Genomic DNA, 71,056 nt, shown 5'->3' with positions numbered 1-71,056 from the left:
TGAGAATTTTGAAGGAACTTAGAGTGAAGTAAGAACTCTTGGCCAGAGCATAAAGGTTTTTTGCTGCAAATGGTCACTCTTTATGTACTTGTGGATTGCTATTAGAAACTTCTGTTCATGAGAATGGTTCAAGGACACTGTGATCTACAGACCAAAGAGTCTTTATTTCCATGTTGAGCAAGCTAGATAAAACTACAAAAAGGAGTAGGATCACAGAGCACTTAAATATAAACTTTTTGGGGCAGGGACTCAGGAGCCACGTGATTTCTCCTAAGAAAGTCGTGCCCACCTATTCTATTAAATTTTTAAGGGGTAATTGATACATAATATATTTAGTCATTAAAAAAATCTTTAAACAAATTTCTGTACCAAAAACTATTCTGTTAAAAAAGACTGAATCATAATCCCTTACAAGAGTCTTACAACTCTGGTGCCTTACCCATAACTTGGATGTGATCCCGGAGCTTTTGAAGGCTAACAGGGTTCAGTGGGCATTGACAGGTTCTCCCTCAGTGGAAAATCTTCTAGTATGTTTCTAGTAACAAACTTTTGTTAGCTGATTGTTCAAGGACCAGCTTATTTAAGTTCACAGAGCTATTTACAAATAATTGGGTCACTAGGCAAGAAATTCTATGGCTGTGGCAGCCTTTGAATCATTGTAATACAAAATGGCCTTTGATTGTGTATGTTGTTACTGCTTCTGCAGTGAGAGTGGGGGAGTGGCAAAAAATGGAGTACAAGGTGCTTAAAATCACAGTTTTTAGACTGCATGTTAAATTTTAATTTAACTCTTAGCACTCTAAATGTAAGATCTTTGCCCAGCGAAAAAACTGGACCATAAAAATGGTCCCTATAAATGAAAACAGAAGACATAAAGATGTTGCACCTCAATGGAATGGTGGCTTGCAGGTTCTTAATAAGACAAATAAAGGAGCTGATGAATTTTGGTTTCATTGTGCACCCAAAAGCAACAAGAAACATCATTTCATGACATGCTTAGTCACCTTGCCTTGCATTGTTCACAGTGAATATAAGCAGAAATACCAACATGAGAATAACTGAAGTGTGTACACCAACATTGCATATTGAAGAGGACACAGTAGAGAAATTCGTGAACATTCAAACTAAAGAAGGTTCTCCAAGCCAAGTTAACATATACTTTGTTCCTGGTTGACTACATTGAAAAGATGAATAAATTTCATGCTTAAGGACTTGAAAAGAGGCCAAAGGTTGGTATCCTGGCTTGACTCGCCTCTTCTCACCTGCTGCATTGACACCTTGGAGAACCCTCAATTCTGAGGCCCTCCTATCCAGATTAGTGACTTCCTCCCAGGACTCCCTAGGTAGAACTCCAGCTGTGCTTCACCTCACACCTGTACTGTCTTCTTCTCCAGTTGCATTATCTCTGTGCTACAGGCACCCTCCCACACACACACCTCTTTGCTTTCCAGCTCTCCTTTATGTGTCTTCCTCCATTAGAATAAAAGCTGTTTGAGGGTAGGGACTGTTGGGCTTGCTTTCATTTGTGTCCCCAGCACTCATCATACTACCTAACACACAGTAAGTGCTCAGAATGCTTTATCTCTTCAAGGGCAAGGACTTTTACCTTTCTTTGTATCCCAGGTGCTTAACATAGTGACCTGGAACATAATAGGTGCTTAATAAATGCTTAATGACAGACTACTCAGAAGACCCAAACCAATATATCATGAATAATTGCTTCAAGAAGAGAGATGGAAGGAACTAAACATGATTACCACCAAAAAACATCACAAAGTATTGTTGATTTTCAGCAGAGAGGAAATAACTCGTTCCTGATATGGGAATTATTTATGAATCAGCTATTAGTGTGCATAACATTGATTAATTAGAACAAAAGTAAAAATCAACACCAAACTAGAAGATAAATAGAAGAAACAACATAATTTATAGTGCCTCCAACTAGACATGTTTTAAGTGTTTTTTTTTAATGCCAAAAATTGATAAAGACAACTTTGACTTTGCCAAAAAATGGGAATTGATAAAGATAACTTTGGCTATCACCATATCTCTTAGAAGTGTAACTGATTTAAAGCAGCCATCACAACAGGGAGTCCACAAAAGCATTAAAATCACCAACAGTTGATCCTCTTATCAAGCAGTGATCCTACAGTCAAAGGCAGCATCATTTTAGAAGACAAACTCTTTGTAAGATATTCTAAAGGTTGATTGTATAGTATTATAAGTAATAAAAAGTGGTGAAAGGGAAAAAATTTTGCAGAAAGATTAGCATGAGACCAGACGGAGGCAGATAATCCTAGGACATTTATAGATGAAACTGGAAAGAGATCAACAAAAGGACAAAAAACAAAATAGATCTTCTGTGTTTCTATAATCTGTTCTCATCATAAACATTGGAACTACCACATTTTAATTTGTATTGCCTTGATACCATTTGTGCTATATAAGAAGTAGAAGTAGTCCTTAAGAAGATAAGCCAGGAAGAGTGGCCAGACCAGATTAAGTATCCCCACTTCTTTCTTTACCTTTCCCCCCATTTAAAAACAATTATTGTGGGAGTGATTTTCCATATCTCAGAGGTAGAGATGTCGAACGGTTGGGAAAGATATTACTGATACCAAAGAATGTGATTGAAAAGACAGTAGCAATTATTGACCCATACGCCTAGTCTCTTATTTCTACAATGTCTACATTTTAAGAGTGATGTACAAATATCAGAGATGTTCTCGATAAAAAGTGAGAAGGAAATAAACAAAACTTCACATTTGATTTTTATAGCAGATTATATCTGCACAATCGAAACTGTTGACTGAAAGGTTCAATGGTACAAGATTACTAATGTGTGTGTGATTGGAAAAAAAATTGACCCAATAGACCAAAATGTAATAAACATTCTGCAGGGTGTCTTATGGATGTGTAAAGATGGCAAATATTCTGTGAGAAGTCTAGCCACAGAGATAACTTTTGTTCATTGATATTCTGATTACCAATATCAAGTGAAGCATGAAACAGGGAGATATGTGCTTGCTTTCCAGAGTTGGTGTTTGCATGCCGTTGTCATGCACAATCTACTGGGCAGAGTACAAATGGAAAAGGGTGAGGTCCTTTGGATGTTCTTAGTTGTGGATGATAGTTTGCTGGGTAAATATATTTTGGCAGTACAGATGGGCAATGAACTGAGAGTAGGAGGAACGTACACTCAGATCAACTTCTGCTGCAGAGTGTGATAGAGTCAATCTAGCCTATAATCCTGGATTCATTTTCTTTCTGTCTTCAAGAGGATGATGAATTTTCCCTCTTACTCTCTTAAGTTTGGGGTCCTCAGCTTTGTGCATTGACCCACTGCTTGTTTTCTTTCCTTTTCACACATTCTTGCCCAGCAAAGTGGCCCTATATCATTCAACACACAAGCTACTTCTCAGCTATAATCTCTGCTTAACTGATTCTGTAAATATGACGTTCTTCCCATGTTTCCTCAATGCAACTTACCCTCCCTGGGTGTGTGTTTCTAAAAATTATCACTGGCAGAGAGAAGAAACTCATAAAATCATCTAAGTGGAGTCACCTGCATAGAAGCCTAGTATCTAGAAATTGTATGAACTGGCTCTAAAAACCATAAACTTTTATAGGCCATTAGCAGTTTTTTTCCTAGTAGATTTGTCTTTCATCTTTCTTACTGTTTTTCAGTGTCTGAACATACAAGCCATTAATTTTACACAAAAGCTAAAATATGAGAAGCCCTCAGTCACAGGTTGTTCTTGTGAGTAGAGGTATTTGGTCCCACCTAGTACTGACTGGACATTGTTAATACTGAGAGTAGCTATAATCCTGGATTCATTTTCTTGCTGTCTTCAAGAGGATGATGAATTTTCCCTCTTACTCTCTTAAGTTTGGGGTCCTCAGCTTTGTACATTGACCCACTGCTTGTTTTCTTTCCTTTTCACACATTCTTGCCCAGCAGAGTGGCCCTATATCATTCAACACACAAGCTACTTCTCAGCTGTAATCTCTGCTTAACTGATTCTGTAAATATGACGTTCTTCCCATGTTTCCTCAATGCAACTTACCCTCCCTGGGTGTGTGTTTCTAAAAATTATCACTGGCAGAGAGAAGAAACTCATAAAATCATCTAAGTGGAGTCACCTGCATAGAAGCCTAGTGCCTAGAACTGACGCTACTGAGAGTAGCGTCAGTAGCCAGCAAGCTTCTGTAAATATTCCCCCTTCTATATGACTTGAGAGGAAGCATGGATGGAAGTATTTTGTCATGTTGTTATGGCCATATTAGTGTGTGAGGGTTGGTCAGTTTGATTTGACAAACATCTTTTAAATGCTTACCCTGTTTAAGTCTCTGGATGCTAAAGATACAAAGAGATGCCTACCCCTCAGGCTGCTTACATTCTACTGGGGAATATAACATTTATACAGAGAATAAATATATAGTAATTTAAAAATAAGAGAGTGCTACTAACCAGAGAGATGAGGAAAAGCTTCCTGTAGGAGGTGGTATTTAAATCGTCTTTTGAAGAAAGCCAGGGATTTTACAAGGTAAAAGTGAAGAGAGAATGCATTTTAGACATAGGAGGATACTAGCGCAGAGCCATGGAGGCAGGAGATAGAATTTCATGAATGGAAATAGCTAGTGGGCCAGCTTGACTAAAAAGTGATAAAATGAACGTAAGATAGGGATAGTAATTTGGCAATTTTGTGGAGAGATTGGAGGCAGGCCAACTAATTTTAAGATTGTTGTAATAGTTCAGGAGAGAGGTGATAGAACCTAAATTAGGGTAAAGGTTATGTGAGTAGAGGAACGGAAATAGATGCAATATGTAATGTGGAGGTAAAATCAAGATTTCGCAGTTGATTAAATACAAGAATTGAGGGAGATGAAAATGACTAAAGTTGTGAACCTAGGTGACTAAAAAGATTGTGCTGCCATTTGTCAACCAACAAGCATTTATTAAGTACCTATTGTGTGCCACGTGCTATGCTGCTCACTGGCAAAACAAAGCAAAAATGATGCAATCATATCGTCAAGAAGCTTACATCTGAATCAGGAGAGATAACGTATACACATAAGTATTTACAAAAATTTCAGTGAGGGAGACACTAGCTAGATGGGGATATGAGGAAAGGCATTTGAGTTGAGCATCAAAGGGAACAGAGAATAGGATTCTTAAGAAGTGAACGTGGAGAGGGAATTCATTCAAAGTGTGGGAGATAGTTTCTGTATAATCACAGGAAATAGAATGTCATGTATGAGGAACAGCAAGAAGGCTAGCTTGGCTAAACAGTAGAATTCATGAAGGTGAGTAATGGATACTATCTCTGGAAAGGTAGGTTGAAGCCAGGTTTTGAAAGTCTTTTAAATTCCAAATGTGTGAATTTGTATTTGATTGTAGAAGTAGAGGAATAATTTGCTTGGTCCTATACTATAGAGGAATGTCATTTTGGCAGTTATGGAAATAAGATTGACAGGGCTTAATTTATTGACTGTGTCAAATGAGGGAGATTGAAGAGCCCAGTGTGACTCAAGGGTTATAAACTTGATCAGTAGAAGGATGGTGGTACCCTCAACAGAAATAGGGAAATTTAGAGGAGGAGTAGGTTTGGGGGGTTATATTGTGAGTTCTCTTTTATACATGTTCAGTTTGAGGTTCCTATGGAACATCTAGTTTGAAATGTCCAGTAGGCTATTGTTGATGCAAAATTGGCTCTCAAAAGAGAAGAGACAAGGTCTGTGTATAAAGATCTAGGTTGGTGTTTAGAGATGATAATTAAACCCATGGGAAGCGATAAGTTCATAAAAGAAAGATCTAGAGAGAGAAGAGACAGTGACTTGGGGGATGTCCACACTTAGTGAATGGAACTTAGATAATGATCCAGCAAAGGAGATGAAGAAGGAATGGTCAGACATGATGTAGTTGAAGAACCAGAAGAAAGCAGTGTCCCAGAAACGAAGGGAGGAGGAGAATGGTGAACAGTTTTACATAGGATGAGGGCTGAGAAAAGGATTTAGGAATAAATCCTTTAGAAAGATGATTTAGGAGTTGAAGTACTGACCAGGGAGAAAGCAGTTTCAGCCAGATACTGGTACTTAAAATCCTGCCCATGATAATTACCTGTGTTTTCTGGTAGCTGAATGTCAAACATGTTTACCACTATGTGAAGGTGTCTGAGATTTTTTCCAGGCCAGGATCCTGTGAGTAAGATGCCCAGGCTGTTTACTGACCTTATCAAGTCCCCATTTACTCTGAACTGACTTCTTTCACTAAGAGAGGCAGAGGCAGCATGATACAGTGTAAAGAACGTGGAGTCAAAAGCCCCAGGCTCATTTCCCAGTTCTGAAACTTAACTGTGTGACTTTAGGCAAGTCATTTCATCCTGCCAAACCTGTTTCTTTACCTGTAAAGTAGGAAATCTGTTGTGTAGAAAGTGCCCTTGGAAACTATAAAGTGCTGTAGAAATGAATTGATATTAATTAATAATATCATGAATCTGTCCCTCTCCCATATGTGGAGTGTTACCTTTGTGTGATCAATGACTGAAAAAAATTCCATTTCATCCCTTTTTCTGGGTCCCCCTTAACCACTGAGCAGCCTCTCTCTTTTTTTAAGAATTCCATTGATTCCCATGGCTTGCCTTCATACCTTATTTCCAAACTAGTTTCCCCTTTCATTTTCTATTCTGGATTGTATTCTTTACTACTATGACATTAAAGTTCCCCCTTTCTGCAACTTATCACTCTTAGTTGGGCCAGACCAGATATACTGATTGCACTCTAAAGAAATTACTTAATAGCTGCATAATCATACCATCAAAATGTAAAACTCACCCTCCTGCTCTATGCTGCAAGGTAGAATTCTAGTGTTTTAGTCCTTGCATTCACTCAGAATACTAAATTCCCTACAAACAACAGCTTTCATCCCCATGTTTTCTCTGCCTCTACACCCTAAGTAATGACCTCATACTGAACTACTGTTTTACCAAACTAGATACAGCATAGATGGACATTTAGGCTCCCCTTCAGGCACCTACAGCTTCTTACAAACAAACAAGGAACCCATATCAGACTCTCAAAGGAAAGCTTCTGGTTGAGAATCACATAAATATCTTGCCATGGTAGTGAAAAGTGTACTGGATTTGGAATTAAAGAATCTGTTTGAGTCCCAGCTCTATCACTTACTACAGATGTGACCTTGGTCAAGTCATTTAATCTTTCTAGGCCTCAGTTTCCTTATCTCTTAAAATGTGGGGATTAAACTAAACAAACTTTCAGATTCATTCTAGCTCTGAACTCTGTTCTGCCCACTTAAAGAATCACCATTTAGGCTGTCAGCAAGATGGTAAGCCTAATGGCTTTTCATTCTGCACATTTCAACATCATCTTCTATCAATGAGTGCTCTATTGGTCCTGGTTGCCTCCTTGTATGCCTAGGTGATAATCTTTACCCATCAGTTCTTCTGCAACTACTGGCCAAAATAGATGAATAGGAAGAGTTTTATGACAGATCCTGAATATTTAATACCAATGAGACTAACTCTAATACTCCATTGACTAGAAAGTCAGTGAAAGGTTATTAACCTGACAAACTTGGAAACCTGAGTCGTCTTGTACCGATACTGGTATGAATATTCTTCATACGGTGCCCCAACAAGCATGCACAGATAATGAGACAATCTTGGGAGGGGAAGAGTGCATGGATTCTGGTATCCAGTAGTTGTGGACCTTTTGAAGATTTGACCATGAAAATATTTCACAGAGGAACAATCTACTTGAGTGGTTGCAAACTGTCCATTTCCTGTTTGATTTGATTTTCCTCATCTCCCGTAACACTTCTGACATCTTGTTGTTCAGCTTCTCCTGTTGTCTACTGAATCCAATACTCAACCCAGTCTGTAAACCTGGGCTCCTACTAGCTCCATTAGCATGATGACTCTACTTTTTGATTCTTCATATTTTGACCCTTATCTTCACGATATTGTTGTTGAGTCATTTCAGTCATATCTGACTCTCTGTGACCTCATTTGGGGTTTTCTTGGCATAGATAGTGGAGTGGTTTGCCATTTCCTTCTCCAGCTGATTTTACAGGTGAGGATATTAACACAGAGACTTTCTACAGTTAGAGCAAAAGCTCCACCCTTGCCACATACATTCTGTCTTATGTACAATTCTTGCTAGTAGAACCTGGCTGACTAGATAGAACACCTATGTACTCGCCTTCTATAATCTGAAAGAGAGAGTGCATGGTGACATTTTCAAGAATGCCTTGGATGTTAAACTTGAAGGGATGATGAAAGCCATGTCTATAGTTTGAACTGTTGGAAAGGCTATCAAGCTTATGTCAATAGGCAGAAAAGAAGCAGAAGACCATTAGGTAAATGTGTTTGGGAAAAAATAACCCAAATTATAAGACGAAGTACTTTAAATCCTCAATTTTAACCAGAAAAGTATTCTGGAAGCCTCCTTTAAAATACTTTTCCCTGAAGATAGAAAACCAACATATCATAGGTGTCATTAATAGGAATATTGGAAAGAAAACTTTGTCATCTCTCTGTACAAAACAGTAGCTTGTTAGCATCTGGAATGCCATGTGCAGTTTTAGTTTTTGCTCTTTAAGAATATGATGGAAATAGGTAATGTACAGAAAAAGATGTCCAGAATGATTAAAGTTGATATAGAAGCAGCCACTTGAAGACAGATTAAAAACCAGTATTTTTCATCCTGGATAGAGAAGGAAAGCATAAGTATGACAAAAATCTATAAAATAGTAATATGAATAAGAGGAATACAAATGTAGATTTATTCACTAAACCATGGGATACCAAACTTGCAATTTGAGAGAAGAAAGTTAGCTAAGTAAAAGCAAGTCTTACTTAAACACAGGCAGGTAGACTTACGCAACTTCTTTCCACTACAGTATGGTATACTGAAAGAGTTGGACTTGGAGGCTGGGGACCTGGGTTTGAATCTCAACACTAACAATTACTAGCTGAATATCCATGGATAAATAACTTCTTTTCTTTGAACCTTAGTTCTTCATCTGCAAAGTAGGAATAACAAGAACTTTACCTACCTCACATTCTTATTGTGAGAAAGGCCATTTGCAACTTTTAAAACAGCTGAGAAATGTGAGCTGTAATAATAATTATTACTCCAGGGGAGATACAAGTAAAAAATGCAAAAAAAAAAAATTACAGAAAGGTTTGGAGAAATTAATGAATTGTGTGTCTCTCATCTTTGGCATTAAGGAGAATTGCTTTGCTTTATCACAACATTTGCTTTTGGTTTTCCATTAACAAGACAGCCTGGCATAGTGAAGGGAATGCTGGCCTTGGAGTAACTAGACCTGAATTGAGGTGTTCTACCACTTCACAGATGGATAACCTTTGGAAAAGTCCAAAAGGGCAGCTAGATGGTTCAGTGGATAGAGCACTGGCTCTGGAGTCAGGAGGACCTGAGTTCAAATCTGGCCTCAGAAACTTGACACTTCCTGGCTGTGTGACCCTGGGCAAGTCACTTAACCCCAACTGCCTAAGCAAAAAAAAAAAAGTCCATTAATTTCAAGGATTAACTTTCCTCATCTGTAAAGTAACAATCTTTATGTTATCTACCTCATGAGATTATTGAGGAAAGTACTTTATAAACCTTTTATAATACTATGTAAATGTGTGTAAAAGTTATTAGAAAAATTCTGAGTTCAGTGTGCACGTACATAAGTTTGCATATTTTTGTGTTCTCATATCTAGAATTGCACAGCCCAAGGAAATGGGATTAAGACTAGTAGAGGTTCATACCCACTTGGTTTACATTTTAATACTTTCCAGAACCAGTGCCAATCAAAATCTTCTCTCAGGATGAAGCACTGGGGTCCAATTATAGTTTCATCCATCTATGAGACTCTCCATATTGACCAGTATGTAAATCCACACATATTGAGGACAGCTGTCAGAAGAGCATTTTACTTTCAGCATTTATATCAATAATGTTCTATCTTGGTAAATTTCCTGTAAAGTTGTCTTGAAAGACGTGGAGTCTAGTGTCATGTTATGACCATGGTTAGGACCCAGGGTCCTGAGGATGTTTCGTATTTTGAAATCATAACTGAAAGACCTTTGTATTTCAGAGTAATTAGTAGACGTTTGCTCCGTGTTCTTTTGAGTAAATGAAAGAAAGTAATCCTTGCTTCTCTCTCATCTCTCTCCCTTTTTCTGTGTAATTATTGCAGGTAATCCATGACTTCTTGTTCTCCTTGAAGGAAAGCCCAGAGAAGTTTCAGATTGAAGCCAACTTCCCCCGACGGGTGCTGCCCTGCCTTCCCTCAGAAGAGTGGCCCAACCCCCCCACGCTGCAGGAGGCTGGACTCAGCCAGACGGAAGTGCTTTTTGTTCAGGACCTCACAGACGATTGACGCTTTTGCCCTCAGCCCCACTCCCTCTATCCCCAAAAGAAAACAAAATGAAAAAAAAAGAGAAATTCATATTATTATTATAATACAATATTTTTTTTAAAAGACTGCTGCATCCTAAGAGGGCAGGGGTGGGGGGACTGGGGATCAGAAACCATGCTGCCTGTATCAACCACAATCTGTGTGGTTCATGAGAGAGGGAACCAGCAAGTGCGTCTGTTCTACAATCCCACTGCTTCCCTCCTGCCTGTGTACCAAGCCCCTGCTTTCCATTCACAGGGAGGGATACAAGAGAGAATACCCCTTCTGAGCGACCCATAACCCTTTTGGTGGGATGGGACACTCCCTCACCTGTTCTCATTCTTTATAGCTTTTATAGAAAAATAATAAAACCACCAACAACCAACTATATCCCAACGTCTACTGAAGAATTTGCTCCTCTTGCCACTATGGACAGGAGATTGAGAGAAGAGAAGGGACAGACTGAGGTGTTTCTTCAATTTCCCACTATGTACAAATTTTTTTTTTTAATGTTGCTTTGTAATGACCAAAGGAATGGGGCTGACATTTTTTCCCTTGATTTTATTTGCTAAAGAGCCAATCTTTACCAGATACATTTTTGACCTGGGTTTCTTAGCCTACATAGTATAATAAAGGCTCTGTGGGTTGGTTTGTGTTGATACCCACTCTTGTCCTCCATGGCTCTCCAGAGAGGCTGTTGTAGTCAACATTCTTGTACTTAGCCTACTCCCATGCATACACTGTTGAGTGTGAATCAGTGGGTGAACTCTGTAGCCCATTCAGGATCTATGTAATACCACACACAATATGACTACACCCAAGTGTAGCATTTTTAGAGGTCTCAGTCAGATGGTTAGTTTGGAGTCTGAACCAAAGGATGTTAGCTTTCCTTTCCTGTGGTCATACAGGAATCCTCACTCCTATCTCCTCCTACCCCATTCTCTACTCCACTCCTTTCTCCCCAGAGATTTCTGGTTACAGGGTTGAGCCTACAGAGAAACAGGAGTTACCATGTTCATGTGTATGTGTTTTGCAGTGTAACTTTATTTTTATTTTTTAAGTACAAAAGAAATAAAGGCCTTGAAGGGAACCTGGGCAGGAATTATATGCCTAAAGTGGAAGGCATGTGTGTTTCTCCTGTTAGGTGCTTGCTTGAGGAAAGAAACTTTATTTTTGTCCCCTAAATGTTGTGTTGGAGTCATAGGGCCCTTGGACCAGAGATTCATAGGCTGTATATTACATACCTGAAGCTGTAGCCCAGGGTTGAGTTAATGATAGTGAGAATCTAATTTAGGGTACTGAGACCAGTGTGAGCTGATGGGTAACCCCAAAATGTTCTGTAGTGAAAGTAATGGCTCCTGGGGGTAGAGATGCAACCTACTGAGACTGCAGGCCCCAACATACTGTGGGGCCAAGTTATTCCGATCAAGATAGGACTTAATTTGTTGGACCTACAGATTCCAGAGGCTGCATCTTTTATTTAACTTTAATTTAAGGCAGCTGTTTTATGCTCCACGTTATCAGTGTTCAGTTCACACCTTTCATCAGGGATGTCATCAGTCGGGGCAGAGTGTGGGACCACTGAAGAGTCACCAGGAGTTGGGTGAATATCTCATTGGCTTTGCTGTATGCAACCGTATCTGATACATCAACTCTGTAGAGTTAAAATTTTTCCCTGGACTTATATTACTTTCCAGCCTAGTTTCCATCTATTTCAGGACTGGATTAAAAGAAAACAAACCACAAGCATATATCTTAAAAGCGGTCTTCACAATGACTTTAGAAATGTAAGCCAAGTTCTTCATTCAACCCTATATGAAGTCTGTTAGTGTCAAACTAGATGGGAGATAATTTTCAATTTAATCCTGAGCCCACCTCCCTGCTTGGAGTATACAGGTATCCTCTTAGCAGGACGTGGAAGGTTAGTAAATACCTTAATAAAATAAATTTTGATGTTTTTCAGAGGATAGTGTTAGGCAGAGATGGAGCCCCTTTGATCTCAATTTTTTCAGTCATTTTTTTCCAGTTCTTTAATTATTAAACCCCTGACTTGATTTAGACTGCTCCCATCCTGTCTCTCTTACTTTTTGATAACTCTGTGCTTGGGTGAACGGGACTGGGTTGGAGACCAAGGTCTTTAGAGTCACTACTTTTGGAAACATCTTGCCTGTTTTGCTTTTGGCTTAAGGACACTACCTGAACCCCATTTTCCATCCTTTTCAAACAGCTTCTTAATTGAGGTCAACTCTTGTACTGTCTCTAGGTATAAGGCTTCTTCCCTTGAGTTTTGCACTTGGTGCCAATACTATATTACTAAAGTAAAACTCAGGGTATGGGAGTGGTGGTGAGGTGCTCAGTGAAACCTACAAGAGAATGCTGGACAGTGTCCACATAATCTCTGGGATCTTTGAGCAGTTGTTTACAAAAGTCACACTCAGCAGCTGAGCGGGGGGAGGAGAATGAAGTTCAATTCAGGTCTAAAGTACTTCCAATTCTGAGGTTGCCAATTCAGATGAACCACCATTGGAACATGACCAAGCAAAGATACCTGAATTGGAGTCCGTTGGATTTGTGCAACCTAACATTCAGCCGTCCAAGCCTTTCGTTCCATGTCTGCAGAATATCTGCAGCAGATTTTTCTCTTTCCCCTTGTTTGAACCTGGTCAGAATGACAGATGACAGCGGAGAAGCTTTAAAAAAAAAACAAAACCCAACACCCAACAAACGCAAGAACCCCTAAAAGGAAGTTGGAAGCTTCAAGTGAGCAGTCATTATGAAAATTGCAAATGGTGCCAAGACCCAAGAAAGCTGCAGAAAGTGACCGAGGGATTGAAACCCCTAAATGCAGAATTAATGAAATGGAGTGATGCCATCTTGTGCTCAAGCAAGGGGCCCTACTTTACACTTTTTTTTTAATAATTATTAAAGACTTGTGAGGAATGCAGCAATGGGAAACCTATCCTGGAAAGGATGTAATGACCCTACCTATACTGCACCTGAATAGTTATGTGGTCATTTACTGAATAAATCTAGTGTACTTAAAATTTTTTTCATAAAGTTTACATTGTATTGTAGGTTAACATTAAATGTTTTATAACAAATTGCACAAGTAGCAATGGATCCTTCTGTCTGGGAGGGAAGGAACTGAGAAATGGTAGATGTGTTCTTTCCTCTGGGGGCAGGGGGAGGCTGGTGAGACGATAGCTCCGAAGTTGTCAGACTGGTATAGTGGATAGACCGATTTGGATTCAGAGTATCTGAGTTTGTATCTTAGCTCTTCCACCATCCTGATGGCCTTTGGGAAATTATTTCCCCTTTCTGTGCCTCACTTTCCTTCTTTTATCAAATGAGGGAATTGTAGGAAAGTTCACATCATACCTTCCATCTCAAAATCCTATGACAAACTATGAAAGATGTTCCCTACTGAAACAGTGCCTTCAGAAAGTTTCATCTGCTCCTTGAATCATTTCCAGTAATAACGAGCGTCATTTCTCTCTCTTTAATGAGCTCTTGATGAGATGGGATTTGCGTGTAGGTTAGCACTTATCATCTATTAAATGAAAATTTGAACTTCGCTTCCCCCATCATATATCAAATTAAAACCTGAACCTCACACTTCCCCACCCGTCTTTCTATTCCTTGCAGTGATCAGTGAGTGCTATCTGCTGCTAGAATGGAAACCTGTTCGTACAAGGGAGTTTTTTTGAGATGAGCTTGGTTTTAATCTCAACTGGTGAGAATTCACTGCTTGGGACCAAACTCTTGGCGCTTGCCTTGACTTTCTGAGAATAGTTAAAAAACTTGCCTATTTGCCTGGTACCCTTGCGTTTCCTCTCATGCCAGTGACCTTGTGCAAGAAATTTGCATGCTTGAATCTGAGCTAACTTTACCCGACACATTATACATTGAAGGACCTGGGACCTTGATATTTTCTGTTAGTTTAAATCAAAACAGCTACCCTTCAGATATATCAGCAGGAAGGTGATTGGATTACAGTAGGTCAAATACTTATACACTGTTAAACCAATGTAAAAATTTAATGATTGATGGCATTTTGGATTCAATGTTTGATACCACTTTATGGGGCTTAATTTACAAAGCATGCCCTCTAGAGCAGAGTTTCTTAGCCTTGGGTTGTGAATCCCTTTGACATTTTGATGTGAAGCCTTTGAGCTTAGTTAGTGAAATAATGATGTTTTTTCCATTCAAATTCATGTACCCCTTGGGAAAACTTCTGCAGACTGATTGGCCCCCCCTGAAAATTGATTTGCCACCAAGTGTTAGGGTAACACAGGTTCAGACAGAGATTAAGGAAAAAAAGCAAAACTCTTGACTAGACTTTTTTTTTTTTTTTTTTGATGAGACAATTGAGATTAAGTGACTTGCTCAGGATCACACAGCTAGTAAGTGTCAAGTGTTTGGTCTGAGGCTGGATTTGAACTCAGGTCCTCCTGACTCCAAAGCCAGAGCTTTATCCACTGTACCACCTAGCAGCCCCTTGACTAGACTTTTAAAGAAAAAAGTAGTGTAATGCTAATTAAACATTTGCCATCTATCTTTGTTACTCAGTACTCAAAAAAGATTTATAATTTTATCATGATGGTTACTGTCCAGATAGAAATACATCCATGCCATGTAAGGTACTTGCTGGGTTGCCGTGGGCAAAAATAATCATTACTTGATGGCCAGCCTTCTGGTGATGAGCTTCTCTGCACTTCAGTAATTGGTACTTTGGTGGGCTGCTTGAAGCCTTTTCATCTTGGTGGAACCTAGCATTCCTTACTCTGCTGGAATGGCCTTCAACAACTTAATTACCTCCATACCACAATAAGACATTGGAGTAGAACTTTAGGGGAGGATATCTGTATGTTAACTGTTAGAAAAAAAAATTTGAAGATTGGAAGAAATAGTATCCAATAAATAGGTGTTGTCTCATTTTCATTTATTTCTCTGCTCAATGTATTTTATTTTTGAGTCCCAAAATAGTTCTACCTACTCATCTTATTTCCTTGTGCGGAGAAAGTGTTCCTGGGTGCTTGAAGCCTATACCAACAGAGGGACAGCATTGGAAGGTAAGTCCTATGAAGTTGGAATGGCTCTCAAATAGTCCACGTAACTGCAGAAGGCTCGTCACCAGAAGGTTTACTGCCAGGTAACTTTTTGCCCATAGCAATTCAGGAAACACGGCCTTTTAAGAAGTGAAAACCCTATACCAACAGAGGGACAGCATTGGAAGGTAAGTCCTATGAAGCTGGAATGGCTCTCAAATAGTCCACATAACTGCAGAAGGCTCATCACCAGAAGGTTTACTGCCAGGTAACTTTTTGCCCATAGCAATTCAGGAAACACGGCTTTTTAAGAAGTGAAAACGGTAGTAACTATACTGATGAAATTATGCATCTTTTGAGTTTCAAAGTTAGAGGTAAATGTATATAATTAGCATTTAAGCAATAGTTGCATGATGCACTAGCTCTTAACTACTTTTAAATTTTTTTATTTTTAGGCAATTGGGGTTAAGTGACTTGCCCAGGGTCACACAGCTAGTAAGTGTCAAGTGTTTGATCTGAGGCGGGATTTGAACTCGGGTCCTCCTGACTTCAGGGCCGGTGCTCTATCCACTGTGCCACCTAGCTGCCCCTCTTAACCACTTTTTTAAAGCAACAGCGTCTTCATCAGTAAGGACTATCATGTCTATGCAGTTTCAGGCTCAACTCATCACCCGATAACAGCACCTGAATGCATCAGCTGCTTGCCCTTGCCCTTGCCCAATTCAGGTATCAAGCTTTCATTGGTCAGCATCCTCTAAGGGAGGTATTCTGAACTTGCAAAAGAGAAATCTGCCTTCTACTGCATGGTGATAGAGAGCAACTGGTTATGGCCCCTGGAATGGTTTGAGAAGAGGAAAAGAGGCAGAAGGTATTCAAGTAGCTGAAATAAATAGCAGATGGCCTAGTTTATTTACAGGCTAAATTAGTTTACTTCAACTGTGCAGAGGCATGTGGATTTTGAACCTAGAAGGATTGTCTCCTTTGAAATTGTAACCCCATTTTAAGTCACTGATTTACTGTTTGACTTTATGTGAATCACTTCCTTTCTCAAGGGCCCTGTTTCTTCTGTAAAATAAGAGAATTGGTCTCAACCAGGGGTTCTTAACCTGTTTTGTCACGAACCACTTTGATAGTCTGTGAAGTCTTTGGATCCCTCTGACTAATGTTTGTAAATGAGTAAAATGAAATACATAGGATTACAAAGGAAGCTAATTATATTGAAATGCAGTTACCAAAAAAAAAAGAAAAAAATCATGAGTCCTAGGGTAAGACCCCTTAGTCTAGTTTATCTCAAAGCAGCCTGCCAGCTGGGAAATTGTTTTATTTTAGTGGGGGGATGCTGCCAAGCTCTGAAACAAGTTCCAACAACAGCTACTAATATGCAGTGTGACCTCAGGCAAATTACTTTCTCTTTTTTGCTCTGTTTCCTGATTTGTAAAATAAGATTTTGGTTTGGACCGGATTTCTAAGGTCTCCTCTTGGGTGTGATAGAAAAAAAATTTTTTTGGGGGGGGTGATTTTAGGGGGGAAAAGAAAGCTTAGTTCATTATAAAGAAATTTGGCTCCCAGATTTGTTAAGGTATTAGATTGGTATTTACTGTGTTCCTAGCACTTTGCCTAATAGTTGAACTGCACAGCAGAGCTATAATCCGGGTTCTAACCATAGAAACTCCACATATCTGCAAACAAGTAATGAACAAGCTAATATATCTGTATTGTGAAACAGGCTTCCCTTTTTTTCCCCACATGTGAGACAGGCTTGGGTAATCCTGTATGGATGGTGGGTAGGGGGAGTAGGAAGCCAAATCTCTCCTACTTGTAGCCACCAGAAGCCTAAAATTAAGTTGCTAACATGGCCCAAAGAATGGGAAAAAGTTGCTTGAGGCAGAGGGAACAACTCCAGAAAGGACCCAATTTATGCTTCTAGTAACTAGGAGGTTTGGGTTCTCTTCCAAAATCAGTTGTGAAGTAAATCTTGCATCTTTTGAATTAAAAAAAAAAATCAGCAGAACAGATATTAGACAATACTTCATGTGGGAAAAGACCTGGAAGTTTTAGTGGATCAGTTATGTGAGTCAGTGTATAAAACAGCTAAAATAGCTAACGGGATCTTACGCTGCATAAATAGAAACAAAATATCCCGAACAGTCCCACTGTTCTCTGTTCTGCTCAGATGACATCTAGTGTGTTGTATTCGGTTCTGAACACCACATTTTGGGAAGAACTTTGAAAAGCTTGAGTATGTAAAAAGGAGAATGATAAGATGATAGGGAAACTAAAAGGTACATCTCTGAGCATCTATATGGTGCAAAGAACACTGGACCTCAGTTCATTTTCTAGTCATCTGCCATTTACTACAAGCATGACAGGCAAATTCACTTCTTTGGGTCTCAGTTTCCTCATCCAAAAATAAAAATGTTGGACTAGATCAGAGTTCTTAACACTTTGTGTGTCCTGGACCCCTTTGGAAGTCGGGTGAAGCCTGTAGACCCCTTCTCAGAATAATACTTTTAAGTGCACAAAATTAAATATATAAGATTACAAAGGAAACCGATTATGTTGAAATAGTTATCAAGTTTTTTTTAAAATTGTGATAATATATCTAGCAGCAGGTTTAATTAATACAGTAATTTTGAAGTAATGATAAGCATATGTAATATTTCAAGATGTGATAATAATTAATATTCATAGGGCCCTTTAAAGTTTGCAAAACATTTCATTGCCTCAAAACCACACTGGGAGGTAGATGCTATTATTATCCTTGTTTTGTAGATGATGAAACAGGCTCAGAGGTTAAATTATGTGCCCATGGTCACACAACTAATAAGTGTTTGATGCTGGATTCAAACTCTAAGTTTCCTTATTCCAAGTCTAGCAGTCTTAACCAGTGAGCCACCTACCTAGCTGCCAGGTATTTGCAGCAATTTCTATTGGTGACAAAGTCACTGGTATTGCTAACACTATTATAGATTGTTGCCTATATTCATAATTGAAAAAAATGGTAAATTTCATTTAGAGGTTAGTGAAAATAAAGATGAACCCCTTTGGGGACTTGTAGACTCCAGGAAGGTGAAGAAATAACGATCTAATGATCTCAAACATCCCTTTCAGTCCTAGCATTCTATGCTTCTTTGGTGCTCATTGAAAAGGGGGACACACACATAGTCATATGTCTTATAAGTATTTGAAGTGCTATTGTGGAAGAGGAGTTAGACCTGGACTACCTCCAATGGTGGTAAACCAGTCCTGTTCGTTCTGGGCATCTTCATTCCTGATTTCAAGGGATACATTCTTCAAGGTCCTATAGACCCTTATTTGCCCACACTTAAAAAGATTGACTAAGTGGCAATTTGTGGGAGGCCCCAGCTAGTTAGTGTCTCTCTCTTCAATCTCCTCCTCCAATCCTTCCTGCACATTTTGACAGCTTCCTAATGCACAGCTCTGTTCATGCCCACTTCCTGCTTAAAAAGGTACAACTCCTCAGTGTCTACAGAATAAAGTATAAGGGGATTTGTTCTGTGAAGTTTGGATTCAGTCAAAGGGCCGAACTTGAAGACCTAGAGGGCCAAACTTGAGGACCTGGAGGGCCACATGTGACCTCGAGGCTACAGGTTCCCCACCTCTGAGAGGGAGGAAAGTGCTTCCAGATCTCCTTTGAGGCAGCTAAGCAGAGCAGTGGGTAGAGTGCTGGGCCTTGACTTAGGGAGACCTGAGTTTAAAACCTGTCCAGACACTAGCTGTGTGACGTGGGCAAATCACTTAATCTCTATTTGCCTCAGTTTTCTCATCTGTAAAATGAGGATAATAATAGCATCTACCTCTTAGAGTTATTGTGAGGATCAAATGAAATGTTCTAGTGCCCGAAACATAGTAGATGCTTAATAAATGCTTGTCTTTCCAGCTCCAAGAGTGTGCTAATGGAAGACCCTGATCTGGTTTTATCTCTTAAGCGTACAGTTTTGTCACTCTCTTGCCTCGTGGGAATATCTAATCTTCAGTAGTACTTCTTTAAGAGTTCCTCATTTTTCCCCTGTTGTGTCTTGGGGGGCCCATGTGTCCCTTTCCATCAACTGTTTAGCCTCTTCTTAATCCCCTTTCGGCTTCTATCAACATTGCCAAATTGGAGAATTGGGTTTGGGGGATGGAGGTGAAGGGAATTCCCATAATTCTGAGCAGCCATGTACAGTCCATGGAGAAGGCAGATGGATGGGAAAGGACCAGCAAGGCTTCCTATTCCAAATCTGGCTATATACAACTTTGTATTATAGTGATTTTGGTCCCTGTCCTCCTTTGCCAGAAAGAGGGAAGAGACTAGGTTTATTCCTGTTTCCTTCCTAGTTTGGGCCTGGCAGAAAGTTAAGGTTATGATGTGTCTCTTAAAGTAGTTGTAAGTGTTTTGATGAAGACAGAATGGCAATAAGGTAAGTTGGATGGTCTTAAAATTATGGTTTTGTCCTGTATAAAAGAAGGAAGATTCTGAACTCTGACCTTGATCTCTTACTCCAGCTTGATTTAAGGAATTTGTAGACTGGAACTCAACAGATGTAGATGCTGAGAGCACAGACTCCTGTCATCAGGGTGGGGTGGGTGAGGTGGGGTAGGGAGTGATATACGGTTATAGGATTTAGAACAGGAGAGACCTTAGAGATCTGGTCTAAGCCCTTTATTTTATGGAAGAGCAAGTTGAGGCCTAGAAAGACTTAAATGGCTTTGCTCAAACTTACAGAATCAGTTAGTGGCAAAGCTAGACTTCTAACTTAGGTCCTTTGGTTCCCTTCCCAATTGCCTAAAGAAGTTGCTACTGTTGGGTCTCAAAGGCAGGATTTGAATCATCTGAAAGGGATCCTAGTTATGTAGATTAATATCCTTATTTGATAGAAAGTAAACAGAAAAGTGTTTTCCCCAAGGCTGCACTGCAAGTTTGCAAAGTGACCTTGGATTTGAGCCCATGTTTTCTGTTTCCATATTAAGCAGCCAAAGAGAGAGATTATGTCCTCCAAAGACCTAGTAAAGGATGTGTGTGTGTGTGAGAACACATCCACTGCGTCTTGATGTCTTGGTGCCACAAGGAAGAGAACCCTACCCCACCTACTGCATCAGGAATGGTGTTCTGAGGCCTCCCCACCTAGCTCCAGGGTACCTCTGTTTCCTGAAGGCATCTGAGAGGACAACTATACAGTACAGACACGTGCGGATGGGGAGAATTCAGTGGAATAAAATGTGGCTGACTCCAACTCACAGAAAATACACTTCATGCTGGCTCTATACAGGGCCCTAGGCAATGCTTACAGTAGGACCTCATAGGACTTCTAGTTATTGCCTTAAGATGTTTTAAGTTACTTTTCCCCATGTCTTATTCCCTCCTCCCCTTTTCCCTTTTTATTCTGCTCTTTATCTTACACCTTGGCTCCTCTCTATCCCCTCTTCTGTTTCTTACTTCTTCTTTTCTTTCCCTGTTCTCTCCCATCTCACCCCCTCCCCTCCCATCTTCCCTTTTTTGCAGTATTTGTTCTACAATCTATGTTAAAGGATACATACTATGCATAGACTTTTTTTAAAAATTGTTTTTATAATACATCATAGCCAGTATTGCTACTGCACACAGGGCTGAAGGCAGCCTTCTGGGATATTGGGTGGAGAAGTTTCCTGAAGTTTCATTTTGGCTGGAGACTCAAGCCAAAGGGAGTGATGCACCTCTTAAAATGTAACCCTGGCCCTTTGGCTGGGTGTCTGAGCTTCTATACCTAGGCAAGCACTCTTTCCTATGTCAGCTGGGGCAAGTGCCCTCTCTCCCACAAAGTGTTGGATGAACACAAACAAATCCTTTGTCCTCAACTATCCTTTTTCAAAATATTTTAAAATAAAATTTGAAATGCAAAAATTTTCCATCCTATGTTCCCTAATTCTGGGACCTAACAGTTTCCAGTTTGTTTTCCTTAAATTAGGATAGGGACAGAAATCGAACCTGTGATTTCACTGATAATAGGTAACTCGCAAGTAAGGAAACTATCAGTTCAGTCCTGCAACTTTGCAGCAATTTAGTCTTTTGTGTGTGTGTGTGTGTGTGTGTGAGGCAGTTGGGGATAACTTGCCCAGAGTCACACAGCTAGTGTTATGTGTCTGAGGCTGGATTTGAACTCAGGTCTTCTTGACTCCAGGGCCAGTGCTCTATCCACTGCGCCAGTAACTGCCCCTGCAATTTAGTCTTAAAGAATTGCAGAGGCATTGAGAAGTGACTTACCCACGGTCATACTACCAGTACATACCAGAAGTGACACAGTAGCTTGAGAGGCAGCCTCATTGGAGAGCATCATTCAGGAAAGCCTAGCCTTAACAGCAGTCCACACTACCTGCCATTTTATAACAGGGTCACTTAAATCTCATGTAATATTTATTTCAAAATGAACACAGGGCAAGTCACTTTGAGACTTCATTTTCCCTCATCTGTAAAAACGATATGGGCTTAGATGATTTCTAAGGTTTCTTCCAGCTCTGACATTTAGGGATATTTGTGAGCTTCCATTTCAGTGGGAAGAAGGGGTATCCTGTTTTCATCTCCAAATTTTGTGTGCCTCCAACTTGGGAGTTCAGAGGAGTGACTAGGGAAACCCTTTTAGAGATGTGGCTTTAGCCACTAAGTGCAGAATTTTTGGAGGGGAAGGGATATGAAGTTATTCTAAAAGTGGAAGTTATGGGACAGAAGGAACAGAGGTCAGCATGTGAATGAGTGGGGGGGGGGGTGAGGAATGAGTAGGTTTGTGTAAGAAGGTAATGGGAGGTAAGGTCAGGGCCAGACTGTGGTGGGTCTTGAGGAGTCAGATTTTATCCTACAGGCAATGAATAAGGAGCCTTGGAAGGGTTTTGAGCAGAGCATGATCAGAAGTGGACTTTGTACAAGGTAACTGGCAATCTTTACGGGATGAATTGATGGGGAGACTGAAGACAAAGAGGTAACAGCAATTGCTTAGATATACTATCTCAGATGACAAGGATGATTCTCTTGTCTTCTGACCTGGTCAACCATCATCTGGATGGTCATGTTCAACTTTAGGTAAATTTTTAGGGAGAACGGAATGACTTTTGTTCAGAGAAAGATGACCCAATTGGGGAGGGGCTGGAGACTATGATATCACAATATGCAAATTGAAGTGAATGGTGGTGTTAGCCTGAAAAAAATTGGGGGGAGGGGGGAGATATGATCAATCACGGTTTCCAGTGATTGATATATGAAGGGCTGTGATGAGGAGATAAGGTTAAGCTTACACGCAATTTGTCCTCAGCAGATCTTGAGGTTTGCTGGGAGCCAGATTTCAGTTTCATATAAAGACTTGTAGGTTTGTCCTAAAGCAAAATGGTTCATCTTGGGAGGTGAAAAGTTCCCCATCCCTGGAGGTCATCGAGGAAAGCAGTGGCTATATATTAGGGACATGGAATGCCAATCCAACCAACCTCTTCAATTTATAGAGGCAAAGCTCCAGAGGAAAAGTAACTGAACAGGGGACACACAACTAATCAACCCTGGGCCCCAGCCACCCCCCTCCCAGTCACACACACACACACACACTCACCACAATGGGGGCACTCGATCTGTATTGGTATACATCATACATTTATTAGTGAATATCCCTGTTAAATCAGCCACAACATTAAAAAAAATAATGATTGCACTACTTGGTCAAGCAGAACTAGCAACTTTCCTTTTAAAAAAAGTACAAATCTGTTAAAAATTTCAATCAGTATCCACATATATAATACAACATACTAGTTATGGTAAATGCTACAAACCAAGATGGGTCCAATGGAATGGAAGAGAACAAAATTGAAACCACACGTTTAGAGCTTTTAAGAACCATTTTTTTCTCTATATATTAGCATTTTTTTTTCAAATACATACATGGGGAAAATGAGGTAACTGTAAAATGTGCAAGTAACAGAGCCAAAAAAATTATATATATATTTATATATATATATAGATATTTATATATATATATAAAAACTTTCTAACACAGAACATGGGCCCCAGGCGGGGCAGGTGGGCAGAGGGGCTGGCCCTCAGCTGCCAGGCCCAGGGGTGCAAGAACTTAAAACAGTAAACAATGCACCATCCCCACCACAGGAAATCATTGGTAACAGTGGCATCTACAGCGCAGTCAGCAAATCACAAACATCCTAAATATTGGTTTTTCTCTTTTTTTATCTCTTTTTCGAGGATCTCTTTTAAATTTTTTTTTGTTTGTTTTGTTTTTCTAGCTGCTCATCAGGATAAATTCTGCAGCCCAGGAGCTGTGAGCCTTTCGATCTGCCTGCCAGGGAACCGTAAGGGGGGGGAAGGGAAGGAGTGGGTTAGACTCCGAGAAGGGTGTCCTTACCTAACATAAGGTTACCTTTACGGGGTCCAGGGTGGGGTCAGGGGTGAGGAGTGAAACAGATGGGTTTCTCAACACTGTTGGCTATAAATATAGAAATGTCACCTGGCGGAATATATACAGTAAGACTTTGGGTTCTCTGTGGCAAGCGGTGGGGGTAGGGGGAGGAGAGGAGCTGGTCCCAGAGAGTTCTGGGACACAGCAGATGGACCCCACCCAGGCCAAGGGGGAGGGCCGCTATGTTTAAGAGAACACGGTGTTTGGGCCATTCCTGAGGCAACAGGAGCCTGGGGAAGGGGAGGCTGAGAGGGGACAGCCTGCTCAGATGTGCCAGGCCCTACACGCAGTTCGCTTTGCAGGTGGTGTCCTGGTGAGCTGGGGGAGGTGGAGGTGGGACTGAGAAGAGGGTCTGGGTTGGCTGCCATGGAGGACCCATCAAAGGGAGCCCCTGGAGGCACCATGCTGTTCCCCAAAGATGGTCCCCTAAGCCAGGAGGGAGACAAGACTCCTACCTCAGAATGGGTACCCCACCCCAAGAAGAGGGGTAAGTTAGGCTCTCTTCCCTGCTCCCCCCAGAAGGAAGCTGAGCTATCTCATCCCTCCTAACCATGGGGCTCCTTGGAGCTACAGGCCTGATCATGCTGGGGGAGAAGGGCATCGTGAGCCTCAAGTCTCAATCACTAACCCTTCTCTCCCCAGGGCCTGGCATGCCCCCACCCTCGCTCTCCTCAGTTTCTCCACCCTGGCTATGTTAAGAGATGGGGAACAGGAGAATAAAATGCCTGGAACGACTTTGGGTCCTGGTCAGGCGTCTGTGGACATGTGCAGTACAATGCATGGCAGTTATTGGCTGAGCATAGACACCCTGCCCTGGCCCCTATGCCCCATGCCTGCCCCACAGTTGGCTGGGCTGGGTTAGGCTGGCCTGGGCACACACGCATGCATATTATTGGTGAACATTTACACAGGTTATAGGATTAGGGGTAGGGCCTCCTCCTCATCTTCCTTGCACTAATGCTAACACTTGGTTTTTGTTTTAAACCCCAAAAGAAACAAAAATAGGGGGAAAAAACAAACAAACAAACAAACAAACACCCCACACACGATTTTGGAAAAAAACTGCTGCTCAACACATCATGCAAAATGTCTGGGGAGAAATCTGGGAGCTGGGGGACAGCTCTTTTCTCCCCTCCTGCCCCTGCCTTGAGCCCCCTTTATATGTCCTAGAGGGGCTGCCGGAGGCCCTCCCCATGCACCATTCCCATTCAGGGACAGGCCCAGGGCATACATTCTCCTGGGGACAGGGGGAATCCCCCGGCTCACCTTGAAAGGGGGAGACCTCCCCTCCACTACAGTGCTTTGCTGTCTGTTGGTTGCCCCAAGATAGACAATCTTTCCAGCTGCCTCCAGAACCAGCCTGGATTCTCTACTGCCCTGGAGCTGGGGGGAGGCTGTCAAGGCCAGGCTGGGCTGGAATGTAGTGACCAGGGAGATGAGGGAGTGACGATGATGTTCAGCTCTCCTGTACCTCCCCTCCTCCTCCCTTCCCCCACCTCCAAGACTGGTTAATCCTAGGGGTGGGGAAGGTGTTGAAGGCCTTCCTGCCCCAACCCAAGGGCCCAGGGGAGGTGGAAAGATGGGTGAAAACAGACTTCTTTCCAAACCCAAGGCTATGCTGGGGGAGGAGGGAATCCTCCAGAGCTGTGGCTGGTGCAGGGAGTAGAGAAGTCTTCCCCTACCTACCCCAAGGGCAAGAGAGAGACAAGAAATTTCTAAACTGATCCCTTCTTGTCCAAAGAAACCAGGCAGATAGGCAGGCAGGTGCTGGCCAGAATCAACCCCATTTCAGTGCAAAAGAAAGTTCATTGGGGGCAGACAGGAACTCAGTGGCATTGACCTTGGCACACTAGCTCAGGTCCTATTCCCCGTGGGCCAGACCCGTACACCTGTCTGTCAATGCTTAGGGGGTGGGGGGGAAGGGGCGGCCAGCGCCCCATCTGGCCACCAGCTCCTCCATGTTGTCTTGCATTCTTTGCAAGAAGAAGGAAGGGATGGGAGGGAGGAAACCAGGTGCCCCTCTGGTGGAGTGGGGAAGGAGAAGCCAGCCAGGGGTGGGGAGGGGCAGCAGCCTCCAGATCTCTGAGGATGCCCTGCCCTGAGGGAGGGAGGGGAGAGCTGGACAGCCGAGGGGTGAGAAACAAGAGGCAAAATGAGACAGACCCAAGCAGGAAACTCCACGAGCTTCAAATACTGAGGCAGCCCCGAGGTGGCGGCAGTGGCAGCAGTGGGCGGGAGGAGACGGGAGGAGTCTTTGGAGGCTGGTAAACATGTGGGTAGCAGCTCTTCTCCTCAAGGACAGGACGGGCCAGAGCCCAGACCCTGCTCTGGGGGAACAGGTGGCTGTGGCCTGGCCCGGCCCAGAGTGGGTGGGAGTCCAGGGTCTGACACTGTCCATCTTCTTAGCCAATCCAAGGAGGGGCTCAGGGGAACAAGAGGGAGGTGGGTAACAGAGCTTGGGCCCCTCCCCCACTCCTGGGCCACATGCCCAAGATTCTCTGGGCCTCCAGGGCTGTGGACCGAGCTCACTCGGCCTCCCGGTGTACTTCTGAGGCATCTGCCCGGCAGATGGGGCAGGTCCTGTTTGCCTGAAGGGGGCAGAGAAAGGCCAAGAGAACCCATTAGGGAGTGAAGGGATGGAGGTTTGTAAGTGTGAGTGACTGTGTATGTTTCTGTATTGGGGGGGGGGTGGCGGGGCGAGGGCAGGTGGGCCAGTAATCTCCCTATTTGTGGTTTGCCTGCCCATAGCATTAGTCAGTCTGCAACACCAGTAGACTGGCTGATTTATGGTGACAGTTTGTCAGTTCTGTCTGTGCCATTTTCCCATTGCTCCATGGCACTGATCTGCCTGCAAAGCCGATGTTTCTCTCCTGTTGGTGAGAGGCAGTGAAAAGAGCCCTGGGTTTGAAGTCATAGGACCATCTTGGGTCTACACTTGGCCCTTCCCTTCCAGATCTGAATCAATGAACTATGATCTCATTCTCAGATCCCAGCCTTCCCAGGTGGTGACAACTGTGTATGTATGTGATGGGGGAGGAGTCTAAGTAGGATGACGTTCCACTCTCCCCCACCTCCCTGTGGGTAACTAAAGGTGGGAAAGGTGGGCATAAGGCCAGGGGAGGTGTGGCCTTACGTACTCACCTTTAACCATTTGTCGACACACTTGGCATGGAACTCATGGTTACAGGGAAGGACTCGGAGAAGCTGCCGGGCCTCAAAGTCACTGAAACAGACGACACACCTGCAGGACAGAGAAGAGATTCGGTGTGCCCTAAATTCAGGGACAAAAAGATAAGATGCCTGGGTTGTATTGCTGGGCTTTGCCCATTTTCAGCTCCAGGCTCGAGGTTTCATGCTGAATGCCAGCAGTCATTCCAGTGGAGGACAGAATCCAAGCCATGGGCTCAGCTACCTACAGGCCAAACTGGAGCGAGGAGTGAGAGTCCTAAGGAAGGCATCAGTTCTGGACAATGGGAGGGAAAGTGAGGCACAGTGGAAAGAGCCTATGTGCAGGTGTGGGGGCTTCTACTTAAACTACCTTGAGGGAAGGGGGGAATAAGCATTTGTTAAGCACCTACTATGTGCTAGGCACTGTGTTAAGCACTTTACACACACAACCTTATTTTATCTTAACAACAAGCAGGTAAGGTTTTATTATTACACCTATTTTACAATTGAAGAAGTTAGGTAACTTGCCTCAGGGTTACAAAACTACCAAAGTATCTGAAGCTGGATTTGCACTCGAGGTCATCGTGACTTCAGGCCTAGTGTTCTGCCCACTGTGCCACCTCCCTGCCTTGGACAAGCAAGTCCCTTCTCTCTGGGCCTTAATTTTCTCCTTCATGAGCCCTGATGCTGTTTTAAGGTTCCCAGTAGCTTTGAAACTCTTCATTCTGCAGTCAAAGATCTTTTCCACCACCAGCACTTCAGGACTCTCTATATACTATATGTGTGGGATAGTCTAAGGAGCTTTGCTTGAGTATGTAAGGGAGGGATGAACTATGGGGATCTGTCCACCGTCATCCAGCTCATCCCCCTTTCTACCCTGCCATGCAGACGGCTTTTAGTATTGAGGTTATGATTCTGCCATTGTGGACCCCAAAAGAACTTCTCCTTTTCTTTCACTTCATAGGCCTATCCCAGGAGAGGATAGCAGGCCTCTGTCTTTCCCCCCATGGCCCCAGCCTAGTCAGGAAAGAACACTTACAGCGTCTGCTCTGACTGGTGGCTCTCAGGGTTGAATCGATAGGATGGAAGTTGTTCTATGTCAGCTTTGGTGAGTCCCCTGGGCTTGGCCTCTCCCAGCCTCTCTGCCAGGTTCAGTAATGCCTGTGGGGGTGCAGCACAGAGAAGAGTTAGCAGCCTCCAGGTCCTTTTACTCAGGAGAGGTGCCTGGGTAAAGATGGGGGGGGGTTGCCATATGGCTGACATAGTGCTTTTTGTTTCCCCTCTCTATTTTCAGAGCCTTGGGGGACACTGCATTTCCCCAATCCCACCTGGAAGCCACATGCATCCAAAACCCTGGGTCCAGACCTCGTAATTCTCCATCTCCACATCATCCACGTCTAGGTCCAGGCTGATCGTGGGGCCCACGGCTGTTGGGGACATGGGAAGCATCGATCTGGGAAAAGAGGGGCTGGTGAGTGACTGAGGTCTTAGCGTCGAGATGTGAGTCAGGGAGGTGGCTGAGGAAGGTTTGTGAGGGACAGATGGTCAGGACCAGTAAGAGGTTCCAAGGGCCTGGGGCCCTGGGGAAAGGTTAGGGATCTGGAGAACCTGGTCCCAATAGGGTCAGCCCCCAACACTGCAGTGGTCAGTGGGGATCACTGGGTACTTACAGGAAGTATGGCAGGAAGCTGGGGTAATAGGTTGGTGGTGGGGGTGGCGGTGGTGGTGGTGGCGGTGGGGGTGGCGGGGGCAGAGGCGGCTGCAGTCGATACCTCTGAGTGCTCAGCCTCCGGGGCATCATATGAGGGTATGGCTACAAAAGAGGGGGCCAAAGTCACTGGAGACCTCTCTAGGGAGGGGAGGTCCCAGCTGGGACAGTGCCACTCCCTTCCCTCTTCATCCTCTCAGCCTCCTACTTACCATACCAAATGGCAGTTCCTGGTGCAGGGGCTCATGAGGGAGGTAATGCAGGGGGACAGATGGGGAGAGGGCCGGGGTATGGTGGGAGGCAGGATACGTGAAGCCCCCAATGGGGTGCTGCTCCCCTCGAAGATCCACATCATTGTCTATCCTCTGCAAGGGCTGGAGAAAAACCAAGAGCAGGGGTTGGGAAGGGGAGACAAGTGAGAAAAGGGGGACTACTGGGGAAGAAGGGACAAAGAATGAAGCCTCTTTGAAGTGAAAACAGGAAAGAGGGGAGACAGAATGCAGCAGACTTGTGGAGGGGGCAGGGAGCTAGGAGTCTGGGCTCCCAGGCCTCAGACTATAGGCGAGGAAACTGCATGCTTCCCCTGCCCACACTTACCATTCGAGGGTGCTGAGGTTGGAGGGGGACAAACTGGCCCAGTGGTGCCATGTGGGTGGCCTGGTGGGGGGGTCCTGGTGGTGGTGGGTGCAGGATATAATGGTCACTGGAGATGAGGGGGGGGAACGCCTGGTAGGAGACGGGGAGTTGTTGCATGGCACACGCCTGGATCAGCTGGAAGAGAAAAAGATAGATGGACAGATGCCTGGGCTATGTGAGGGCAAGGGCCCTCTTCTCAGAGCTCCATCCTAGGCTGGGCACAGTCTTCTCCTGCTAGTGGTAGTGGTTGGGGGGCTGGGAAAAGTGGAGGGGGAACAGGTTATATTACAGGATATATAGCTGGAAAAGTCCTGAACGACCATTTAATTTAACCCCCTCACGTTTTACTTAAGATACAAATAATTCACAGTATCAGTTAACACATATGGTTTTATCAATGAAAATTACACTAAAGATGAAGCATCATCATCCACCTTGCTCTGCACCCTGAGGACTACTGAGTCTTTCCATCTGCCCTGAAGCAAAACCCTCCAATGTGTAATGTTATCTCTCCTTATTATACTGTAAACTTCCTAAGCACCCGGGACTGTCTCAATTTTCCATCAGTATCCTCAGTGCTTAGCATAAGTAATCAATTGGTCCTTTTTCCTTCATTCATGAGAAACCTGAGGCCCAGGAGGAAATAGTTTGCCAAAGGTCATACAAAAGGTAGTAAAAATGCAATCTGAATTCAGGACCTCTGGTCTAAATGTAATGGTTTATCAAATAATGCTAGGTAGGCATCCATAGGGACTGCCTGTCACAGGAGTCAGAAGGTAGGCAGGTTTGATTTAGATGTCCCTTTTCTGAGCCCTCCCCAGGATGGGTGTGGAGCTACCACTTGTCCACAGGGAACACCCTGGAGCAGAAAAGACACAATGGGTTCATGAGAAGCAATGCACACATGTCAGAGAACCACAGAATATCAGAGGCGACTAAGGCAGGGAAGGACTCCTCCCTACAGCCTTCTCTTCTTGTCTGGACTCTGGCAAAAGCCATTTTTCACACACAATGCTTTAATCCCTCTCCTCTCACTTTTCCTCTGCAGTCTGGCCTCCAACCTCACTCAGCTCAAACTCAAGTTTTGGACAGATGTCCAAAGTTACCCATGATCTCAAAACCACCAAATCCAATGACCTCTTCCGAATCCTTATCCTTCTTGACCTCTCTACAGCCTTTGACACTGCTGCCCATCCCCTCCTCTCTCCCTACCTGTCTGCTGGCTCTTTCTCAGTCTCCTTTGCTGCACTTCCATCCATGTCATATGCACTGACAGTAGAGATCCCCCAAGGTGCTCTCCTGGGGCCTCTCTTCCTCTCTCTATACTCTATTGCCTGGTGATCTCTTTAGCACACACGAGTTCAACAATGGTCATCTCTATGCAGAAGATTTCTAGATCTATTTATTTGACCCTAAGCCCTCTCCTGCACTGCGGTCCTGCATCCTGAATTATCTACTGGACATTCTGAAAGTGAACCATCTCATGTACATGTTCCCTTTACAGTCACCACCCTCGTGTAGGCCCTCATTGCCTCTCACCTGGACCACGACAATCATCACCTCCTCATTTCCTTCCTACCTCAAGTCTCTCCTCCCGACTCTCAGTGCTCCCTCCCACAGCCGCCAAAGTGATTTTCATGAAGTGCTGATGTGACCGAGTGCCCCCTACCCTTGCGCAGTGAGCTCATCAGCTCCCTGTTATCTCCAGCTCCTCAGTTTGGTATTTAAAGCTCTTTACAACCTGGCTCCTTTTGACTTTTCTAGGCACCTTACTCTTAAGGCCAACTCCAATGGCCCACCTGCTGCTTCTCACACTGGTACCCTGTCTGACTTTGCATTCTCTGTCACCCATGCTGGAAGTTCTAGAGCCTCACCTCTGCATTGGCTGCCATTCAGTACTTGGTTCAAATGCCACTTTTACCAGGAGACCTTTGCTGGTCCCCTCAGCTGTTAGTACCTTTTCTAAGGTTACCTTGTATCTACTTCATATGTATCTTGTATACACACACATATACACGCATGCACGCACGCACACATGCTTATTACTCCCAAAAGAGTACGTCCAGTGCCTTTGCATAGTGGCTGGCAAACCGTAGGTGTTTAATCAATGCTTACTGATTAATTATGGAAAATCCACTGAGATAGCCGATTCTACTTTTGGACAATTCTCAGAAAGCTTTTCCTTAAATTGAGACGTCTCTACCTGCAACTTTTTTTTTGGGGGGGGGGGGGGTTTGTTTTTTGCTAGGCAATGGGGTTAAGTGACTTGCCCAGGGTCACACAGCTAGTAAGTGTCAAGTGTCTGAGGCTGGATTTGAACTCAGGTCCTCCTGGCTCCAGGGCCAGTGCTCTATCCACTGTGCCACCTAGCTGCCCTACCACCTGCAACTTTGTACCCACTGCTTTCAGTCCCCTTTGGCCTCAGGGGGTACAGCAACTCCCTCTTCCATGTAAGGGCCCTTCATGTTCTCCCTAAGCCTTCTCTTCTCCAAGCTAGGTGTGTCTAGTTCCTTCTACTAATCCTCATATGGCATGATCTTGAGACCCACATTATCCTGCCCCCCTTCTCTGGGTAGTCTTGATACTTTTGGACCACAATATATCAATGTCCTTTCTAAAATGTGGTGTCTCCAACTGAATACAACACTGCAGATTGGTCTGATCCTGGCAGAGGACAGGAGGGTTCTCATCTTCTCATTCAGGATGCTATACTCCTTTTTAATGCAAGATCTTATTAGCTTTGAGCTCAGAGTCCATGAAAACGCCCAGATCTTTGCCCCCTAACTACCACTTAGCTGTACTTTCCCCAACTCATACTTATGTAGGGGATTTTCTAAAACCCAGGTGTGAGACTCTGTAAATCCCTATCAAATTTCATCATTCATTGGACTGACTGCAGCCTGCCATTCTAGCCTGCCCTCACCATCATCTAATGTGTTAGCTGGCCCTCTCAACTTTGTCTCCTCTGTAAATTTGAAAAGCAGGGCAACCATGCCTTCATCCTAGTCACTGATGTAATACTAAGCAGAAGAGCAGCAACCCAGGAGAGATCCCTGGAGCAGTCTACCAGAGACCCCTTGCAGGCTGACATCTCTGGCATTTCACCAAGGATCGCTGCCCTAACATTCTCTCCCTGAACTTGGTACTAGGGATAGGGCTTGGTGAAGATGGGGCCACATGTCCTACACCATGTGCCACCAACCTCACTAGGGGCAAAGTACTGTTCCAATGAACCACTGAAGCTCTGAGATCCTGGGTGGAGGGAGGAGAGAAGGAGTAACGTGAGCCGAGAAGAACAGTGGCAGCCTCGGGCACTGAAGTCCTGGTAGCTTCTGGCTCTGCCTCCTGCTCCCCTCCATTCTGGCCAAGGTATGTTCCATCAGAGGATTCAGGGCTACAAAGCACCTTGAGGGAAGCAGTAAAGGTACTTTCTGGGCCTTAGCTTCCACTTTGTTAAAATGGAGAAACTGTCTTGCCCAAGTTCATTCAGGTAATAAGTGTCAAGAGTGAAGAGTCTAACTGGACTGGACTCTAAGCTGAGTCTCTTTCCCTTACGGAACAATGCTGCCAGCTGTAAAGTTCAACTCTCCCCTCCCCCCAAAGCCTGTGCCTCAATCAAGCTCTGAGAGTCCTGGTGGAACGGCCCTGGCCCAGAGCAGTGGTCACCTGTGAACTCCAAGGTCAAACCTTACAAAGACACAGCCAGGCACCCCTGCCCCCAGTCCCATCCCAGGGCCCTCCAGCTGCAGTCATATTCCTGTTCACTCACTGGGGGTGGGAGGCAGCAGAGGGGGTAGTGCTGCCCGCTGAACATCACGGAGCATGCTGGGAGCTGCTGCGTGTTGCACCCAGGGATATGCTGGCCTGTGTGGAGGGGGAAGCCTTGAGTCGTTACCGTGGTGACCGTGTAGGACAGAGGGACGGCCCCCTGGTGCACCTGAGAAAGGAAGACAACAAGAGGCACCTCTCAGGACATGCTTCCCCACACTGGCCGCTGCATTTTATAGCTGAGGCCTGACCAGGCAGGCTGAAGTGACTTGCCCCGTGGGAAGAAAGGATCTGAACACAGGTCAGCTGACTCCTGGTTCAGGACTCTTCCTTTTTCCTGGGACCATCTTCCCTGAAGATGCCAGGGTCTGAGGTAGGAGATGGTCCTGTCTTCTTAGGGGATGGGATGGGGACAATAGGGACCCTCCACTCCACCACTTGTCCCAGCCTACCTGCTCGTGGAGATCAACCATGAATGGGGTCTGCTGGGCAGCTGGGTGGAGCATTCGGGGTGATGTGCCGGCGAGGGCGAAGGTGCGAGGCTCCTCTATGGGGAGGTGCTGAGGCTGCAGCTGGGGGGGGAATGCCGTCGACAGGAAGCTTTCATCCTGGGTGAGGAAGCTGGGCAAAGGGCGATCACGTCGTCCCAACTGGCGCCGGGTGGGGGGGCTGCACCACAGAGACGAGGCCCTGGCTAGGACCACCTCATCTCCAGGGGAGGATGCCCAGGACAGGGGGATGGCGGTGGGTGGCTGAGGTGAACTAGGAGACTGCTTTCTTTCTTCCCTTAGATTCCTAAGGCCCCCCTCCTGTGGGGAGTGGGGGGCTGGCACCTTTTGGAATCTTTTCAGCAAACTCAAGGCAAGATAGAGCACTGAGGTCACTGACCCCACTGGGGGGACATTATAGATTCAGAGGATTTAGAGTTAGAAGGAAACTTGCAGATTCATTTGAAAGCAAACCCAGAGCAGGGCACTGGCTTTTCTAAGGCCACAAAGTGAGTCAAGGGCAGAGCTCTTTACTCCTGTGAAACCTGGGTGTCCTGCCTCCTCCTTCATAGGATTCGGAGCAGGCATATGCCTCAGAGATGACCTCTAAGATCCAAAGAGATTGGTGGCTTGCCTAGGGTCACAGAAGTACAAGAGCAGGATTTGAACCTGGGTCTTCTGACTCCAAATTCAATGATTTGATCACTACCCTGGGTCACTGTGAATTGGGAAGGCTTCCCTCTCCTCTTTCTGTGGTAAGAAGGGAGGCTCTTACCTTCGCCTGAGGAGTGCTGGGGTACTGCAAGGTCCCCCGGAGAATCGGTGCTGGTTGAAGGGGGCTGAGGGTGGCCGCCTATTCACTACCAGTTCCCATGGTCGCATTGGTGATGTCGGGAAGGTGGGGGAAAGAGCTGGACCTCAGTACTGGGGAAAGGGAAGGGCCAGATCTGCAGGAAGAAAGGAAGGAAGGAAGGAAGGAAGGAGAGAGATCAGGAGGAGCCCAGCTTGGGCTGCTGAGGCCAGAAGCAGCAGCTGCCCCAGCTTCAGTTGGTGCTCTGGGCACAGAAGCACAGACAGAGGAGTCTTCCCAGGATGCTTCTGGGTTAGAAATCTTCATAGCTCACAAGGAAAGCTGGATGGAGTCAGGAGGCCTAATTTCAAATCCCCGCTCTAGTACTGTCTAACTATGTGACCTTGGGTAACTCACTGCCTTCTTTGCACCTTCGTTTCTTTCTTTGTAAATTGGGGATAACACATACGGGACCTACCTCACAAAACTGTGATGAAGAAAGTGCTTTGGAAACCATAAGGCATTACAGAAATGGGTGCCATTACCATCCTTCTATGGGGAAGCTTAGCCAGAGGGAGGCTTTGGGCCCTACTTCAATCTCATCAGCACATTCACTGAGTCCTCCTAGTTGATTTATAAAGTGCTTCAGGGCTGAAACAGACCTTGAGGATCATCTAGTCCAAACCCCTTTTTTTTTCAAAAGGGGAAATCAAGGTCCAGAGAAGGGAGTGACCCATCCAAAGTCATGAAACTCTTAAGCAGCACAGCTCTGATTCAAAGCTAAGTCCTCTGAGATCCTTCTAACAGCCCTGTGAATGCTCCTTTGGGAAAACTGAGACTCAGGGGAGCGAAGATTTGCACAAATTCACACACACTAGAAAGATCAAATAAAAGGAACTAGAACTCGGATCTCCTCACTCTCTCAAGACGGCACAACTTCTGATAAAACAGCTCCCTACCACACCTGAATGACTTCTCTTTGTTTGGTCCCTGTTTCTTTTATTTGTTTGGGTATGCATTGTTTGTTACTAGCAGTAGCTTCAGAGCAGAACTGGCTCCACTTTTCGTTGTAACTCCAGCATAGCGCTATGTAGTACCTGCCTTGTACATAGTGGGTTGCTTAATAAATGTTGGTTGAATCCATAGTTAAAAAAATTCAGTCATTTTAATTGAATCCACAATATGGAGAGGGGCTGCTTGGGAGTCAGAAAAACCTATGCTCAAGTCCGATACATCCTGGCTAACCAGAAATGGAGCCCTGGAGGACTTAACCCTTTCATTTCTGGAACCCTTCCCCTTTCCCCAGGTGGTGAGGGCCTTAGTCCCATGCTACATATAAGCCCAGCTCCAGCCTGACTTCACTACCATCTCCTTGCAAGATTCCCTTGCTGTAAAAGGAGGGCCCTTCCAGTTCTGACATTCTATGATTCTGAAATCCAGACTATTTTCTCAGACCTCAGTCTCCTCCTTTATCAAATGGAGACAGAACTACTGGGAGAGCCAAAGAAGGTGGGAATGGGAAAGGGTTTGGGGAAATAGAGACGGTGCCAGTGGTGAGAAGGGAGGAGAGAGGCACTGCCATTCCTGGGGCAGTGGGCCTGGCTGGGCAGACTCCAGAGGTGTTATGAAGGAATAGGGCCTCTTCATATTACTGGGCCTGCAAGTCAACCAGCAAGTCCTGGGCTGGGAAGTGGGTGACCTGGGTTTGAATCCTACCTCTTTCCCCGACTTGCTGTATCACCTTGGGCAAGTACCTACCCTAAGTTTCCTTTGTAGAAGGAAGGGTTAGGCTTCATGGTCAGCAGTTCAATGACCACTTCTTTCCCAGTGCTATCTATTTTCCCTCCTGAAAGTCTGCTCTGGGCTTGGCTGTACTGTGGGGAAGCCAAGAAGGCTCTGTCCCAATGACTGTCCAGAAAATTCACCTGCCTGCCTTCCTAGCGGTCTCTGCACTAGTGAGAATGGGAGAGAAGGAGATGCAGTGGCATTAACAATCAAAGGCCTGGGGTCAAGTTAGAGCTCAATCCTGGCACTGTGTGACCTTGACATAAAAGTCACTTCTCAAGAGCCTGTTTCCTCCTTCATCAAATGGATGGTCTCTCTAAGACCTGACATTTCTGAGTTTTATGCCTTAATCTTAAGAGTCAGGAGATCTGAGTTTGAGTCCCAGATTTTATACTTCCTAGCCTCACTTTGGCTAAGCTGTAAAATGGGGCCAGTAATCCTTGAACTATCTAGCTTCAAAAGGGTCACTGGGAGAAAAGCCCTTTGTAAACCTTAAAATGCTATAGCACAGGGCACTGTAGACGCTATGACTGGACAGAAGAGACTGCTGAGTTCAGAGAAGCAAAGCAGAGTGGAACAACCACCCTTCCCTTCCCCGTCCTACAGGCCCACCAGGGATGGGATAGCTTAACTTAAGGACTAGCTGGCTGGGTCTGGGGCTGGGTATTGTGGGAATGTGGAAAGATTCAAGTGCTAGAATGGTGAAGGCTCTGAGGGCATGGGATGGAAGCCAGTCAACCCAACTCTGGGATAGAGGATCTGAGGATTTGAGGATTGGAAGATACTTAGAGACCATCTATACCAAAGGTGTCCAACTCCCTTTCAGCAAAACCAGATGAAAATGTCATTGGAAAATGTTTAACAAAATAAGTAAAACTATAATACAACATAATGAAGCCAGCAGGGACCCACAATCATCTCCAACACACATACATAAATAAATAAGGTCTGAGGTGAGGAGAAAAGAGGAAGGACCCCTCCTCCTCCTCAACAGGGTGGGAAAAGTATACCTTAGTCTTAGGCCTTAGAGAGCTTCCAAGGCTTTTTTCCAAAGCTGAATCTGACTTGGCTGTCCTGGTCTGGGGCAGGGAGGTCAAACTCAAATAGAAAAGAACCACTAATCTGTACATTAGGATCCCTGGTGCCTTCATACGACTTAGTTTTAATATGTAGTCCTATGTGTTAATGTATTTTTATTTTGTTAAATATTTCCCAATTATAGTTTAATCTGGTTTGAGTGCAGGCCCCATTTCTTATCTGCACCAAGGCCCTCATTCTGCAGATGAAGGAGACTGAAGGAGGGCAAATTAATGGCCATTTTGCTTTGCCTTAGGTAGCAGTGGCAAACTCAGAGCTCGGACATACTTCACTCAACTATTCCCTTGCTCCTGTCAACAACACAAGTGCCCCAGGCTAGAAATACAAATGGCTTCAGACTAGACTTTAATCCAACCATGGCAGAGTGAGGGAGGGAGAAGGTGGCAGAGGGAAGCCCTGAGTCATCTGGGGACACCTGAAGAAATGTGTCTACCCCAGCAGCCTCCCCATCAGCAACAGGAATTTTAGGTTCCTGGGCAAGAGGGGTTGTTAGGGTGACCCAGGAGAGCAGTTTCTAAATGTTTCTTTGGGACAACCTCTGGGGCCCATATAACCTATCCTGATCATTAGAGGTACAAAAGCTGATTGGACTGAAAAACGGGCAGAAGATAGCCGCTGAGTTAATAGGCGTTTAATGAGATCCAAAGAAATGAGCCCGGGAAGCTATTGCTTCTGCCCAGGGCAAAATGTTCCCACTGGGTTGAGTGAAGGAGTCACTCCTCTTTGCTCTCCACCTCAGACCCTACGTGTGTGTGTGTGTGTGTGTGTTAATGTATGTGTGAGGGCGCTGACTGTTAGAGTTGTAAGAGTCCTTAGGAATCATCTGATGTAATCCCCTGCCAATGTCATGGGAGGACCTGAACCCAGATCTCTCAACTCCCAAGGCAGTTCTTTTCACAGGGGCTATATTCCCTCTTTGCACCAACAGGGGAGTGCTTCCTCCTAGGAAAAGGGCCATGTCTTTTATTCATTTAAGAATCAACAGGCATCTATTATACATTTGCCATATGCCAGGTACTATGGTATGTGCCAGGAATACACAAACCCTTGTCCTCAGCATTTACATTTTCTGGGGATCAAAGACAAATGAATAAATTAAAAGTAAATACAAAAGACTTCTGGGGGGGGGCTGGGAGAGGTACAGGAGGAGGAACTAGTAACTGGGAAGATCAAGAAAAGCTTTACAAGCTGAGCCTGGGAGGAATCTACTGGTTTAAGAGGCCGAGATGAAGAGTGAGGTGCTTCTAGGTATGAGAAGACAGCGATGCGAGATGCAACGCTGGATGGCAGAGCACATGAGACATGAGCATGGAAAGATAAGCTCCATGGTCTGAAATGCCAAATGGATGTGTTCATATTTGAGGGAATAAGTAAGAAGGGAAATAAATGAAGTTTTCTGAGCAGGGGCAGGAGATGGTCAGATCTTTGTTTTAGGAATGATAAAACTGTCAACTGTATGAAAGATTAATTGGAGAGGGGAGGAAACTACAGGCATCAAGACCAATTATTGCAATAGTCCAGGTAAGAGGTGATGAGAGTTTCAACTATGAGTCCAGGTCATGTAAGTGAAGAGAAGGGGATGGTTTTCTAAGCCACTGGTTAAAAGTGAGTTGACAACATGTTTGGAACCAGGGGCTCCTGGTACCAATATCTCACCAATGTCAAATGAAACCTGAATTCCAATGTCCCCAGGGAGATTTCCCTCCTGCAAGTGCTATCTTTGCCTCCAAACTGAAGACCTACAATTTGGCCATGAACCAGTAAGTGGAAAATATACTAGACCTGGGGAGTTAGAAGACCTAGCTAGGTTCATGTCCCAGCTCTAGCACTTCTGAGGAGTTGTGAGACTTGTGCAAGTGCCTTTTCCCTGTAGCTCGGCTGCCTTGTCTATAAAATAAATTGTTGAATTTAATTGAACATGGCTGGTGGGGCTCCGTGATCACAGAGGTGCCTTCAGTTCTGATCTGTGAGTCAGCGGCAGAGCCCAGGTCTCCTGACTCCAAGGTATAACTTTGAGCTCTTGAAGGCAAGACTTTATTAGGTGCTTGGGTTCAGTCATTCATACAACCACCACTGTTTAGCGGGAAGAGAGAGAAGATAAAGTAGTCAGAGTCTAAAAGGGAATGGTTACAGAAATCAAGGGAGTAGGAGTAGAGTAGCCAGGAGGAGGGGTGATTGACAAGGTCAAATACTGTATAAAGTCAAGGAGAATGAAGACTGAAGAGTGGCTAAATCTAATGAACGGATGATCTTTCATACTGTACGGTGAGAGGTTGGAGTTAAAACAGTGGAGAGGAAGTGGGGGCACTGAGCAGTGGTTACTTTCTGTGAGAATCTGACAGCAAAAGAGAATATAAGACAATAGCATGAGGGGATGGTAGGGTCAAGGGAAAAATTTTTAACAATAGGGTAGAAGTGGCAAGTTTGTAGGCAGTTCCAGCAGCCAGGAGATAAGGAGAAATTGAAGATAAGAGTGGAAAAGAATGGCAGAGGGGGATGATCCCAGAGACTGGAAGGACTGAGCTGGAGGGCACAAAGTAGAGGCTTAGCTTGGAAATTAGACATTACTCTCTCTTTCTTAACTCTTTCCCAGAGCCTAAAGCAAAAAAAAGGAAGGGGCAGCTGAAGATGTAGGAGGTTCTAGGAGTAGCTAGGTGGCACAGCAGATGGAGTACCAGGAGCCAGGAAGACCAGAGTTCAAATCTGGCCTCAGACATTTCCTAGCAGTGTGACCCTAGGTAAGTCACTAAACTTTTGTTTGCCTTTTTCTTCATCTCTACAATAGGGTTGTAATAATAGCACCTATCTCCCAGGGTTGTCGGGAGAATCAGTTGAGACTAGAGTGCTTATCATAGCACCAGGGGCATAGTAAGTGCTACACAGATGTTAGCTGTTATTACTCTGAGTTAGGGAATCTAGGAGGGGAGAGTGATAAGTATGGATGGCTTTGGTTGTTGTGAAGGTGGCCTGGACAAGAGAGGAAAAAGATCCAGCATCCCCACTGTAGGGAGCGCAAAAGTCAACCAGGGAATAAAAAGAATGCTGTATAGCAGCTGTGGTCTGGAGATTAGAGAACACAAGTTTGTTGTGGGAATTTGTCAGCAGAGCTGGGACTAACTCCATTAGCATCCAGCACCTCAGGAGTAGGTGACAAAAAGGTGGGGACACAGTGTTATGGACTGGCAGAGCCTGAAAGGCAAAAGGCCAAGAGGGCAAATGACTCAAAGGTAGGAGACTGCACTAAATTTAGTGGAGGAAGCCACCTGAAGGCAAAAAAACTGGGACCGGAATCCTCACTTTTATTTCTTAGCTGTATGACAATGGCTAAGAAACCTTAGCTTAGTGCCTTTCTTCTGAAACTACCTCTAATTCATCCTGTCTCTATCTTATTTGTACATAATTGTTGTTGCATGTTGTCTGTGAGTTTGAGACTGACAGGGACTGGGTTTGTTTTTTTTTTTTTTTTTTTGCCTTTCTTTGTATCCTCAGTGATTAGCACAGTGTCTGACACACAGTAGGAGCCTAACAAATCCTAGCTGACTGGCTCAACACCTCTTTTCTCTGAACCTCACCTTCCTCATCTGTCAAATGGGGATAATCATATATTTATACCACCAAACTCACAGTGCTGCCATGATGAAAGCACTTAGTAAAAAGTGCACCAGAAATGGGAGCCAGGCCTAATGTCTATTTCTAAATCCTCTCTGCTTTTTATTCACACTCAACCAACCTTCACCCCATGGCAACCAGGCTGGGGGAGGGAAAAGAAAGCTCAGAGAAAAGAAATCCACAGATAATAAGAATGCTATTTTACCCAATGATTTTTCTTCCTCCTTCTCCCACACTTTTCCTTGTGGCCTTGGCCTAGGAGTCAGACTCCCAAACTAGTAGTCCTGGCTCTGCCCCTGACTCACAGATCATCAGAGGGGGAAAGGCCTTCAAATATCAGGAGATCCAACCCTCTCATTTTGCAGAGGAAACTAAAAGCCCAAGTATGGAAGGGAATTGTCCAAGGTCACACAGTGACAAATTGAGGTCTTCTGACTCCAAGTCCAAAGCTTTATTCACCAAACTGTGATGCCTCATGGAGTGACATTGGAAAAATCAGTCCATCAGTCACTGGACATTTTTTAAGTGCCTAGTAGGTAGCAGGCACCTGGTTAAGTGGATACAAAGAAGAACAAAAAGTTTCTGCCCTCAGGGAGCTTACAATTTAATGGGAGAAAAAATATGTAGACAACTATATACAAACAAGATACATACACTATATAGGATAAATGGGGGGAGGCGAGTCTCAGACAGAAGGCACTAAAATTAAGGACTAGCAACGACTCTTTGCCAAAGGTAGAACATTAGTTGAGATTTGAAGGAAGCCAGGAGGTGAAGATGAGGAGGGAGAGTGCTCTAGGAATGGGGGACAGATGCAAAAATGCTTGGGAGTCGGAGACAGAAGTGTCTCATTTCAGGAACAAGGAAATCGCTTCTCCTTTTGAAACCTAAGCCTCCCTCCTCTTTAAAAGTCAAGGGGATGGGACAGAGTCTTTAAGAAACCAAATGTTGAGAACTAAAAGACAAAAGCCACCTTCAAATCAATAAAGCAAAGACAGATTGTTCTTTCACCTAGGGCTGTGGAACAGGAAAAAGAGCGCCAAGCTCTGGTCTTGTCTGATTGAGTGTTTAGGCAGGCTAGACTAGATACAGAAAGACTCAAGCAAGGAGTGGTCAGAGCACCGACTGGCTCTGAGGGTCGGTTGACCTGGGTTTAATTTCCTACATGTGAGACCTTGGGCAAGTTACCTGGCCTCTGTGGGCCTCGGTTTCCTCATCTGTAAAATGAAGGGAGTTGGCCAGATGGCCTTTGAGGTCCCTTTCTGCTCAGACCTATGACCCTGTCATTGGGTTCTGTGAAGACCCTGCCCAGTCCTCTAAATGGGTAACAGAAATACCAGGGAGTTTTCATCTTCTACTTTCTCACAACAAACCTGGAAAAGATTTGGGAAATGTGCTCTTCCCATCACATAGGTGCCGGAACTGAGGCGAAAGTCACAGAAAGGAGCGGTACCAGAGACTAGATCCCAGGTCTCCTGACTTCTCTAGTTCACAGAATGTGAAAGACCTGGGAAACCATCTTTTTGAAGATGAGGAACCTGAGGCTCCGATGAGGGAAATGATTTGCTTAAGTAACATTATTACTAGTTGCTAAGGGGCAGAGCCAGGGCTAGTGACTCTCAGTACTCTTCCCAAAACAAAGGCAAATGGAGACTTGTCAGTGTTTCCATCCAGAGCAGGACAAGAAAACCCAGTCCACATAATTTCCTGAAGCGGCTGAGCAGCAGCCTGGACCCTCTGGAAGAACGATGCAAGCCACTTGTAGCCCAGAACCCTGTGGCTCCTGTGCTGGGAAATCAGGACTCCTGAGGGTCAATCACTAGCATGACTGTCTCTATGGTATGATGCAGTCGGAGTCTAACCACCTGCGTTTCAGCCAAAGTTCTGGCACTGACTCACTTGTTTTACCCTGGACATTCAAACACTCCCCAAACCTCAGTTTCCTCCTCTATAAAATGGACCTCACAATATTCAGTCTTCTAACCAGGCTTTTAGGCAGCATGAGTTGCTGATGGAAATCAGTAGACATGGACTGAACTAACAGCTCTCCCTGTCACACCAACTGTGTATGTGGGGGGGGGGGGGGGGGCCGGCAAGGCCAGAGAGTCTCAAGTAGGACTAGAAGAGACCCTTCCTTCTCTGGGCCTCAGTTTCCTCCACAGCAAAACCAGGGGGATGGTATATGGAAGAGTTTTGAAATCCCTCCCACTTCTGACATTTTGTGGATTCAAGAAAAAGGAAGCTATGTATCCCAGTTACTGACTCACAGAATTTCATTCTGGAAGAACTTTAGGAAATTTAATGCTAACATGAAGGCAGGCCAGAAATCTCCTCTCCAACATCCCAATCTAGCCTTTAAATCAACACTTCCAAGATGGGAAGGAATCCCTATTCCAAATTCTTTTAATGCAGTCTAAACCTGTCTTCCTCCTCATAGTCTCCTCCCAAGCTGATCCTGATTCTGACCCACGGGGGGCCAAATACTTAAAGCCGGCCATCAAAGCCCATACATACTGAATGTGGAAGCCACAAAGTGGGGTCTGCCGAAGGGGATTATTTATAACCCAGCTAGAAGTTCTTCCAGTTCAGCTGGGAATTTCTCCCTATAGGGTTCTTGATATCACAGAGTGAATCTAAACACCAACTCTGCCAAAGTTGAGAGAAAAGAACGCCTATTTATGCAGCCTTTCAAAGCTCACACTAGGCTTTTCTTTAGATTAGCAGGATAAAGGAGGTAATGCAAGCATTATTCCCATATTTCAAATGAGAAAACTAAGACCAAGAGAGGGAAAGGAACTTGCCTAAGGTCACACAGCGTTAGTGGCAGGGGTCAGCACTGGACCCAGGTCTCTTGCCTCCCCCAGTCCAACACTCCTTCTACCGAATTGTAAAGTGGACTCGGGATCAAAGTAAGAGACAGAAGGAGTCGGGGTGCTTGGGGGTCCCTACTTTCTCTCCCCAAACTCAGGCCTCCTAATTCTCCGATATTAACGACCTCCACCCCAACCCCCCGGGCTTCGGGGGGCACAGATGGGGGTGTCGGGGAAGGGTGGCAATCCAAACCACCTTCCCGGAGGAAGCGGCTCTCACCAGCCCCCAGGGAGGCCACCCGGAGCCCAAGCCTTTGTGCTAAGGGCCAGGCAGAGCCCAGCGCCTCGGGGCGGGGAGGAGAAGGGGTAGCAAAGGCGCCCTGGGGGTCGGGCCGGGTGAGGGAGCTGTGGCTTTAAGAGCCGCGGCTCGAAGACCATGTGCTCGGCGTCAAACAAAAGCAACAAACAAAGGAGCGGGAGGCGGCGGCGGCTGCGTTCCGGACGGTTACATTTCCTCACACACCACGGGGGAGGGGGCTAAAGGGGGAGGGGGAGAACGCCCCCAACACCCCCTCAGTGCCCAGCTCCAGGGGCCAGAGTGATCACGGTTTTCCCACCTAGCCTAGATTCTGCCAGGGTCGTTAGGGAAGGGAGGAAGGGAGAGGATCAAGCGGGGATTCCCTCCCTCCCCCCCACCCCGGATGGGACCAACTTTGACTCTCCGGCCTTACCCCCCCACCCCCCGCCCGCGACCCGCAGCGCATCTGGAATTAACCCCTAAAAGGCCAACCCACTATGCCCCCTTCTGCCCCAGGGCAAGGGCTCTAGGGGGCTGGGGCTCCAGGGGCTGGGGGAATTGGGCAGTAGGTGGAGGTGAAGAAGCGGGCGAGCTCACTCACCTGCGGAGCGCAGAGACCAAGTGAGGCGAGGCGAAGTGGCCGTTCAGCCTCCCGGCTGCAGCCCCGGGGCCGCTTCCCTTTGTTCCCGAGCCTGGACGGCTGGATCCGGCCCGAGAGCGGAGCGAGGCTGGGGGCGCAGCTCGGCCCCTTTAAGAACCCCCGCCCTGCGGAACAATGTCTACCGCCCTCCCCTCACCCCTCACCCCCGCCCCCCCGCCGGGCTTCTTCCGGCGACTCTTTGTTTTCTCCTCCGACCGCGTAGCCCCCCTCTCCCCCCCCACCCCGAGCTAGCCCGGGGCTGGGGCTGGGGGGCAGCGGGCCGCGGGCTGATCCCCAGCCGGGGCCGCCGCCACCGCCGCCTCCTGATCCCTGTTCCGGGGTAACTGGCCCTTTAAGAACTGTCCGCGGCGGCGGCAGCGGGGGGATGGAACGAACCAAACATTTGATTCACAACATTCGGGGGCCGCGAGAGCAGCGGCGGGAGCGCGCGCCAAGGCTCTCGGGGGAGGGGAGAGGGGAGGGACACGGGAGCGCGCCAGGATCTAAGACTTCCCCCTCCTGCTCCGCCCCTCCCACTGTGTGGGAGGGCTCAGGACCCCTCCCCCTCCTCACGGAGCACGTGATTCCTGGGCCCGCCATTTTGGGCAGGGGGAGTTTTTTTTGCATTCCCCCCCCAGTTTCTTCCTTCTCCCCACTTATCTTGCCCGTACACAAGTGAGCCAGAACGTACTGATTATTCGGCGGTTTGCATTGAGCAACTACTGGATCTAGAGCTGGAAAAGGTTGGACTACATTTAGGAACCATCAAATGTAACTTATTTTACAGAGTGGGGAAACTGAGGCCTGGAGAACCGAGATAAAGAAATAAATTGCTCGAGGTCACACAAGTCAGTGGGAGCGCTGGGCTTTAATGCAATTCATCAAATGTTTTAAAGCACCTACTGGCTGTAAGTTGGGGCTCATTCTAATAAAAATCTAAGCTTTGCCTGAAGGGTTAAGTGAAGGGGAGAGGGGAGCAACCATTTTGGGCTGGGTAAATCATGGGGGGGGTGGGAGATTAAATTATGGTACCCTTTTCTTGCAAGCCCTGGTTGTTGTCTGTGGAGCCCTCCAGAGCAAAGGTTCTTTCATAAGCCCAGTGCTTAAAAGGAGGGGCACTGAACGAATTTCAATAGCTCTAATTAATAGAGAGCTGAAAGACACCTCAGAGGCCTCCTAGTCCAACTCCTTCGTTTTACAAACGAGGAAACTGATGCCCAGAGAATTTAAGTGACTTAAATTTACTTGCCCACCGCCTCCCACTCCAGAGCAAGGTCTCTTTCCACTTTACATGCTTCAGTGCCCTTTGAAGTGCTTTGGAAAGAATCCTGATTACTTATTATCTGGGGAAGTCACTCTGGGTCCATCCTTGCGTGCAAAATTTGCTGTGTGGATTAGGTGATTTCTGAGGCTCCTTCAAGTTAAGCTATAAAAAGGTCAAGTCACTGGTTCTATCATGTAATTTATAGAGTCCCTTCCAGCTATAACAACCTATAGTCCTTTGACGCTTACACCTTATTGCCATACAACACCCCCGTGGAAGGCAATATCAGGGAACAGGCTCATGAGAGAACTTCCCAGCGGTCACAGTATGTGCCTGTAACCGAAGAAGGGACAGGATTTTCTCTTAGGTCAGCTAGACAACTGACCTCGGTAGGACCCAGGTGTTGCCCAGTAGGGAGTGGAAACTCCAAAAGCCAAGTGGCCTGGAAGGACCAGGTCTAGCGATGACGTCACCGTGGGCTTCGCTGCACCGCGATGACGTCAGGTTCTCAAACCCAGAGTTACTCCTCCACGGTTTAGTGTTTACAGCAGGGCCCCTTTAAGAAAAAGAACCTGGTGCGCGGCCAATGAGAGGCTCCAGATGCAAATTAGCTAACGTCTACCTACTGCGGATTGGCGGTACCCGAGGATTAGGTCACAATCCCATCTTCCCTCTCCTTTCCCTCCTCCCCCTACCCCCGGTTTATAGTGGGCGAATCCAACGGCGAAGAGGAGGAGCCGAGAAAACTTTGTGAGCTGATGTCCCAGGCAGAGGCGCGGGGGACTGCGCCCAGCCCAGCGAGGTAGAAGCGTGCTTGCTTCGCTCCTCTCCTCCCGGAGGAGCTTCCGTGCACCTGGTGCGGTCACTCGTGGAAGGGAGCTTAGAGACTGTCTAGTCCAAGCCACAAATTTTTACAATGAAAAGAAACCGAGGTCCGGAGAGAAGGGGTGGGTGCCAGACCCCCAACTGGAACTCAGCGGTCCTAACGCCCATCTGTCCTGTCCAGGAGCTTTCTCTGGGGAGTGGAGCTGGCCTGTGGCCATAAGCCTTGGCGTTGTCCCCAGTTCCCAGAGCATATGTAGGAACATGAAGCTTTCAGAGCAACCCCTCCCCTCTGCACCTGCCAGTCCTACTCATGGCTTCCCAGGCCATAATTGGTGAAAAAACCGGCCCTAATCATGCCCAGCCCAGCCTCCTCCGTCCTCACTTTAAGGATAAAGGATTTGGAGTCTCGAATCTCACTAACCGGTAGTGGCAGAGCGACCTGACGAGTGACCTTGGGACAACAAATGAGAGGGGTTGGTGGTTCACCATCCCCTACCTCTGGATATTTTATGCCTTAAGGTCCCTCCCATTTTTTGATATTCTAGGTTCTGAGGCTGCTCTGACCTCTGACTTTCTGTGTTCTACGTTCTGATGTCCCTTCCAAGTCCTGCTTTTTCTGTGTTCTAGGATCTGACGTCTTTTCTTATTCTATCTAGCTCTGACATTCTACGTCCCACTCAAGACCAACCTACATCACTGATGCATTGCTTCTGCAAATCTAAAGGACAGGGCCTAGCCCAGTGATTTCATTGGCATGTAAAACTCGCTTTACCAATGCAGGTCCAGCACCCTAGTCTGGTCTTAGTCTTAGTGTTAGTTGCCTAGAGCACTGAGAGATTAGGTGACTTTGCCCAAGGTCACACAGCCAGGATGTGCTGGGACTTGAATGGAAGGGCTTCCTTGGCTCAAGACCTAGTCATTATCCCCTTTCCCATACGGGCTTTCTACATGTATATATTTAAGATATGTGCTTCAATCTTAACATTTTTTGTACTCTCCACAATCTGCCCCTTCCCTACCTAGCCAGCCTCAATTTTGCTTCTCTTTAAATTACATGGTATACTCCAGGGGCCTGGAAGTGAGGGCCTAGGCTCAGTGTACTCTAAGGGCCCTTCCAACTAAAGATAGGAGGAACTGGAACGCAGCTCAGCTGAGGGGATTCACAGAAATGACAAATGACTGGATCTGATCTCACAGCCATCACTACTGCTTACTCCCACACTGGTATGTGCTGTGTGGGAGTCCCAGAACAGCCAAACTTTGAGTCTTAATGAGGACAGACACCCATGAATAGCCACCTGATGATATCATACCCTGGGGATGGCACAGGGGAAGGGGAGACCACCCTATTGAACCTCCCAGCCCTTTCTATTCTCTCCTGTGGTCATGCCAGGTCATACAGCCTGGCTTACTACATGCATATGTTCTAACACTGACCATACCAAGGCTGGACCATCCCAGTCCATCTTGTGGCTATATTACCCCCTTCCTGGCGCCCTAAATGCCTGTGTGGGACCACTATAATCCATCAACCCCCCCCCCCAGTACTCCTGCAGGGGTGAGAGATATTGAGGGAACTTGGCTCTGTAGCACCTAGGAGCACAAGAACTCCAGCTGGGAGGCACCATGGAAGTTATTCAGTATAATTCCCTCATTTTACAAAATGGAGAACTCAGGACCAGAGAGAAAATCAGATTGGGCTTTAAATCCAAGGACCATCCAGCCACTAGTACCAGCATTCATTTTATAGATGAGATTAGTGAGGCAGGTCTAGAGAAAGGATCCTCCATGGTGTCAGGCACGGGAGCTTTATCAACACTTGGAAAGTTCCAGGAGGACCTTCTGTACGTTTTTTATGTGGTAAAGTCCCTTCCAGGTTTGGTATTCTACACAGCATTCTAAGGTTCCTTCCAGCTCTGACAGGTCCTGCCAGCTCTAACATCCCATAAGCTATGAGTTGGTACTTGCTTCCCCCACTCTGACCTCCGACCGGTTTCACTAGCCACAATCTTAGGGTCTTATCTGAGCTCGCTTTACTACCAGTGTGCATCATCACCCACCCTAAACACAAAGAGAAACCTCCTGTGTTACCTGGTATTCGGGAAAACCAGACGTTCTGGAGAGACTATTGCCACTATTCAGTGTATGAGTTATTTGTTTGTTTGTTTTTTTTGATGGGGGGCAGGGAAGAGGAAGGAAGGATGCAGGGGAGGAACAGCAAGAGCCCAGTCTGGTGTTGGAAGGAGCTAGCCTCTACCAAGTGCACCTTGCAAGGACAGGAAGTCTGGGTGCTTGCAGAGGCCAGCAGCAAGCTCGAGTTCCTGCTTTTGAATCACATCTGGTTAGTCTCCTCGCCCCCAAAAAGCTGCTCACAGCCAGGGTGGGGATTGGAGGGAGGTCACCTCCCCAGCAGCACTGACTCCACTGGACCCATAAAACATCTTTCTTCCAGGGCCCTTCACCCTCACCCCTCCACAGGCAATATCCCCTCCATTTTCTCAGGAGGGGAGCTGCTGCCCAGAGGGGTTAAGTAATTGGCAGAATCCACACAGCACAACCTGGCCAGGAGTAGTCCTGGAGACAACATCTATAAAGCACTCTGCAAACCTTAAAGTGCTATGTAAATGCTAGCTATTGTCCCCTGGGGAGCTCAGATTAGCCTTACAGGACAGGATGGGAAAGCATGTTATATGAGTATATATTTTTGAGAGATCTGGGTTAGCCTGGGGAAGACAAGGTTGAGGGGAGATGTGATTCCTTTCTTCAAGAATTTGAAGGGCTGTCACTGGGAAGAGAAATTAAGCTTGTTTCACTAGGCCTTGAAGGACAGAACCAGTAATAACAAATAGAAAAGTTGTATAGACTGATTTTGGCTCAAAGTAAGGAACAATGTCTGAATAGAGCTGTGCAAATATGGAATGGGTTGCCCAAGGAGGTAATGAGTTTCTTAAAACAGGAAGTTGGATGATTGCTTCACAGGAATGTTGTAGAAGGAGTTTCTCTTTAGGTCTGGGTTGGATCTCTGAAGACCCTTCCAACTCTGATTCTGTGACATTCAGTGGAAGAGCGTGTGCTTGCTGGGTGGTGACAGCAGAAGGGTGGCTGGGGAAACACTTCTCTAGGGTCTAGGACCTTCTCTTTCAAGGCTCCATCCCCCATCCCCCATCCCCCAACTCTCTTCCATCGAGAATAACTTGGAGAGTTTCTTGGCTCTCCGATTAGGTCTGGAGTCTATGCATCAGTGTGTATGTATGTATATCTATATCTATCTATCTATCTATCGGCATTTGTGTCTAAAGTTCATACTGCCTGGCTTCTTAAAGGAAGGGACATCTGAACTTCAACCGGAAGGTAACCAACCTGAGGTTCCAAGAGGTGGAGGGAGATGAGTACAGAGAGCATTCCAGGCACAGGGACAGCCTTTGCAAAGGCAGGAAGGCAGGAGATGTAATGTCCTGAAGGGGCAACAGCTAGTAGAACATATACACAGATGCAATCATAAGCATGGGGACAGACACGATATACACAAGATGAATAAAAAGTGATTTTTGAGAGAGGTACTAACACCTGGGAGAAATCAGAAAAGACTTCTTGAAGGAGGTGATGTTTGTGCTGAGCCTTAAAGGGAGCCAGTGCCTCACTGGTGGGCTAGCATTTGAAGCCCTTCACAATCTGATGCCACCCTACTTTTCCAGCCTTATCTCATGCAATGCTCACTCAAACCAAAGGGCTCACAGCCCACCTTTCACAACATATCCTACAGCTCAAGGGTCACCTCCTTCAAAAGACTGTTCCTGATCCCCTTGGTTGTTAGTGCCAACCTCTCAAATCACTTTATATTTATTTCTCTGTGAACATGTTGTATCTGCCCATTAGAATGTAAACTCTGAGGGCAGGGTCTCTTGTTTTTGTATCCTCTGTGCACAAAGTAGGTGCCCTGTACAAAATAGGAGCTTAATACATGTTTATCAATTGATGTGTCTGTGCTACAGAGCAGGCTCTCCTGAAATGTTTGGATGTTTGATGTTCCCTCCAAATTCCTTTTTTTTTTGCCAGTTTATTCCATGATCATATTTATAAGACTGTAGGTTTTAGGGTTGCAAAGGATTTCAGAAATTGTGTGTGGGGCAGCTAGGTGGCACAGTGGATAGAGCTGTGTGACCTTGGGCAAGTCACTTAACCCCATTGCCTAGCCCCCAGAAAAGGGGAAAAAAAAGTTGTCTGTTCCAATCTTTAATTGAAAACCTCCAGTGGCAGAAAACTCATTACTTTTCAAGGCAGCCCATTCCATTACTGGATAGCTCAGATTGCTGGGAAATTCTCATGTTGCTCCTGGGGTGTCTAAGTCTTCCTTGGAGATCCCATGTTGGTGATAGTACTGGTGACACTCTGTTTTTTTCGTCCCTTCAGTGCTTGTAGGGAATGTTCAGGAAGCATAGCTCCATTTATGGGGAGAAAAAAAAATGAGGCATAGAAATGTATACTAGAAAAAGTCCTGAATTTAAAGTCAGATGATATGAGTTCAAGTCCTAGCTCAGCTACTTATTAGCCATATGATTTTGCGTAAGTCTTTGTATTTCTCTGGCATTGCTTCTTATCCGTGTCTCATTTCTGCTTGAAGTAAAATTTGCCTTGGCTTCACAATATCACTTCTGCCTGCTAGCTCATAGCTGGTGCTTTATAGGTATCTGCCAGGATTGACTGTATCTCTGAGGGAAATAGCAAGACTTTAGGGACTGTGTGCTCCAGGGAAAAGGATACAATGCATCCCTAAGGATCATTTATCCCAGGAGTGGAAAGATGGTGGCTCTTTGGGGATTGTCTATCCCCGGAGAAAATTTCTGACAGACTTCTCTGTTCAAGGAAGAGGGCTGCAGTGAACTCTTAGGAAATATTTCTCTGAGGAGAGGGAGAGTGGGTCCTCAGGGACCATCTGTCCCAAAGAGGATAGATAGCCTTTTAAGATCTATCTGCTCCAGGAGAATAAAATAGTGGACCATTACGAAAAACCATTCTGCTCTAAAAAATCTCACGAGTGCAATGGGGCCCTTATTTGACATGTGGGGTGTGGGGCTGAAGCAATCATACATTCTTAATCATAGAATTTAGAGCTGGAAGGAGTCTTGGGCGAGATTAGCTAGTCCAAACCCCTTATTTTACAAAGGAGAGAACTGAGAGGGGTAATGAGTAGCATAGCTAGAATTTGTACCCAGATCCTCTGACTCCCCAGTCCACACACCAAGCAACCTCGCTGCAAATTCATGGGGGACTTCGTTCCCTCAGCTCAAAACCTCTCAGGGCTCTGACACTCAGGAAGGACTTCAGGGTTAGAAATGATCTCTAGCACCCTATGCTTTTCAGTAATTTCTCCCACCCTTCACCCCACGCAGGGCCCTTCTGCACAGCATTCCTGAAAGGAGGACATCCAGCCTCTGCGGGAGGAGAATGGACAGTCTCTCAGTCACCCCCTTTGGACAGCGCTATATCTTAGGAAATTCTTCCTCCTATGGAGCTAAAATCCACCTCTCTGATTCCCCCCGCCCCCCCCCACCTTGCTCCAAGTCCTCCCAGGGAAGATCAGTGCAAACCTTAAAAAAACGCAAGAATAAAACACGTCCCTTCCCCACCCCACTTCTGCCTCAGTGTTTAAATAGTTTTTCCCAAGCTTTATTATCTCTATTTTACAAAAGTGGAATCTCAAGACCAGGGTCTCAGAGCTGGTTAGGCGCAGACCCGGGTCTCCAACTCAGCTGAGTTTTTGAACTCCGAGTTCCGAGAGCTTGGGGGTGGGGAGAGGAGTCCAATTAGTCAGGACAGCGCTCAGCCCGCGACCGCGGTGCGGCGTCCGCTCTCAGCGTAGCCCGAGTTTCTTGGTAGCGCAACGTGCTGCTACGAGCGGTGCATGCTGGGACTTGTAGTCCGTTAGATGGTGGAGTTGGTGGGAGGCACGCCTCCTTCGCCAAGCTCTGTTGTCCCAGCTCAGGCTGCAGCAAGTGGTCTCGCGGGGAGGCCAGAGGCTGCGAGTCCGCGGGTAAGGGAAAGCGTCCTGAGTCAGGAAGGGGGAGGAGGGGCGGACTCGGAAATCCGAGCTCCCAGCGGAGCTTCCTCGCTCGGCTCAACTAGGGAAGTTCGCATCCGGCCTAAGTGCCCGGACCACGCTACTCGTCCGACACTGAACTTAGGCAGTGCTCTGTACTGGAAAGGGCTCAGGATTTGCAATCAGAAGAACATGGTTCGAATCCTGCCTCTGCTACTTACTTTATGTGACCTTGGGCAAGTCATTTAACTATGTCTCAGTTTGCTTATCTATAAAATGAGGACATTGGACTAGATGATTCCTAAGAGGCGTTCCAGCTCTAAATCTCATAGAGTCCGCAGCCCAGCGAGAGGGCTCAGGTGCGGGAGTACGGCGAAGGGGGCGGCGCTACGGCAACGAATGGGAGGACGATCCCCTCCCCCGCCCCGAGAAAGGGAGACCCAGCTGTCTTCCTGCCCCCAAGGCGAAGCTCCCAGCCCAAGCCGGAGTCTCCCCCGGCCACCGATCGGAGGGGGCCGCACCCACAGGCTCACTGGAGATGTCGTACTGGGGGGCCCCAAGGGCACCAGAGCCCTTGAAGGGCTCAGCATCCCTTCTGTATGCCCGGGGGCACGGGGATACAGCGCGCACCCTCCTCTTGATCCTTACGTAACCATCCATCCTGTCGGTCTGGTAGTCCCCGGAGCCTCACAGCGGGCCCTGCTTTTAGCTAACTTCTCTTCCCCCCCCCCCACAAGGAACCCCTTCCACCGCTGGCTCCCCCAGAACAGAGCAGAGCTGACCCCCAACCCCCACTCTCGGTCCCCAGGAGCTCCCTCCGCTTCCACGCCTTCCCAGCCTGGGGCCCCAAGACCAAGCGGCCACTCCCCCTCCCCGCTGACCCGTCGACCTCGTGTGTCCAGGACCCCAGGACTTAGCGTTCCTTCCCCAGCTCTTCACCTCCTGCAGCAGCCCAAGGCTCAACCCCCTTTCCTGCATGGTCCTGGGGTCTAGGTGGGCGAGGGCGCCTGCGGGAGACTCAGCTTCTGGAGGGAGAGACAGAGGTACGGCCACCTTCCCTTCTTCCTTCTCCCCAGTGCCAGGAGGAGAGACAGCCGGTCCTGGAGCATGGGTGCACCGGGTTCCCGGAGCTGCAGCTCCCGAGGCGCACGGGGCAGGGTCTGGGCGCAGAGCTCCCCGCCCCCCCCCCCCCCCCCGGCGCACGGAGGCCAGGCTGGGGCGCCTTACCTGCCTCGGCTGTGGGCACCAGCTGCACGGATTCTCCGGCCCCCAGTGCGTCCCTGGGGCTGTGTGCTCGCGGCCGCTGCGCCCCCGAGTCCCGGTTCCTCTCTGGCCCGCGCGCCACCGCGCGCTCAGTCTCTCGTCATGTTGCCTCGGCAGCCCTGTTGCCAGCCACCCCCCCCGCCCCCTTTCCCCGGCAGCCCGCTACCTGCCTCCCTCCCCCCCTCCGGCCGCCGCCTAGTGGAACGGTCCGCGGACCTCACCATCTGCTCCTCGAAGCGCGGGGCCCCGGCTCCTGCTGCGCAGCCCCCTCAATCCCACCCCGTGCTCCCTACAGAGTGGAACGGTCTGTGGGCCTCACCGTCTGCGCCCCCTGGGAGAAGGAGCGGGGCAGGGGAGGTCAAAAAGATGTTGCTCTTAGTCTCCTGCAAACCTCTCCCCACTTCACTCCCTCGGCCCCGACGCTGCCTGGATACAACTACAGAGGTCCACCCCAAGAGGGTTGGGTTGGGCTGGGGAAAGGGCAAGTGCCAAGGGCATCGGTGTAGTACCAGCGATAGGGGCTAGGTAGGACGAGACAGTAGGCATTGGGAACCTGCTTTAGAAGCAGAAGTGGCCCAGCGCCTTCAGGGGTACATTTTACATTTTAGGGCTAGCACTGACCTTCGCAATACCTTAGATAGGGATCAGGTCAAGGCTGGCCAGTGTGGCCAGGAATTGGGTATAGAGAAGCAAGTGTGGATCAAGAGCAGTAATGGTAGGGGTAGACATTACACGACCATAGTCTTAGAAATTATGTAACTGCTCGCTTTAAAGACGAGAAAACGGGTTCAGAGAGGTACTGTGACCTGCTTAGAGTCACACAGCAAGTTAGTGGAAGAGTTTGGGTTTGGACCAAATTCTTTTGACCTCAAATCCAGGGCCGTTTTGGGGAAACTCCTGAAACTGTATCTTTCACTTTCCCCATCACCACAGGAGAAGGCAACAGACCGCAGTCACTCGTCCAGGTGAGCACAAGGGCTCTAAACAGTTTTCCCCACCACAGCCCTCCTTGTTTCCAATTTAGGGGCTGGCCCTTCGTCAGTCCCAGCACTCAGATCCCATCTTCCTTCCGCCCATTTCAAGGGCAGACTCCTCTTTACAGAGGCCCGGTTCCCAGTCAAGCCTCTTATCCGAGAAACCAGACAAATGCCTACATTGGGCCCGAGAGTCCTCGGGTGGCATCCAAGCCGTGGATAACCAAGAGAGGGTGTGGCCCTTCCCTTTCACCAGTATCTCGCAGGGGGTGGGGTAAGGAGAACGACAATCTGGAGAGTCATCCGCCCCCAAGAACCTCTTCGGGCCAGAAAAACTACAACTTCTAGCGTGCATTGGGCTCCTCTCTATCCACTCCACCTCCCCCCTTCCCCAACACCCCCAGCCCCGCCACCGCCGGCCCATTGCACACCGGGAGATGTAGTGCCCGCAGGAAAGGGTCCAATTTAACGCTTCGAGGGACCTTACAAATGATCTAGTTAAACTCCCTTATTTTATAGGTGAGCATATTGAGGTCCCTGGGAAAGGGGAAGTATTTGTTCACGGGGATACAGAATTACAGAATCTCAGAGGTGGAAACAGGCAAGTTGTCCAACTTCTAACTAGCCCCGACAGGTCCTCCAGCTATTCCGGAATCCACTGTCTCCAGAGGCAGCCCATTCCACTTTTGGTGAACTCTAATCAAAAGAGGCTTTTCTTTACGCGGCTCTGAAATCTGACTTTCTGAAAAACTTCCATCCATCGTTCCTACTTCAATTTAACAAACGTTGTTTACAAACACCGTGTGAGACAAAAACGAAGCAGTTCTCGGTCCTCAGAGCTTGTTTTACTGTGGGGATACAACATGTACACACAAATACCAGGTAATTTGACAGCAGAGATAGTGCTAACAACTCGGGATAGGGGGCGGATCTGGGAAAGCTTCCTGGAAGAACTAGCACTTGAAGCTTTAAGGAAGACAAGTTTGCGGAGAACTGAAGATGACAATGTGAATTCCAGTATGCAGGACCACTTGGAAGAAAGTGCAGGGGCGGAAATTGTAACTTGGGGCTCAAGGAGCCGCAGGTATCCCATTCGGCAGGAATGAAGAGCTTGTGAAGGGAAACAGTGTGAAATAAGGCTGGAAAGGTAGATTAGGGTCGGATTGTGGAGGAGTTTAAAAGCCGGGCTGAGGAGTTTGCATCATAGGAGGCCACTGAAAGTATTTAAATAGATTTATTTCTGCCCTGTGGAGCCAAGCGGAACAGGTCCAATACCTTCCCATTGCAATTTTTCAAATATTTGAAGCCAGCAATCATCAATGAATGAATGAATAAGCATTTGTTAAGTGCTTAGTATGTGCCAAACACCATGCTGACTAGTGGGGGCGGGGTTACAAAAGGGAAGATAGTCCCTGACCTTACAGTCTTTTTTCAAGTTAAGAAATTTAAGCTGTTTTCAAGAAAGTTAGTAAGCAGGTTTTGAACTTCAATTTTAAATCGTCAGCAAATAAGTAGTTTGAAGTGATTATTCCCACATATTTCCCACACTTTTGATCATACTTAAGAAATGACAAATTTCAGAATATTTAATCATTTTGGCCATTTTAAAATAACCACTATTTAAAGTTCAGAAAACCAATCACAAAGAAGAATCAGTGGGATCATTTGTTTTAAAAAAAAAATACAAAGCTTGCAATCTTGCAGCAAGACAAGCACATACAGTTGTGTCTGATTTAAGGTAGAACCCTTAGTCACTAAATAAAATTACCAAACATTTATAATAAAACAACACCCAACATGTTTTAAATTCTCTCTTTGCCAGGTTGTTAGAAAGAAAGCTGCTACTTCAGTCATCTAATGTCTCAGGATAAACCTTAAAAGACGGGTTTCTGAGCAGGAGCCCTCACCAGTAACACTTTTCATGTATACTGGTTCAAACAGTTTTGCCGATGTTCAGCTGTCTCTTCCTGACTCCACTTGGGATTTTTGTGGCAAAGAGACTGGAGTGGCTTGCCATTTCATTTTACAGATGAAGAACCAAGGCAAACAGGTTAAGTGACTTGCCCAGGTTCTCACAGCAAGTAAATTATCTGAGACTGAATATGAACTCATGAATGAGTCTTTCTGATTCCAAGCACAGTGCTCCATCCACTGTGCCACCTCGATGCCCTGGGGTTCAGGAATACATAGCAGCTAAATCATAGAAACGGAACCATGTTTGACTCCTAAGCGTAAAAGCCCATAGGCTTTGCTAGGGACAAGAAAGTCAACATACTTTTGCTACAAAGTAGAAAAGTTTAAAGTTTTATGTGAGAAGGAGGGATTCTGTCTCAGAACTTGGCACAGCTAGAGTAGATACACTACAATGGGATGTTGTGATTCATGTGGGAGCTGGCCTCCCTGATCTCCCACCACTACCTTTCTTGGGCAAGGGGTTGGTCTTTTTGCTCCTCCATCCTCAGAACTGTGTCCCTCTTAAGAAAGACATAGAATTTCCAAGAATCCAGATTCATTCCATAAACTTGACTTGTTTCTCCCCAGTGCCCACCATCCTTAGGTTAGCTCTGTTCTAATTGGTTATTCTGACTGAAAGTGAAGGCAGAGATTATAACTAAGATGAGCAAAGATCACAGAGGGGCAGTGGGTTGAGTTGCTATTTGATTGGGGCATCGGGAAAGAGAATCAGTACTTCCTATCTTGCCCCTAGCTGAGTCTCTCCCAGAGGCCTAACTTGGAATTGTAAAGGCTGCAGCACCAAAGGGAACAGAGAGTGAGTCAGTGCTGGGGCCAAGGTTGATAGTTGCTCAGTCAGGATATTAGGAAAATACATCCAAGTTATCCTTTCTAAATCCCTTTGAGGGTATTCATACATTGGGATGGCCAAATGAATTATGACATAAGAATATAATGGAATACCGTAAGAAACTATGAAAGGGATGATTTCAGAGAAACCTGGGAAGACTTATGTGAACTGATCCAGAGTGAAGTGAGCAGAGCCAGAAGAATAATCTATACAATAACAACAGCATTGTAAAGACTAAACTCAGAAAGTCTTAAGAACTCTGATCAATGTGATGACCAAGCATGATTTCAGAAGACTCAAAGAAGTAAGCATGCTGCCTACCTCCTGACAGAGATGGATTTGGGGTACAAAAGGGGACAAATGGGTTTTTTGGACGTGGCCAATATTTAGAATTTGTTTTCCTTCACTATGAATATTTGTTATGAGAGCTTTCTTTTTCAGCTGGAGGAAGAGATGAAAGAGATAAAAAATTTATAGATTTAAAGTTTTTTTATTAATTGAAAAAAAAGACAAAATTCAGAAGAAGGCTCACCAAGATTCCACATGGCTTTAAAAAAAACTTTAAAAATTACGACTTGCATTGATACAATGCTTTGAAATTTGTGAAACTTTCTTTACAAGCTGGTAAAGTAGGTAATGCAGGCATTACCTTACTTTATTAGCTTACATTATAATAAGGGGAGACAACACATATGGAGAGTGGTAGACAGAGAGAAATTTTTTTGTTTGGAAAGTTACAAGGATGGGTAATGGAACTATAGGGGAATAAACTAACACATTATTTCTAGTAATAAGTGAATGAAAAAGCATTTATTAAATGCTTATTATATGTACCAAGCATTGTGCTAAGCCCTGGGGATGGAAATACATAAGGAAAGAGGTCTTACATCCTAATGGGAGACTCCATGTACAGTATAGGGAAATGGTGACCAGAGAAAGGCAGTTTGGTCCTCAGAAAGTTACAAAGTTGGGCCATAAGGAGGGGCAATTGGAAATGTTGATTTGATCAAGGTTCCAGAACTGCTTTAGACAAGGGGGGTGCCTGGCTCAGGGGAGAGTAGGAAATAAAATGAAGCATGGCTTTCCTGAAGTAGTGAACCAGGAGAGTCAATCACTAATCAAGATGGCTTGGTCCATTTTATGATGGTTCTAGAACTGGAAAGGATCGGGAAGGGAAAAGAGCAGAGGGTCTAATCCATGGTGAGATAACTGGTGAGAAGGTGGTGGGGGAGGCTGTTCCCCTCTGCCTCCCAACCCAAGTTTTCCCTAGAATCCTCTTCAAAGTATCCTAGGATAGCGTGGTCTCCAGTTTCCTCCCCATCCCAATCACTCTTCTAGGCCATGTGACTCTAAAGCCAGTGTCTTTTTCTGGGATATCCTGGTGACATTGTTATATTGCCAGAGTTAGGAGTGTTTGTCCTCAAACATTGTCAGTGTTTGACTCCAAGGAATCCCCATTAGGTGGATGTCCCCGATTTCTCTCATAGAATCTGAGCTTAAGGGCTTCTGCTCCCAGATTCTCCTTCTCCATCTGAGGCTACAAAACTCTGTCTCAGGGCTGAAGTTTGAGGCTGCCAGGGAAGAGGCTGGGGGCAGTGAGCTTGGCCTTGGGAATCAGAAGACCTATATTTTAGTCCAGAACAGTGCTATCAAACTCAAATAGAAACGGGGTCATTATGCCATACATAAGGATCTCTGCAGGTCACATGTTTACAATTTTAAAATGTAATGTTATCTGTATTTTATGGCATTTTTATTTATTTTATTAAATACTTCCTTATTACATTTTAATCTGGTTCAGGCCCTACTGGGCAGTGTTGTGGGCCACAAGAGGACCTCATGTTTGACCCCACTGGTCTAGAATCTTTCCCTGATTCATTGGGTGACCTTGAGAGAGTTGCTTTTCTCTAGGCCTCAGTTTCCCCATCTAGAGAATGATAGACTGTTGGGTTGTCTAGAAGAATGTTTTAATAATCATCTGACTCCCAAACTATTGTCCTTTCCATTTTACCATATCTCCTCCTCCCTTTTTCCCTATAACAACAACAACAAGTTTTCCCACCTATAAAATGGAGACAGAAAGCACTGGCTATGTAGGACCTTAGAAGTCATCATTTGTGTTCAATGTGTGAGTTCCTATCAGTTAGCTTTTAATGGAGTTGATGACCTAGGGGTTAAAGAATTAATTACAGGGTGTTGCTGTCCCAGTCAGAGTCAGGAAGTATCACCGTGACTGAAGAGGAAGGATAATCTGGCAGATAGATCTTTGGAAATCCACGTCATATCAGGCCCTTTTTTGTTTCTAGGAACAGGGAGGGAGGGGAGATCACTTAAGCTCAGGTCTGGGGTAACTCTGGGCTTTATGAACAAGCTAGTGGGGGCCTGGGAGATCTCATAGGCCTTGGCTGGACTTTGCAGGGGAGAGGAAAGAGGTGAGCCCTGGGTTCTCTTCTGAGCTTTGTGTGGAAGACTGGACATGGGTCAGTCTCCTAGTCCTGAACAGGCTTGTGTTAGGGGTGTTCAGGGATGGTCTCTTAAAGTCATAGATTGGGTTCTCAGGGAGGGGGAAGATAGGGGAGATCATAGCCCCAGGCCATGCTACAATGAGAGTATTTCATTCAATTCTATAATTTTATTGCTTATCTACTATGTGCAAAGACAGGACTATCCTCCATGCTGGATATGTAGGAAATTAAAAAAAAAAAAAGCACCATCCCTTTGGTCAAAGGGCTTATGTAAGTATAAGACAATAGTATGTAGACAGAAATATGAAATAGGATATGAAGGACAAAGGAGAGATCTTGACAAGGTGCTCCAGGAAACTTTGAAGGGAGAAAGAAGGAAGGGAAGAGACAATAGCTAACATCTGGTAGTTAAGCTTTAATGGGTTGATGACTGGTAGGTTCAAAGATAAAGTTACTGGAGAGTACCCAGGAGAGGGGGAGGGGAGGACTATAGCCCTGGGCTGGGTTCTGGGGAGGGAGGGGGAATGTAAAAAGGGGGAGACAGATGAGTGAAGGAGTGTCTTACCCTGACCTGGGGGAATGAGGGGAGCTGGCAGTTAGGGGGTGTAGGGAAAAGAATGCTGCATTTTGAGTCAAGTGCCTGGGTCTGACTCATTTCTCTGGCATTTACTACCTATGTGATCTTGGCTTTAACCTCTGTGACTTGCATTTTCTTCATCTGTTAAACCAAAAGGTTGGACTAGATGGCCTTTGGGGTCCCTTTGCACTCTAGATCCATGATCCTATGTTGTGGGAGCCCCTAGTTTCGACCGAGTTGTGCTACGAGTCGGGGCGAGGAAAGGACGGGCGTGAGTTGGCAGAACTGGGCTGGGCTCTACTGGGGAGGTCAGGAGTGGGGAGGACCTGAGAGGTGGGCCATAGGAGAGCTGACAAGCTTGGTCTGGGCTCTGATGGAGGAATGGAGTATGGCAGGGCTACACTGGGGGTTTGGGGGTGGGGTGGGGTGGGATGGGAGGACATTGAAAAGGGCTAGACAGCTAAACATCTCACTTGACTGTTTTTGCTTCCTCCAAGGGGTCCAAGCCAAACCCCCGATCAACCAATCAACAAGTATTATTAAGCACCTATTATGTGTCTGTGGTAATGAAAGGATCAGAGGACGAAAAACCAAAAGCAAAACAGTTCCTGTCCTCAAGGAATTTACATTCTAATGATGATAGGAAGTGCTTATTAAGAAAGAATAAGACATACACAACAGATATAAGCTAAGCAGTTGGTGGCAGGTGGGGGAGATAACTGGTGCTGAGTCATGAAGGAAACTAGGGACCCTGAGAGGAGGAGAGCAGAGGCTCCTGGGAGCCCCCAACCGTAGTGCTTAGAACACAAACTGTAAGAACTAGAAAATAACCTTCCAGTGTACATTAAATACAACTTGTGGTTTTACAGATAGAAAAACTGAGCTGAGAGAGGGAAAGAGAATGCACAGACTCATCTGTTGGTAGACTAGGACTATACAGAGCACAGTTTTCCTGATTCTTTCCGCTACTCCACGATGACTTTGTTTTACGCTGGATTATTTGTTGCCCAGAATGGGTTGAGCCTGGGTGTCTCCTTTCTGTCATTCTGAGAAATATAGATAAGATGAAAAAGATGAAAAAGGGCTACCTGGGACAGTTCTAAGGTGAGGAAGGTGAGGGTTACAACAGTCATTCTTAGGTTGGTCCAGTTAATAATTGTGGCTGGTTCCAAAGGTCTGGGTGTGGCAAATTAGCCCCGAGCCTAGGGTCTTTTGAAGACAGGAATATGAGTCCAGAAGGTCAAGGCATTAGGAAAAAAAAAATGAGAGGTCAAAAACTATAGCATTCAGCCCTTGTCCACCTTGGTGTCTGTGCTATAGTAGGAAGGGCTTTTTTGGCTCTGAAACGGGTAGGGGTGGAGTAGATTGAGGAAAGCTTCTTGGAGAAGATGGCATTTGAGGTGGGCATTAAAGGAGAGGAGGGGTGGGGAACCTTCAGCCTTGAGACCACATGTGGCCTTCTAGGTCCTTGGGTACTGCCTTTTGACTGAATCCAAGTTGTTTTTTTTTTTTTTTTTGTTTGTTTCTTTGTTTGACTAGGCAACGGGGTTAAGCGACTTGCCCAGGATCACACAGCTAGTAAACGTCAAGTGTCTGAGGCCAGATTTGAACTTAAGTCCTCCTGATTCCGGGGTCGGTGCTTTATCCACTGTGGCACCTAGCTGCCTGCTGACTGAGTCCAAGTTTTACAGAATAAATCCTTTTATTAAGGGGATTTGTTCTGTGAAGTTTAGCTTTAGTCAAAGGGTCACACTTGAGGACCTAGAGGGCCTCATATGGCCTTGAGGCTGCAGGTTCCCCACCCCTGGGTAGGAAGGGAAGTAACAGGAAGAATAGCTGGAAGGATAGATTGGGATCAAATTGTGGAGAGTGGACTAGTGATAGTTTAAGTCCCTTCCAGATCTAAATTTAGGGTCCTATGACTCTGTCAAGATGGACAGAATTGAGGAAATACACAGGAAGCAGTGAGACAAGTTAAGAGCTAGCTGGTTATTTAGCTGATAAGAGGAGAACATCTCAACTAGGTTGTTGTCCATGGAAGTGAAGAAGAGGGGCAGATAAGGAATGAATAGGTGATGGACATGAGAAGTGAGGTTGAGGAAGGAGTACAAAAGAATTGGGCAATTTTGAGTCTGGGCAACAGAAGGGATCCGAATCTTAATTTTCATTCCTGCAGTCAGCTAAGGTTTGCGGAGCACTTCCTTTACAATAACTCTGTGAGGTGATGAATGCAGATACAGTCCCCCTTCCATCCCCAAAGAGGTTTGGAGGTTCCCTGAAGGATGGAGGGTTAAAGAGAATCCCTGGAATTGCAGACATGTGGGAAAAGCCAACACTCTCACGAGTCTGTTGGTTCCCAGTACCTGCAACCCCAAAGACTACGAAGAATGGGCTTCTCTGGAGAGATCCTTCTCTCCTTTAGCTGAGATGTGACTTTGCTCTTGACTTGAGTCCATTTACTCTTTTGTAGTCTATCTTCTATCCTAGGGGTGAGGGACCTGTGACCTCAAGGGCACACGTGGCCCTATAAGTCCTCAAGGGAGGCCCTTTCACTGAATCCAAACTTCACAGAACAAATTCCCTTAATAAATGATTTGTTCTGTAAAACTTGGACTCAGTCAAAAAGCAGCACCCAAGGACCTAGAAGGCCACATGTGGCCTCAAGGCCACAGGTTCCTTACCCCTGTATCTATCCTAATTAGTATACTTTAGTTATATTGTATGGATAAATATATTTCCTTATTGTTTTTTGTGTAACAAGCACTTGGTGGGAAGAGTGTGAAACTGACCGAAAATAAGATATTATTATTTCCCTGGTCTGGGACATGACTACTCCTTACCCAGGATGACCAGGGAAAAGGGCTCAGATTCTGAACTTCCAAAGAGCAAAATAGTCCCACTTTACCAATCTCTGATGTTTAAAAGATAGATAGAATTCTAACTTAATATCCCTCTTGGAGACAGAAGAATGGAGAGGTGAGTGCTCAGCCATGGCTCTTCTTTTGTTCCATTAAAAGGTGGAAAATCTGGGTCTCCACTGGGGACATGGAATAGGGCTTTCCAGGTCCCATAGCTTATTTACATAGAGATAAGTCCCTGTTGGACAAGGTTTAAATGGTCACAGTAGTCAACAGTAATATACCAATATAATTATCTCTATTTTGTGGATTGGGAAACCTCAACAGAGGAAGGCAAAGCACACCATTCAGTATTGTACAGTTGGTAAGTATCAGAATGGGGGGTGGAATTTGGATATTCTGACTCTAAGCTAGGGCATTTTCTGCTCCAGCGTTCTGTTTAGTACTGTTCATGAAGAGAGGATATTGGGATTGTTAAGGGGGTAGGGAAAAAGAGGATAATTCCATCTCCCTTGAATGGATTAATCATGGCATAGCAAAGAAGACTTTAAAATCATAGGAAGCAGAATGTCAGAGCTAGAGAGTGACCATTGGAAGAGAGGAAGGAAAGAAACAAGCATTTATTAAGTACCTATCATGTGCCAAGCAGCTAAGAGACAGTTAGACGGCTCAATGGATAGAGCTCTGGGCCTAGAGTCAGGAAGATTTGAGTTCAAATCCAGCCTCAGACGCTTACTACTTGTGTGACCCTGGGCAAGTCACAGACCCTCTGTTTGCCTTAATGCACTAGAGAAAGAAATGGCAAACCACTTCAGTATCTTTTCCAAGAAAACCCCATGGACAGTATTGGTGTGCTATGGTCCACAGGGTTACAAAGAGTCGGACACCACTGAACAACAACGTGTTAAGCACTTCATAAATATTATCTCACTTGATCCTCATAACAACCCTTTGAGGTAGGTGCTATTACTAACCCCATTTTACAGGTGATAAAACTAAGGCAGGCATAGGTTAAAGTGGCTTTCCTAGGGTCTGTGGCTGATATTTGAACTTAGGTTCCAGGGCTCTATTCACTGTGCCACCTAACCGCTTCTAAGGGCTGGAAACAGTGAATCATTGATTTTCTAGGTTTGGATACAAATCCTTCCTGTGCCCACTTGTGTGTGTGTGTGTGTGTGTGTGTGTGTGTGTGTGTGTGTGTGTGTAGATATCTAGACCTATGATTTTTACCAATGTAGGGAATTCCCAGTGTGTGAGCTTCTGCTGGTGCAGATTGCCAACTCATCTGTAACACCCAGTCCCAAAGAATTTCCTATAACACTGAGATCTTAAGTCATTTCCCCATGGTCACCTAGCCAGCATATGTCAGATATAATACAAGAACCCAGGTCTTCCTGACCACAAGGCCATCCCTCTATCCGCTAGTGTATGTTCCTTTTCTTTCCTTACTGTGTCTTTTATTAAATATCACGATTTTACATTTTGAAACCTTGTAATCCTGAGTACTCAGAGGGAGAATGATTGGGTGTCCTAAGGATTGCTAGATACTGAATTTTCCAGCTTCTACCTGCCTGGGTAGAGGAAGCCAAAGGTTTCCCCATGCCTGGAATGCTCTCCCTCCTAAACCCCACCTCCTGGCTTCCCTGGTTTCCTTCAAGTCCCACCTAGAATGCCACCTTCTACAGGAAGCCTTTTCCCATCCCTCTTAATTCTAATGCTTTCTTTCTGTAGGGTATTTCCTATTTATCCTGTATGTAGCTTGTTTGTACTTAGCTGTTTCCCGTAGTAGGCTTTTACTTTTCTTTGTATTCCAGAATTTAGCATAGTGCCTGGCACATAGTAGGTACTTAATAAATATTTTTAATCTCTCCTGTCATCAGTCTAGAACCTCTGACACTAGGCTTGCATATCAAAGGACAACTTATTCCCAGCAGCATCAGAGTCCATGGACAAAGTCCCTGGTTCTAGTCCTGCCTGGGTGTATGCCATCTCCTTTATCTAGGCCATCCCAGGACCTTATTTTCCAAGTGGGGTCTGTTTACCTTTGCTTAGATGATCCAGGAAGAGTCTTCATTATTTGGGGCATTAGTGCTTTTTACCCCTCCACCCCTTCCTCTTCCACACTGTTTCCCAGTGATTAGTGACCTCGAGGGCATCCTGTTCCATGCTCCTAGGCTTGCTCCAGCTTCTCTCTGCTCACCTGTAGCAGACAGAGTTGGCCACGAGGTAAAAGAAGATCATTGAGATTGATCAGGGGTGGGGAACCTGCAGCTTTAAGGCCATATGTGGTCAAAACTTGGATTCAATCAAAGGGCTGCACTTGAGGTCCTACAGGGCCACATGTGGCCTCCAGGCTGCAGGTTCCGCACCCCTGGGATTAATCATGGCTGCCTCCAGTAAAAAGCCTCCAGCTCCATAAGACCTCTCAGAACCAGTCTTGAATTCCAGTTGTCAGAGGCAGAAGTGTGGCCCCGGTGGACCTGGATTACGATAGTGGAACAAGCCCTAGTTAGGACATTGGGTTTGACTCGAATTTGTGCCATTTACTAGCTATGCAACTCTGGACAAGTCACTTCTTCTGTTGGGCTCTAGTTTCTCTTCCTTTGAAATAGGGACTTTTGCCATCTCCAACCTCAAAGCCTTTACTAATAACTGCCCCCTGGCACTTCCTTCTACTCTATAACCCCTGGGAAATATCACCCCTCCCCACCCCCCTCCCAGGCTACGGATAAGATGAAAGGGGCTTGGATCTGAAATCAGAGGACCTGGGTTTGAATTCCAGTCCTTAAGCTTATTGCCTGTGTAATTTTAGACAAGTCACTTAACCTCTCTGGACCTCAGTTTCTTCATTTGTAAAATGACCTTAGATGAGCACTGTATCTACGAGCCTATGTTATAGAGTTCCTAGACTACAGGATATTTTCAAGGGCCTTCATAAGGGGAAGAATTTTTGTCTCATCCCCAAAGGCAGTTGAAATTAGCATATAATTTGCATATAATTTGCACTTGCCCTTGGAGGGACTGCCTTATGTATTCTATTACATTCTCTCTGCCCTGCAATGAGGAGGGGGTGGAAAGAGTACAGGGCTGGGAGTCAGGAAACCTGAATTCTTGTCCCAGCTCTCACCAAATAGCCAGGCAACCTTGGGAAGTTAACTTTCCCTGTTCCTCATCTATGAACTGAGAATGATCACAGTAACATTGTTTCACCTTTAGATAGTAGGATTATTATATTGTATTATATTATATTATGTATTATACATAGAACTATAATGTTGTCACTAGAAAGGACCTTAAAAAGCATCTAGCTCATTTCCTTCATCTTATTTTTTTTTTCGGATTCAATAATATTTATTAAGCTCCTGCTATGTATAAGATTTTGTGGAAACAAAAAACAGAAAATGAACCTGAAGATTTTACATTGTTTATTTCCCTTTTTGTTCCCCAAAGTCAATTTATTTCTCAACAATTCCCTTATTTTTCAGAGAAGGAAACTGAGTCTGAGGAAAGTTCAAGTGACTTTCTCGAAGTCACACAGGTGGTAAGCAGAATTTGAACCCAAATCCTTTGACTCAGAAGCTAGGGCTCTTCTCTTTGTAGTATATTGATGTTAGAGCTGGATTCAACTAGTCTAATTCCTTAATTTCACCGACAGGAAAACTGAAGACAGAGAGGGGGGAGTCATTAGTCCAAAGAAATGGAAAATCAGTGGCAGATCAGTAACTAGAACACCTATCTCCTGCCTTTCAGCCTCAGTCTCTTCCCACTCTTATCATGTTGCTTCCACACCCCTTCTCAGAACCTCTCACCCCTCCTTGCTACTGACCCATGCTCTTCAGGGAGAGAGTAGTGAAGGGCGGCATCCCTAGCCCAGAGCCTGGAGCCCATGTACCCTTCTCTGGCCTTCAGTCTGCCCTCAGACTCTCAGCTTGCCAGCTTCCGCCTGGGTGCCCCCTGCACAATGCCCAGTCTGTCTACAAGAGGCTCTAAAGGGTTGGGCCCCACACTCCCATTTGTAGACCCTGGGAAGCTCAGCCAGGATGGGGCCTATGCAGGGGGAAGGCTGGAACCTTTGTCTGCCACCACAGTTGACCACAGAAAAAGCTAAGGCGTTCTGAGGTAAGCCCCCTTTCCAGCTCTTCCACACCCCACCTTGGTTTTCCTCTTCCTTAATCCCATGCTCTTGTTTTCTGGAACACAAATGTGCTCCAAACAGGGATTTATGCATCATAGATGTTCCGCAGATGGTTGTTGAATGAAAGAATTGAAACCAGGACCCTTGAATTTTTTTTTTTTTGACCCTTGAATTTTTTTTTTTTTGCAGGTCCAGAGTTGGAGGGAATAAGAACACAGAAGCTAGACTAGCAGGGATGGAAGAAACCTTAGTAATCTGGGGTTCTTAACCTTTTTTGTGCAATGAACTTCTGTGGCAGGCTGGTCAAGTCTAACACTACTGTGGTTTGTTGCCTACATTTATAATCAAAAGGAATATTAAATTTCAGTTAGAAGTTAATGAAAATAACGACATAATTTCTTTTTCCAAATTCATGGACCTCAGATTAAGAACCCTTAATTTAGTCCAACTTCTTCATTTTTTCTTTTTAATTTTGAGGCATTCAGGGGTTAAGTGACCTGCCCAGGGTCACACAGCTAGGAAGTATTTGAGGCGCATTTGAGCTTAGGTCTTCCTGACTCCAGGGCCAGTGCTCTATTCACTGCACCACCTAGCTGCTCTCAAGTGTCACCACCTCCCCACTCTTAATTTTAAACAGAAGGAACTGAGGCCCAGAAAGGGACAATGGGGTCATTGATTTAGAGCTGGAAGAGACCTTAGAGGACAGCTGGGCCAACCTCTTCCTTGAACAGATGAAGAAACTGAGGTTCAGAGAGGTTAAATGACTTGTCAGGGGTCACCTAGCTGGAGCATCAGAGGCAGGATTTGAACTCAATTCACTAGATCATGCTTCCTCACCAAAATGCCCAAAGGTCACATCAGTGCCAGACCTGGAACTTAGGTCTCTGACTCTAGGTCCAGAGGTTTTGCTGTACTTTACTCACCCCTAGGCCACTGAGAGGGGAAAGTCACTGAGCTCTGGCCCCCTCCATCATTCTCCTTCCTCATTTTTACTTCTTGGCTTTAGCAATGGAGCTCTTGGCCCATTGGGACCCAAGACAGAGAAACAGCTGCAGCCTGGGGTATGTTTTTGGGGTTAGGATTCTGGCTCTTCAGCAGGTAGTGTGGGGTAAGAGCAGGTTTGGAGGTAGATGCTCCTCCCGGTATTCCCTCTTCTGGAAGAGCTCGAACTAGGGCGAGGGAGAGAAGCATGGTTAGCGCTGGCCCTGGGAGCTCTGGGAGGTGAGGCCCCCAGTGTAATCTCAGGGTTTTTTACTAAGATCTTTACCCCTCCACCATTTCTTGTTAGGCCCCTCCTCTCAACCTCCATCTTTGGCATCCAATCTCTACCCTTCCCAGAGATCCTTTTCTCCAGGGCCTGCCTGTTGGTCCTCTGGGTGGTTCCCACTATAATGGGAAAATGTCCCAGCATCTCTCCTATAAATACTCCTTCCATGCTCCTGAGAACATGGAGAGAGGGCTGAGGAGGGTCAGCCAGGAAGAAGCGCCACTGGCACTGTTAATGATTACCAAGGAGAGGAGTGGAGACAAGGAACCAAAGTCTGTACAGTTCAGAGTTCCGCAGTGCAAGTCAGGACCAACATCCACCAGAGCTGGACCTGTGCTTCAGGTATGGCACGGACATGCTGGGGGGACATACATGGTCTGCTTCTTCTCTGGCCAAGAGGGCCATGGGAGAGTTCATGGAAACTGGCTCCCCAAGGCCTGGACTTTTAGGGGGCACCTGGGCAGTGGTAGGAGAGAATGTGCTAGGTGGCATGAGGGCAGGGTCAGCTGCCTGGGGCAGGAGGAGTTTGGGTGATAGCTGGACAGAGGCTGATTCTGGCTTTAGACTTACAAGGATGATTCCCCAGGGCCATAGGCTGCTGTTTCTGGGGACCTAGGAGATGTCGCCTTCCCAAAGTGAACTTTGATGCTGTACTGGCGCCTTATGGATTTTTTTTATCCAGTAATCACTCTTTTCTACCTTTGCCTTGCCCGTGGTTTCTTCTCAGTTTCTTCCTTCATCTGGGAACGCCAGGGAGCATAAAGAGCAGGATGGAGCAATGGGAATGATAATAGATATGTTAGAGAACTAGGTGCCATCTTTGCCACTTACCTGGGTGACTTTGAGCAAATCACTTTATTATTTATTTATTTTGGCAATTGGGGGTTAAGTGACTTGCCCAGGGTCACACACAGCTAGTAAGGGTCAAGTGTTTGGTCTGAGGTCAGATTTGAACTCAGGTCCTCTGACTTCAGGGCCGGTACTCTATCCACTGCGCCACCTACCTGCCCCCCAAATCACTTTCCCAGACCTCAGTTTACTCATCTGTAAAATGAGGGGATTAGATCAGTGGTTCTCAAAATGTGGTCTGGGAATCCATGGGAGCCCCTGAGACTTTTCAGGGAGTCTGCTAGGTCAAAACTCTTCTCATAATAATATTGTCAATAGATGTAGCACACATAAACGAAAGCTGTGTAGTGAGATCTGCAATAATTTTTTGTATGGAAAAGGGTCCTGAGACAATAAAGTTTGAGAACCAGTTTCTTCCTGTGAATGAGTATGAATTTCATTTCTGAAGGGTAAAAGGGATCAAAGGAGAATATGACATGCAGTAAAAGCTCCCATTTCTATATTTTAGGGATTATAAAATACTTTCATCGCAACCCTTATGCAAAGTAAATGAAGTAGCTATGACGATCATCTCCACTTTGTAAGTGAGGAAACTGATGGTCAGAGAGGGATAGGGAATTTCCTAGCCACCATCATACCACTAGTGTTCGACCCGAGACTCAAACTAGCATGTTGTCCTCTTTACCAAGCTATGATATCAAGGAGTGGGCAGGAATCAGTTAGAGAGGTCCCAGTGACAGCAGCCAGGATTCCAGATGTGGGATCTTCTTGTTTGTTTCTATCCTTTTGCTGCGGGCTTGATGGTCAGAGAATCATATAAACACTGGAGATGGGTTTTACAGAAGCCGGTGGTCTGTGGGATGTGACTATGGGTGCCATAAGAAAAATGTGATGTTAGTGGGGACCATCTCTAGTCATCAGAACCCAAATGGCTCCAGGAGAGAAAGTGAGGCTGGTGACTTTGCATGGCCCTCCCTCACTTAAATCCATTCCGCCTGCATGTCATGACATCGCCTCCCTGATGTCATGGTCTTCTTCCAA

At 45.8% G+C, this 71,056-nt stretch overlaps 2 protein-coding genes across 8 annotated transcripts in view; one reads left to right on the top strand and one right to left on the bottom strand.

Annotated features, from left to right (window-relative positions):
- FAF2 (Fas associated factor family member 2) overlaps positions 1-12,489 on the top strand; it is a 76,883-nt gene extending 64,394 nt beyond the window's left edge. For all 4 annotated transcript variants that reach the window (XM_027867134.1, XM_027867137.1, XM_027867135.1 and 1 more), the window contains one exon: positions 10,229-12,489. In XM_027867134.1, coding sequence (XP_027722935.1) covers positions 10,229-10,411 — 183 coding nt within the window. In that variant the 3' untranslated portion in view covers positions 10,412-12,489. The remainder of the gene's footprint in view (positions 1-10,228) is intronic.
- Positions 12,490-23,097: 10,608 nt separating this feature from the next.
- RNF44 (ring finger protein 44) lies at positions 23,098-54,117 on the bottom strand. 4 transcript variants are annotated; one of them, XM_027867168.1, is made up of 11 exons: positions 54,052-54,117; positions 34,444-34,615; positions 33,633-33,849; positions 33,182-33,349; positions 29,374-29,547; positions 28,989-29,150; positions 28,739-28,881; positions 28,434-28,521; positions 28,108-28,229; positions 27,042-27,141; positions 23,098-26,488 (listed from the first exon to the last, which is right to left on the bottom strand). In XM_027867168.1, exons 2-11 carry the CDS (start codon positions 34,548-34,550, stop codon positions 26,426-26,428), a joined length of 1,344 nt encoding a protein of 447 aa, XP_027722969.1. In that variant the 5' UTR covers positions 34,551-34,615; positions 54,052-54,117; the 3' UTR covers positions 23,098-26,425. The 4 variants fall into 4 exon arrangements, with proteins under 4 accessions (XP_027722969.1, XP_027722968.1, XP_027722970.1 ...); XM_027867167.1 differs by lacking the exon at positions 54,052-54,117 and adding an exon at positions 44,660-44,763; XM_027867169.1 differs by lacking the exon at positions 54,052-54,117 and adding an exon at positions 44,660-44,763 and having other exon boundaries at positions 33,633-33,801.
- Between the last annotated feature and the right edge of the window lie 16,939 nt (positions 54,118-71,056).

The sequence above is a fragment of the Vombatus ursinus genome, unplaced genomic scaffold (assembly GCF_900497805.2).
Source record: "Vombatus ursinus unplaced genomic scaffold, bare-nosed wombat genome assembly UNPS02014785.1, whole genome shotgun sequence".
Classification (NCBI taxonomy): Eukaryota; Metazoa; Chordata; class Mammalia; order Diprotodontia; family Vombatidae; genus Vombatus; species Vombatus ursinus.
The sequence above is the reverse complement of the archived record's forward strand: the minus strand, read 5'-3'. Positions and strand labels throughout refer to the sequence as shown.

Excerpts from the sequence above, each read along its gene's own strand:
- RNF44 (XM_027867168.1), bottom strand. The coding sequence starts at position 34,550 with ATGCGACCATGGGAACTGGTAGTGAATAGGCGGCCACCCTCAGCCCCC. Across the intron at positions 29,548-33,181 it reads TCTGCTGCCTCCCACCCCCA|CTGATCCAGGCGTGTGCCAT; the intron begins GTGAGTGAACAG and ends TTTCTCTTCCAG. Across the intron at positions 26,489-27,041 it reads GTGTCGACAAATGGTTAAAG|GCAAACAGGACCTGCCCCAT; the intron begins GTGAGTACGTAA and ends TGCCCCCTTCAG.